Raw genomic sequence first — 72,089 nt, forward strand, 5'->3', positions numbered from 1 at the left:
TCCTGAGATAAGGTGGGTAGAAATTTAGTTGCCATACATCTCAGCAATGGCATGTCCCACATGTGACTTTCTCCTTGTGGCCATATCCAAGAGAAGCAAGGAGGGAGGAGTATGGATAATACAGGACTTACCAATTCAGACTTAATTTTAAAACAAATCAAGATTTATTCTGAATGATGCCCCAAGGGCAATTTCAATAAGCATCACCACCATGCAGGGAGCCAGAGGCTGCGCTGGCGAAGTGGGCTCCAGCAATGACTATAAAAGCCAACCCTCACAGCCTTTTCGAGGTTGCTCACGAGGTGGCCTACCTCCAAGACGAACTGAAATCACCCCTATCTGATGCCCCAGACCTCCCATCCCGGCCTCTCCAAAGGTACGCCACCATTTGAAGCCAGCAGGAATTGGCACCGCCAGAGGCATAAGACCTGACCAACCTGTTATTCAATGAGCTTCTTATATCGGAAGGTTCTGGACCTCCCGAGGATCATTAGGTACTGTTGGGGAGTGAATCTAGTGAAAGTGAACTATCAGTCAACAGCAAAGTGAGGTAAGTATCCCATCTGATAGTGCTTCTGATGTTATATCAAATTTCCTTGCACATATTCACCACAACTAACCCAGAGTGACTCTGGGAGAGATCCTTGTCCCCACAGGATCCATATCACCAGATCCATGAAGTACTGGAAGATGTAGAAGTCCCTGTTCCCCATAGCCTTCCCTTACCCATATCAGAGCAAATCTGCACCCTTTTTACAGGAGCCAACCTTGCATAACCAACAAATACCCCACAAATATTTAAAACAACTCAGGTAACACCTGAGATTTTGCAATAGGTAGATAAGTTGGCTCAAAAACAGGTGCTGGTGATGGCCAGGCCTTCCTGCACTAATCCCAGAAATTTTGAGTGCAGATGATCACCTATCTCGATGATTGGGTGTTTGTATTTCCCCCAGCACACAGTGGATAGCATTTTATGATTCTTGCAAGATCAACTAAGCATTACAATAAATAAAGCCAAATGTGTTTTAACCCTAACAACATAATTGAAAAATTTAGGAGTCAAGATAGATTAACAAGAGGCGGGCAAGTTAAATTAACACAAGGTAACCACCAGTGCCCTTACACAAATTAGATACATTATTGATGCGATTAAAAATATGAGAACCCAGGACATTCCCAAAGCGATAGGGTTCAAATCATGGTGTGTATACACTCTGGCTGCCGTATTTCCTGTCAGACAGGGCAAGACGAAATACAAAATGGGCCCACGACTTCTGGGCAGCCGGAGTATGACACCAAGAAATGAAGTTTGCCCAATGAAGTTTGACGGAAGACGTTCTTGCAGACGACACCCCATTCCAGGTGGCCTGGGTGATCTCTTGTACAGTTCATCTCTCAGGTGATCTGGGTGGTCTTCAGGTGATGGAAATATGGCCCTCTGAACAAATGTTCCGAATACACAAAGCAGAAGCAATGGCAGCCCTCATAGCAGTGCGCTATGCAAGTTTTATTTCCAGCCTGGACCAACATTGTTGTTTACACAGATAATACCTCTGTATTGTACTCACCCATCAAGGGTAAAGGAACTATTGTTTAATTTGGATGTAAAAACTTTGTATACAAATTTATTAAGGAAATGTCACAAAATAAGAGCTGGCAGTACATCACTCATGAGAATCCGGCCGACCATTTTACCTTTACGCTTCCAGCTTTTTTATCTTCTCATAGGCCTGGCTCTGCAAAGGATGCCTTTTGGCACATCCACATTCAACAGTTATACCTCCAGATGTCTCAGGTAAGGGGTCAAAAAATGAAGCTGCCAGCACATCTAAAATGCCTTCCTAAGGTAAAGGTATGAAACTCCCATATCCTTTATCCCAACTAGGGGCTTAATGAATTAGTGTCACCATGCTGCAGGCAAATCCTGATGCACCCAGACTGCCTTTTGACCTCAGAATTATACTAAAATTTATCCTTTCCACATGTTAAGCAAGATATAGCATCCCTTGGTCGAGGACATATTCGAAAACCATGGATGATGGTTCAGAAAGCCCTAACAGAAAAACTATTCCCAAATAGATTCATTTGGGCTAAACAATAGTACTTCAACCTTTAATTGCTTTTATCTGGAAGAAGTGGATTACTCCATAATTTGGTAAAAGCTATTTTTGAAACAACACAGTTAAGACAAAATGCAGATGACAGACATCTTTGCTGCTTCACCTCTTTAATCAAATGGGTACATAGATAAACGCATCATCCTACATGCATATCTTAGAGAGCCTTAAATCTCAATTGCAGAACTTGTCAATTTCAAACATCCCATACCAATGAGTAACTGTACTTTGGCGTGTCAAATCATGCTAATTTTAATCATAATTAAAATTATGTAAAACCCTCAGTACTGGCATTACAATAGTAGATTGGGGGGGAGGAGACCGACAGCAGCAGTCATCTGCTCTGACAGGGATGGATAAGAAAGGATATAGGGTAGAGAGAAACCTGGTAGTAGTTGTTTTAGGGTGCGTTCACAAGGTCACTGTCAAAAGGCGTTCACTATCAATGCAATTTAAATAAATAGATCAATAAATAAATATTTGAAACAAACATGAAAAAAGGATAACATAACTATATTTTTCCTATTTGACCAGATCCTCTTAAAAAAGTCTATTTTAAGAGTTTAGGTCATCACCTAAATATTACTTATATCACTTTATTTTTAGTTTCCCTAGGCCTTTGGTATTTGTTGCACTGCCATTATAGTTCAACATCAGAGGAAAGTCACTCTTTGCAGCAAGGTTTGCACTTTTCCTCTGAAGAGGTACAAGTGCACAAGGACAGTGCCCTATCACCAAGCATGTGACGGTGACTTTTTACCCCCAATTTTTTCGAATGGGAGAGGGCCATGCAGAAATGACCAACTTTAATGCTCTGTTTGTTGCTATCCACAGACTTACAAGCTTCCTTCTACTGGTTAAAAACCAGTTTCCGAAAGGCAGCCTCAAGGTCTTCCTCAAGAACCAACATAGAATGTCTCAAACCTCTCCAGGGGTTCTTTGGCTGCTTTATTGGCAGTAATTCCTACATGGACAGGGGTTCACATATAAGATAGTTCTCCTTTTTCTAAAGAGATAAGAGGGTGGAAAGGATCTCCTGAACTATCAGGTACATTGATTAGAATACTGATATGGATTTCAATGCACTTAAAGATTCCGAGCAAATTAGGGAAGAGCCATCATTTCATTTAGGGCTATCCTGATTGCTTTAATTTTGGTTGTTTAAATACTGAAGGAGTATTGTTTTTATCTAAGGATGCCACAGTAGCAAGAGCCCACCACACAGGCACATGCAGATTTCACCTTAGACCCATTAGTATAGACGGAGATGAAGTCTGAGTGCGACCTGAGGAAGGCACAAGAGTCATAGGTATATCAACTTGGTCGTGAATGTACATGTAACATGGTCTTAATATCAGGCTATGCAATTACCTAAGTTGGAGCTTCAGGGTAGAAAACTAAGCCTTACAACTGGGCTGCTCCTAAATGCCAGAGATCAACCAAAGCCTAGCATTGTGAACATCTGCGGGGTCTCAAATACAAAACATCCTGACGAGTATACAATAACACCATAGTTTAATTTTTAATGGACCAAGGCTTGATACATTAAAAGGTGTAATATGCTGATATGCTCCATCCAGTTTAGTATATGGTGAAGGATCATTCCCAGGAAATGGACAGACTCAACAAATGGGGCAATCCTGCAAAATGCAGGTTAAGTTATCAGGTTTAAATCCAGTCAGCTCCACTGAACCAGAGCAGTTGCCAGGGCCAGCTTGAAGGACGTTGCACTTTAGGAGTAGGGTCAGTTTCAGGGTGGAGCTTGGAAGCAAGAGCTCACGAAAACCCTTACATCTCACTACCCTACGCAGACCCCCACAACCTTGGCACTTGCCACTGGAACAAAAATGTGATGGAAGCCAGGTGACTCCGGCTTACCGTTTAAATGAAATCTGGGGCTGAAGAGGGGTAGCGCTATTTAGTCAATACAGTGCATCTGAAACCCTGCTAGAAACCAGAGAGCTCACCCTCTGATGGGGAGATCCCCTTCCCAGGGGATGGAGGATCCCCTTCCCTCCCTTATGGGTCCCCAGGCACAGCAAACACCTGTGAGGATCAATGCCAGATGGTATGGCCACATGAGTGGATCCAAAGCACTGCCAAGACTCATCCCTTGCTGACTGGGGGTTTGTTATCGGGATTTTATCCCCACCCTTTTAGTCGCCTCTTACGACAAGCAGGGATACTGTGGGAGTATTCTATTCCCCTACCCGCAGGGATGGAGAAACCAAGCATCAGCATTAGCCCACTCTTATCCAAAGAAGCCAAGGAGCCCACAGCTTAATGTCCCATCTGACAGAGAGTACTTACTTTAATTTCTTCCACGAAACACCTGAAGTAGGGATCGGGATACCACTGAAAAAGATCTGCAGTCGCCAGGATTTGAACCTGGGCCCCCTGGTTGGTAAGCTAGTACCATCCAAGTCACCCAGGCATAACCATGTTTCCAATTACCTGTTTTATTATTGTAGTCTACTATTCAAGGTAATTCTTCAATGGTCACAGACCAAACATTTACCTTCCCTAACGAAACAATCTGATACCAAACACTTCTTCAATTCCTTACATATTCTTCCTCCTTTTATCAATCCAACATGTTGTTTCCTCCCCCTCCTTGCTTATCAAACATCCTCAAATTGATCATAATCTAGAACAACCCTATCAATCAGAATCGCCGGTGCATCCACCTTTTCAGCCTCTTCAGGATCTCTGCCAACAATATTCTCCCTTCCACTACCATGACAGGTAGTTTTGAACAACATTTGTAGTAAAACATTCAGTCTGAAAATGAAGTTTACTGAGAATTCTCACAACTTTGCAAATCATTACAGTTAAATAAGTAACTAGTCAATAATTTGGACTTATTTTAAGATGAATATGCCACTTAACAGTCTATTTTTGCTGTGGGTTTATGATATTTACATCTTGGGGGTTCATTTTCTCTATGACTGGTGGTTTCCCAGAATTATGGCTCGCATACTAATCAGATTTTTAGGCGCAACCAAATGTATGAGATTTGATCCCATGGTCTTCTTTATTCTAACACACTGCTCCAAAGGTAGTAGCTATTTAAGGGAGGCAACCAACAACTAAGGTCATTTACACCATTTTGGATAGAAGGGGAAAGGAGGTTTGTCTTCACAATGTGAAGACAAACCAAGCGTCAACCTACTTTCATGAAAGGTGCCAAGGGGCCCACAGTTTAGCATCTGATCTGATGGATGGCTTAACTCACTCGAAGTGCTCTCCACAAAGCACCTTGAGTAGGGATTGGGATGCCACTGAAAAATATCTGTAGTCTCCAGGATTCAAACCCGGGCCCTCTTGGTGGGAAGTCAGTCCTTAGCCACTGCACCATCCCAATCCTCTGCTCCAAATTGATAGATGGCATTTAGTTCCCTGCATGCCACCTCATTCATAGCGATGGAGGGCACACTTCGGTGATTTTGTGAAAAGAGGACGGCAAGCTATTTTAGCAAATTGTGTCACCACAGTTGCCTACCTTAGGGTTGACTTTCTTGCAAAACACCATTTCCTAAGCAGAATATATTAAACAAGACTGACCTAATACCACAGCATTTTCTATGGGTTGAATAATTCCCCCTGATTTTAGGAAAACCAATAGCTCTTGGTAAGAGAAATTACAAATACCAAAAATGAAGGAAATTGGAAGTGGTATAAGAGCAATGTCACTTTGTAAGACAATCTCCATTATTATTTCTAGATGAAATAGCAGTATTATTTCTCCTTAACATTCATAATGTTTCGAGAGAAATTTCAGCTAAATCTCACACTGTATCACTTGGTATTAAGAAAAAATGAGGTTTGGAACACATCTGTTCTCTACCAAGTTAAGCAATTATATCCATTTTAATACTGTGATATTTTCTTATTGAGTAATAAGCAAATTTTACTATGAACACCTTATCAAATGAGTAAAAAAATTTGATATGTTATTTTAAACATGATAAACATACAATTATTAGGAAACCTTATTTGTTATATGTTCACTCATATTTGAAAATGCACCAACAACTGGATCATATATGAATTAAATTCCCAATTTCACAGAAAAAGGAGAGCAATTACATTTGCTCACAATTTGATTCAAGATATAACAGAGCAACTATACATCAAATGAACAATTTTGTTCATTTGGAAAACAATGGCACACAAGTAGTAATTATAATTCACAGTCGTTAATCATCCTTTTACTGTCAGCTTTTAAGAATTACCATTCACAAAAATATCATCAATGTACTTTTCAATTTTTTTTATGAATAATGACTTGTGAACATTTTAAAGCAAACCTATCCCAATGACTGAGTATCCCCCAGAGCATTAGTCATTTGTACACTATACCTAGTTTAAGGCTTGACATAATTAAATAAAATTATTCCCACAGCTCTGCTCATATCACAAAAAACCTGTGGAAGAACATTTAATCTTTAGACACATGAAAACTTATCCACCTTGAAGTGAAATCAATAAACAAGCCCGCATAGCTGGTTACACAATTCTTGTGATTTTTTATTCCCAGGGAACTTGTCTTGATGACAATCTGTGAACATTCACAAAGAGTAACATAGATATATTTACAATTAGTTCGGAAACGAAATCCTTTGTACTTACACAAGCACACTTGGACAACATCACTTAATTCCTAAAGTTCATTTCACACGCAACACCCGTGAAGGCATGTTCATTCTGCAAAAAGATACCTCACACCTTGTTAATAAGTCACTCAGACTCCTCCTTGACCTCACGCTCTCTTCTTGACTTCTTCTTGCGATGTCTGTGACCCGGGCTGCGGCTCCGGCTCTTGTGCCGTCTGCGGCGCTCAGTACTTCGACTGCGGGATCGATGGCGATGTGACCTATTGGGAAATGGGATTCAAGGGAAGCATTAAATGACTGGCCCTTAATCTATGTCCATCTAATGAGAACTGCTACTGCAGTTTGCCTATAGCACTCATTCCGCTAGCAACTTAGCATCACCAGTGATCACACTGTTTTCCAAATTTGTGTTAAAACCTAAAAAAATGATTTTTTGTGCATGGTTTTAAAATTGACCACAAAATAAAAACCCATAAAAAGAAACCCATTAGAGAATAACAATGGAAATTTGAGTAGAATTGATAAGTAAAATCATTGAAAATCGGGAACAAAATGTGCACGTGGCTGACCCAGCATGCTCATCAACAGTTGGCCTTTTCAATGCAACAATTTCAGAGCGTAAAAATCATTCGCCTTGACTGGGACTCGAACCCAGATCCCTCAATATCCGGTCGAGTGCTTTAGCCACTTAAGCTACCGAGGCGTCCTCTTAAACTCTGAAATTTTGGGGCTTTTAAAGGAACTAGATGTTATGACGAAATACCGTACATACAATGTCACATGCATTCGTAGTCGTGCACGAGGCGCCACTGTCCACGAGGTTAAAGCCAACTTTAAACACTTATGGTGTTTTCCCTTTGCAAATTCCAAAGAAACTGCGGGAGATGCCGCAACAGTAACTTTTTAACGGAGTCATCCGCTAATGTGCATTTCAATGCAACAATTTCAGAGCGTAAAAATCATTCGCCTTGACTGGGACTCGAACCCAGATCCCTCAATATCCGGTCGAGTGCTTTAGCCACTTAAGCTACCGAGGCGTCCTCTTAAACTCTGAAATTTTGGGGCTTTTAAAGGAACTAGATGTTATGACGAAATACCGTACATACAATGTCACATGCATTCGTAGTCGTGCGCGAGGCGCCACTGTCCACGAGGTTAAAGCCAACTTTAAACACTTATGGTGTTTTCCCTTTGACAAATTCCAAAGAAACTGCGGGAGATGCCGCAACAGTAACTTTTTAACGGAGTCATCCGCTAATGTGCATTTCAATGCAACGATTTCAGAGCGTAAAAATCATTCGCCTTGACTGGGACTCGAACCCAGATCCCTCAATATCCGGTCGAGTGCTTTAGCCACTTAAGCTACCGAGGCGTCCTCTTAAACTCTGAAATTTTGGGGCTTTTAAAGGAACTAGATGTTATGACGAAATACCGTACATACAATGTCACATGCATTCGTAGTCGTGCGCGAGGCGCCACTGTCCACGAGGTTAAAGCCAACTTTAAACACTTATGGTGTTTTCCCTTTGACAAATTCCAAAGAAACTGCGGGAGATGCCGCAACAGTAACTTTTTAACGGAGTCATCCGCTAATGTGCATTTCAATGCAACAATTTCAGAGCGTAAAAATCATTCGCCTTGACTGGGACTCGAACCCAGATCCCTCAATATCCGGCCGAGTGCTTTAGCCACTTAAGCTACCGAGGCGTCCTCTTAAACTCTGAAATTTTGGGGCTTTTAAAGGAACTAGATGTTATGACGAAATACCGTACATACAATGTCACATGCATTCGTAGTCGTGCACGAGGCACCACTGTCCACGAGGTTAAGAGGACGCCTCGGTAGCTTAAGTGGCTAAAGCACTCGACCGGATATTGAGGGATCTGGGTTCGAGTCCCAGTCAAGGCGAATGATTTTTACGCTCTGAAATTGTTGCATTGAAATGCACATTAGCGGATGACTCCGTTAAAAAGTTACTGTTGCGGCATCTCCCGCAGTTTCTTTGGAATTTGTCAAAGGGAAAACACCATAAGTGTTTAAAGTTGGCTTTAACCTCGTGGACAGTGGCGCCTCGCGCACGACTACGAATGCATGTGACATTGTATGTACGGTATTTCGTCATAACATCTAGTTCCTTTAAAAGCCCCAAAATTTCAGAGTTTAAGAGGACGCCTCGGTAGCTTAAGTGGCTAAAGCACTCGACCGGATATTGAGGGATCTGGGTTCGAGTCCCAGTCAAGGCGAATGATTTTTACGCTCTGAAATTGTTGCATTGAAATGCACATTAGCGGATGACTCCGTTAAAAAGTTACTGTTGCGGCATCTCCCGCAGTTTGTTTGGAATTTGTCAAAGGGAAAACACCATAAGTGTTTAAAGTTGGCTTTAACCTCGTGGACAGTGGCGCCTCGCGCACGACTATGAATGCATGTGACATTGTATGTACGGTATTTCGTCATAACATCTAGTTCCTTTAAAAGCCCCAAAATTTCAGAGTTTAAGAGGACGCCTCGGTAGCTTAAGTGGCTAAAGCACTCGACCGGATATTGAGGGATCTGGGTTCGAGTCCCAGTCAAGGCGAATGATTTTTACGCTCTGAAATTGTTGCATTGAAATGCACATTAGCGGATGACTCCGTTAAAAAGTTACTGTTGCGGCATCTCCCGCAGTTTCTTTGGAATTTGTCAAAGGGAAAACACCATAAGTGTTTAAAGTTGGCTTTAACCTCGTGGACAGTGGCGCCTCGCGCACGACTACGAATGCATGTGACATTGTATGTACGGTATTTCGTCATAACATCTAGTTCCTTTAAAAGCCCCAAAATTTCAGAGTTTAAGAGGACGCCTCGGTAGCTTAAGTGGCTAAAGCACTCGACCGGATATTGAGGGATCTGGGTTCGAGTCCCAGTCAAGGCGAATGATTTTTACGCTCTGAAATTGTTGCATTGAAATGCACATTAGCGGATGACTCCGTTAAAAAGTTACTGTTGCGGCATCTCCCGCAGTTTCTTTGGAATTTGTCAAAGGGAAAACACCATAAGTGTTTAAAGTTGGCTTTAACCTCGTGGACAGTGGCGCCTCGCGCACGACTACGAATGCATGTGACATTGTATGTACGGTATTTCGTCATAACATCTAGTTCCTTTAAAAGCCCCAAAATTTCAGAGTTTAAGAGGACGCCTCGGTAGCTTAAGTGGCTAAAGCACTCGACCGGATATTGAGGGATCTGGGTTCGAGTCCCAGTCAAGGCGAATGATTTTTACGCTCTGAAATTGTTGCATTGAAATGCACATTAGCGGATGACTCCGTTAAAAAGTTACTGTTGCGGCATCTCCCGCAGTTTCTTTGGAATTTGTCAAAGGGAAAACACCATAAGTGTTTAAAGTTGGCTTTAACCTCGTGGACAGTGGCGCCTCGCGCACGACTACGAATGCATGTGACATTGTATGTACGGTATTTCGTCATAACATCTAGTTCCTTTAAAAGCCCCAAAATTTCAGAGTTTAAGAGGACGCCTCGGTAGCTTAAGTGGCTAAAGCACTCGACCGGATATTGAGGGATCTGGGTTCGAGTCCCAGTCAAGGCGAATGATTTTTACGCTCTGAAATTGTTGCATTGAAATGCACATTAGCGGATGACTCCGTTAAAAAGTTACTGTTGCGGCATCTCCCGCAGTTTCTTTGGAAGTTGGCCTTTTCTTTAAGAACAGGGACAAGACTAAGGAAATAGATGCTTCAAATTGAGCGACTAGAGTATCAACTCAACAGATATGTACTCTCAACAATGTTCAAAGGTTGCTCCTCATATGCACCAACGAAAAGCGATAGCCAATCAACACCATTAATGAGAATATGGTTTGTGAGACAGGGAAAGTGACTTTTGCTAACCTTGTTAATAAGATGTCTGAATCATCAATGGTCGCATTAGTATGTAAGGGGAATGTTTGTGGTTTGAGAAGTTAACAATAAGTACCGCCATCCACAGCATTGGGAGGCATGGTGAAGCAGCAAGCTCTGAGTCAAAGGCAGAAGAGAACTTTATCGAGGACTTCAAAATGCTTGTTGATTTTGAGGGTTGCCTGCCACAACATGTTTTTAATTGTGTCAAGATGGTTCTCTTCGGGAAGAAGATGCCAAATCACACCTGTTTGCACAGATGACAGTAGAAAATAATGCATAGCCGGAACACATGGCAATGAAAGGCTGTCAAACGCAGCTGATAGGTATAAATGCAAGCAATGATTATAAAAACAAACCCCGTGCTTGTTTTCCTATCAGAAACTCCAAGAGCCTTCATTTGTTCAACTATCACTCAGAGTTGTATTTTTACCAAATTTTGAAACGTTGGTGAAAACAAATGCCTCTCAAAAGCCTTCTAGTCAAACAGAATTAGTGATGTATCATCAATAATTAACAAATAATTTAGATACTTTTTTCCTTTTACAAATTGAGTCTGCATTCCTGGTAGCAGAAAAGGTAAACCAGATCCACCACCCTAAACAATGTATAAATAATTTTCTTTTGATAAACCTTGCTCTTAGGCTTATTTCTTAGACTCCTAACATTCTTTCCCCTTAAGAGTCAATTTAAATATAATAGCCCATGGCTTTCTTGTTCTACCCCCTTCCTTATAAAATTGTGATGTTTCTACAATGTAAAACAACATTAGAATAAGCTATTAAAATACAGGTAGGTCTTGTCACTCACTTTTTTGATGTACATCATTTACAATTAGATTCTTCTTTTGCAATTTATGGAGGATCAATGACTCCGTGCATTTTTATTTACGACCTATTGACTTCAACCTAGAAATACCACGCTCCAGGGGAAGAATGGAGGGCATGGTAGTCCACTGGGCAGGGTGATGGTCTACTGACTTGAGGGCCCAGGTTCGCCTGAGTAATGTCTCTGGGCATGGTCAGTTTCACCCAAGATGTGCAATCTTTTGGGCACCAAATCTTCCTGGGTAACCATAGGCGGCAGACGAAAAGGAACTGGCCCCTGATTTGCAATTGTTAAATGCTGTTGGGCTTAGTATTAGTAGAGCTACCTTCGCCATCTCAACAACCATCAGGTTGACTACTGCAGTTTGGTTTAAGGGAAGAAGGTGTCATAAAAGATTTACCTACTACTACATTATCATTGAATTATTACATGTTTCAGTTTTATTTCAAGTGTAAGGCAATTGGCATTTATGACTCTGAATAATAATAGGTGGATCATTCTATAACTCTGCAGAAAATCCAAGATATGGCACTCATAGCATTGAAAAGGTTGGTTTTTAGTATGTGTCACTTCTCACGAGACAGCTGTTAAATTTTCCGCTATACCCATCATGTGATTTCATTTTCATATTCATGCATGGAAGGCAAAAACTTTTGTTTATTCAGATAAATAGAAAAAAATGAGTTTTGCAGGATGAATTAACACTTCTATTTACAAGACCTGACACCTTAAGAGATCAAAGCCAAGTTGGGTGAAGTTCATGGCACACCTGCTCCCGTGTTTGTGACTGCTAACAAAAGGGTTTTTATTTTTAATTTAAAACAGGATATTATTATTAAGTAATCTACCAGTTAAGGTAGGTTTTTGGATGGACAAAACTACCAAATAAATGTTTTAGGACTGCTAACAAAACACAATACAGCAACTTATGTCTACATCAGGCCCCTCTTCATGTCTAAGTACTTCCTCCCTTAATCCCATCCAACATCCCTATCCTGTTCCTGCCCTTCCCTTGTTTGCCTCACATTATCCCCTCTATTACAGTCTTCAACATCCCACTACCGATCAATATGCCATTTATCCATTTTTCCTGCCTCCATAGGATTTCTCCCAACAAACCCCTCTCTCACCCACCATACCAAGTACTTCTTCATTTGGTCCATTTCACCTTCACCATTCTTCTCCACACTCACATTTTAAAAGCCTCCAATCTACGTCCATCCTCCTGCTTCAATGACCACGTTTCCTTGCTGTACATAGCTATGCTCCATATTAAAGTTTTTATGAGTCTTTTCTTAATATCCTTACTAAACGTCCCTGTGGTCAACTCCCTCCTCCTTGTGAAAGCCTCCTTGCCTAGCACGATTCTCCTTACGTCCCTACTACTTCGACCGTGTTGGTCCAAAACACTTCTGAGATACGTTAACTGTTCTACCTGCTCTTGTTTTTGCCCTTCTATTTTAATGTTCAGCTTAGCCTCTTTCTTTCTAGAAAATCTCATTACCCTTGTTTAATTAATATTGATTCTAATCACATACCTGTCGCACTGAATTTCCAATTCACTCAGCAATGCTTGCAACCCCTCGGCTGACTGACAAACTAAAGCTTGGTCATCAGCAAACCTAACTGATCTTACGAATTCCCCGCCCACTTTCATTCCTACCTCCAGTTCTTCCCATGCCTCTTTAATCATTTCCTCTGCATACAGGTTGAACAGCAACGGTGATAATGGGCAACCCTGCCTTACACCTCTTCCTAACACTGCCTAACTGGACTCCCCGTTCCCCACTCGTACCGGAGCAGTCTGAGACATGTACAGGTTGCGGATTAGTCTCCTTTCCCTCCAATCTATTCCTATTTTCTGCAATATAATCATTAGTTTTTCCCAATTCACTCTACCAAACGCTTTTTCGAAATCTACGAAACAGGCAAATACCTCCTGGTTGTGTTCTATATTCCTCTTGATTAATAATCTCATTACTGCAATGGCATCATGCGTACCTCTCCCCTTCCTAAACCCAAACTGATCATCCCCTAAGTAATCATTTGCCTTACTCTCTATCCTTTTGTTTATGATCCTGGGAACAACTTTAGCTGCGTGGGATATCAAACTTATTGTCCTGTAGTCCTCACATGGTGTAGCCTTAACCTTTTTCGGAATAGGAACTAACGTTGACCTCACAGTGTCTTCCGGCCAGATTTCTTCCTCATAGATATTACGAATGAGCCCATATAGCCTCTTCCTCCCACATTTTCCCAAACATTTCAGTAGTTCCGCAGGAATATCATCCACCCCCACGGCCTTATTTAGTTTCATCTCCATTAATGCCCTTTCTATCTCATTTTCGAGTACGCCTGGACCTAAACTATTGTCCTCTATGTCATGTTCCTTTTCTATGTATAACTTTGTTGGTCTAAGTGCTTTATTATACAGTTCTTCTATATTTCTTCCATCTCTCTTGGATCTTTTCTGGGTCAACTATTATCTTACCCCCATTTATCCCTAACTGTTAGCACAGATCTTCACTTCTTACTTCCCGATAATGATTTAACCTTACTGTATAGCGCACCAATTTCACCCTTCCTCTGCAAACTTTCCATATCCTTGTGCTCAGTCTTTTGTTTTATTTGTTGCCCGTCTCAATTTATTATTAAACTCTTTGTACTTCATTTTGTCTAACTCTGTGTTTACATTCTCCCATTTTCTCCTCTTGTCCATCTTCGTAATTATCTCATCCGCGATCCATGGTTTGCTAGTCTTCTTCGCGTTAACGGTTTCAATAGTGTCTTTTGTGCCTTTCGATATCCCTCTCTTGATAAATTCCAATTTTTCTTTGATAGTACTTAACTCTTTACCATCCTCCATGATTTTCTCTACAGCCTGCTGATACTCCTTCGTTGCCAATCAATTTAATGCTTCTACATTCCATTTTCTGACCCGCCGCGCCTGCCTTACCTTTTTGAAACGAACGCTACACTTCATAAGAACGAAATTGTGGTGTGAGTCCAAATCCACTCCCGGGAAGCTGTGCGAAATTATCACACTGCTCCTAAACCTGAGTCTAACCAGAATATAATCTAACTGATAGCTTTCTGAGTCCCCTGGCATTTTCCATGCATACCTGTGAATTCAGTGGTGTCTAAAATAAGTGTTGGTGATGACTAACCCACGTCTCCTGCAGACGTAGTCCCCCACTTCATCACCATCTCTTCCTTTGCCTACCGTCGCATTCAAATCCCACATCACTATCAAATGTTTCCCTGCAGGAACACATGCTATTATGTTCTCTAACTGATCTTATATCCTATCGACGTCTTCCTTCATATGTCTGCTCGGTGGCATGCATAGCTGATTAATAACCAAGTTCATCTCTTCTGCTTTTATCTCTACTACTAATATTCTATCCGTTGTATGTTCTATGTTGACTACGCTTCTTCCTACTTCTTTATTTAATACTATGACAACCCCTCGTTGGCTCTCGTCCCCGCCGCTGTATATTATTCTATAATTATCACTCCAGTAATCCCTGCTAATCTTCCATCTCCCCTTGCAAAAACCTATAATATCTGAACTTCCCATTTACATCTCTCGCTTAATATTCTCTAATTTTCCTCTCCTCAACATTGTCCTAACATTCCAAGTTCCTTTTCTAACTAAATTGGTCTTCTTCTTCTGCGTCTTCTGTCCTGCTGCTGTCGGTTTTCCCTTGCAAGGGTTTCATGGGATGACGACTGCAGAAGCCTTGTGTACCCCGCCGCCGGGCACGACACACGACTATTTGGACCAAGCCCTGTAGTTGACAGGACTCATATTCTCTCTAGAGTCCATCATAATCAATCTTGGGAATGATAATTGAGGTGGTTTCCCATTGCCTTCCTCAAGAGTGTTTTTAAAGTGACACCATCACTCAATGGCCACCCCACTGGGGTCAGACGCCTTTGCAGCTGCCTCACTGAGGAACAGATGCTGGGTCGACTACCTTTCCTCTGGCTTAAAACCTTCGACCTTTCTGGCATGGGTGACCTTACCAGGAGCAATTATTATTACTCCCGCCAGCACAGCTCTAGGGGTCATCAGAACACACAAGCCCTTCCACCACCTCAATGTTGTAGTCCATGGGAGGGTTAAAACAGGCTGTACATTCACAAATGATGAACATCTTTCGGGACATCCAGTGGAAGTGACTTCCTCGAACACAACAAACTTTACAATACAGTATTGAGTGATCAACAAATCAAAGTTTGTGAAATAGATGATGTCACAGGCATATTTTCAATTTTGCATGAAAATTGCGTGTGTTAAATACCATCATGACGGGAGCTGGCATTTTCTCTCAGTGGAGGATATATCATGTGGCTGATTCAGAGAACCTTGCAAAATCCTACTTAGTGGAAGGCTTAAAAAAGTTGGAGAGATGGAGGTAAAAATGTATAGTGCTAAAAGGAAATTATGTTGAAAGCTTAATGTACCAAAATCATTGGTTTTTCTATTTTCTGTTAAGGACTTATAGAACAATCCATAAAAAGTTTGATTAACATTCATTGTGCACTGTGTATTTTAAAGCACCCCAGAAAGCAGAAAAATAGGAGAAGACAAAGGCTCTCAACAGCATTCCGGAAACAGACTTCCAGCGGGCTTTTGACGAGTGGCAGACAAGCCGAACTACGTGTATCGATGCAGGAGGAATGTATTTTGAAGATTATTAAGTAATTGTAATGATAATTGCAATAAATTTTGATTTTTGGAACCAGTCCCGATACTTATTGTACAGACCCTGTATACAACAAAAATATTAATTTTCCATAACATATGGTGACCATCAAAATCAGTCTCATAAAATCAAGATTATTTTGTAAGATGATAAATAAGCAGTGGTTTTTACACTAAACAGGATGTTAGAAAAGTGACAGTGAACATTTTTTAGGGTTGATAGATCATACAATTGGACACCTCTTTCTTCATGTTGATAAGTCCAAAATGACTTAAATAAAGTGTAATGGAAGAGCTAAAATTGAATCAAAACATTGTGATAGCAATAAAAAATGCATCAATGTTTACAACATGATCGAAGGTCTGAATTTTTTGTTTGTCATGTTTATGCACATCTACAATAAAAATCTGTATTTTTCTTGGAATGGCATTAATATTTTGTGTCTGAACCATTACTTATTCTGAAATACTTTGACCAAAAATCATTTTTCCAGGATATCTTTATAAATTTCTGAGACGGAAACAAGTGTTCCATCAGGAAATCAGTAGAAACCTCATTTTCTTTTTAATGATAGAAATAAAATATGCCACAGTTATTATTTATAATTATAATATTAGCTTCTTTAAATGAAAACATATATAACATGAATGGATCTGAAGTCCAATTACCTTACATACATTATACCGTGGGGATCATTAATTATAATCCACCATTAGCTACCACGTACGTAGTTTTATGCCAAAAATATTATCTGAAATGTCTCATTAGGTAGCCTATGTATATACAGGGTTCATCCGGAAAATAAGTGTACTGAGCTCAGGAAAAAAAATTTATCACACTTTTACATATCTTAAGCTAATATTCCTCAAAATAGGACCCTTGTGAGTCGATACACTTGTTCCAGTGGCGTTCCCATTCCTGGAACGCTCCCTCGAAGGCATCATCGGGAACCTCTCGAAGACACGTTGTCACGGCCTCTTTGACGGTGTCCAAAGTCCCGTATCGCGTTCCTTTCAAACTCCTCTTTATCTTCAGGAACAGAAAGAAGTCTGGTGGTGCCAAGTCCGGGCTGTAGGGCGGGTGCGGCAGCGTTGCCATGCCGTGCTTGGCCAAGAAGTCCGACACGACAAGCGCGGTGTGAGACGGCGCATTGTCGTGATGCAGCCGCCAGATGTTTTTGATCGCTGGCCGGACGCGGGCGACTCGTGCACAATTGTTTTTGGCACATTACACTGCTCTGCTATCATCCGAACACTAAGACGATGATCAGAGTTCAGTACATCGCGAACTTTTCGCACATTTTCGTCGGTGAGTGTCGTTCATGGGCGTCCAGGCCGTGGTTCGTCGTCGACCTCTTCTCTGCCCTCCACGAACATCTTGTGCCACCGAAAGATCATGTTTCTGGGCATGGCTGCCTCCCGGTAAGCCTCGTTAATCATACCGACAGTTTCGGTAGACGATTTCCCAAGCTTTACCGCAAATTTGATGGAATAACGCTGCTCCAAAAACTTCGGCATCGCGTTCCGTGACGTGGGTCGAGCGTGGAGGTTTGCGTTAACAGAGCTCCTCACTACACCACAGCTCAGAGCCGACTGCCTTTTTCAGCGTCGCTTGCCAACATACCCCCCTCCAATCGCAGCCCGTCAGAGCGGTGCTGGGTGCACCTGGAGCGGCGGGAAAAAATCAGTACACTTATTTTCCGGACGAACCCTGTACGTTTAGTCTTGTATGATAGATTTTGGATGGACACGGTCTACACAACTATGAAATGATAATTCCTTTGCCTCTCCAAACAAAAAACACCCTGATATCCAACACTAAAATAAGCCCTTCTCAATTCTGAATATTTCCTTCCTCAATTTATTCCGTCCAACATGCCTATCCTCTTTCTACCCCTCCCTTGTTTGCCTAACCTCTACCAATCTTCAACATCCCTTTGCCTTTCGAAATACTCTGCATCCACCTTCAATGCCTCTTTTAGATTTCTCCAAACAAACCCCTTTCCTCCCCCACCATGCATTTTTCTTCTTAGTTTATTAACAATTATTTTATTTTTAATATGTAGCAGTTATAAATTGTCGGCAAACATAGTAGGACCAGAATTACCTCAGTCATTGAGGCACCTAAAAACCAAGTTAAAGAACAGATGCAGATGACTGACCTGTCTCTGTGTCTTCCCTCCTTCTCCTTGGGAGGTGGTGGTGGTGGTGCCACTACCATGTCATCCTTGATTCTCTCGTCATCAGGGTCTCCCCTTCCGGACATTGAGCCACTGCCCTTGATACTGCCCCCAAAGGCATCTTGTGAAGAGTCCTGGCTGGCCAAGCCTGGCTCCTCCTTGTGCTCCTTACTGCCCGAGTGGACAGGGGGTGACACGGGCGCAGGAGGTGCATTGGCCAGGGGCAGCGGGACCACCAGTGCAGAGGACGCTGACCCACTCATGCCAATGGGAGGGGGGGGGTGGGCCATCTCAGCCCCACTTGCTGAATCCCACGACTGGAACAATAAAAAGGCAGCATCACGGTGACTCTTTGACCATCTTGGGTATTTAAAAGAAATCATTTCTCTGCTGGGCAAGGTTTGAATTCATCCAAATTCAAAGATATGCAACAAATACCCAAGTTACTCAAGTCACCTCAACTATTGCTCTATACTATGTTTCCTTAGAAATTTTAGAAATGCAGGGAAGGAGAATGCCTTGGTAGGTTAACTGGCTACCCTTGGCCAGATATTGAGGGATTCAGGTTCGCAACTTAGTGTGAATAATTTTTAAAAATGAAATAAAAATGGAATAATTTAATTATTACATTTTTATGAGAAAAAGAAGGAATTCACTGGAACACTGTGCATACATAAGCTCTGAAGTGATTTTGCACACTCACTTTGTGAGTTCCGATGTCAATTAAGTTAATATTACTCTAGATCATCCACATCAATACCCCACCAGCAGGCACCAAAAGGATGTGTGGCATGGGGTCATTACCTGGTTCATCCACTGGGAGTCCTGCGTTGGCTCATATGAATGATAGTACGGATCGGCCTCTGGAGTGTAGAATTCTCCTGCCCCATAAGGTGCACTACCATGATGAGAGGAGAACCTGACATGAGAATCAAAGGCGTTTCAGTATAGGGACTGGATTTTTTATATAGGCCAGTAAAATTAAATATGAATACTATGTTGTAGAGTGCACACGAAACTTCCAACGAACATTTTTCAACATTACAACTATCATGAAAACAAGAAGGACAGCACCCTAAAAAAACTTTCATCTTTCATGTCACTTCTTCACTCAAAAGAACAATTTCTCTTCTTTTTTGTCTTCTCATAACATCTGGCTGCATCTACGTACGTATATTTTGGTAATACTGGATAAGGAATAGTTTCATAAAATGGAGGAGAGGCAAAAAATTTCTACATTTTACATAACTAAACAATAATATGAATTACCTTAGTGATTGACTATCTACAGATTTCAACGACATAAAATTGTTTTCGTAGCTCTCTAGCAGCTAAGTTGTCCAAACTTAATTTCCTCTGCTTGGTATGTTAATAAATAGTAGTAATGATTGACAGGCAGGTTGTTTATGGCCTAAAATAGCCACTGTTTTTATAATACATGGTTAGAATTTTGGCATCTGCTTTTCTAGGAGTACTATGAAATACTAGATGAGAATTCAGTTTTTTTCTAGGCTTAAATTTACCTATGTAACCATTACCAAAGTTTTATACTGTGTCATAAACATATGCTTTCAGAGGCAGATCCACCACATTTTAAGATTATGTATTAAAATATTATGCAAAAGGAAATAGATAACACAAGGAAAAGCTAGGGTCTAAGATGAAGGTAAATAATGTGAGTGAGTTCCAGGGAGAGAGGAAAGAATTGCCTCAGTTAAATATTACAGAATTTCTTGTCATATCTGAATGTTAGCATGCATCTACTTCTCACTTAAGGAAACTCAAAAGTCTTCTTCTGCATCAATATGTTGCTCTAATAAATCTTTGATTGGACATCAAACAAACGTAAGTGCCCAAATTCCAGTGCCGACTGAAAGGCTGACAATGCCATGACAGTTTCCTGTAAGTGCCACTGCATTAAGCAGAAGGCATTTCTTATTTGATTAACGGGATGTATTATCCCACAACATACAAAGACATCACAATATTTACAAAATTAAAATTGAGTTGCCTAGTTCAAACATCACACTAATCTTGTACATTAACTATATTACTAAATCATTAAAATCTTTGCTTCATACACCAGACATTTATCTGGCAGACCAAAGTCACCGGAGCAGCATTTTGGATACATTATTTTTAGATAATTTGTTTTTAAGTAGATATTCAACCTTTCCCTGAAGTTTTTCTAGACTTTTTTTAGCCTTCAGACATACATTCTTCAGTTACTTTTTACTGAATTGAACTTTAATTGAATGTTTTAAATCAATGTTACCCAGCCTCATGCTGCATTTCAGAATTAAATTTTTTAACTGCATATAGAGGTCACAAGAAGTACCCTTCATGATAAAGGAAAGGAGAAGAATGTCAGCAGATTTCCTGAGGAGGCACAATATGAGGATGTGCAGGGAATTTTGATTTATTGGGTTGTTCTAGATTGTGATTGAGCGGAGAAAGTTAGGTAACCAAGGTGGAAAGAAACAAGAAGTTGGATGGAATAAGGGGACAAAGTATACAGAACTGAAGGAGAGTTTGATGTCAGGTTGTGTTTTGTTAGAGAAGGCAAATGTTTGGTATGTGCCCATCCAAAAATTACCTTGCCAGTACTGTGGTTTTCACATAGCATCTTCAAAGAGGATTGGACTTATTGTGATTTTATGTGCAAAAAGGTACAGTTGTTCATTAGTAAGGGATATTTTATACAGACAAGATCTGAAATTGATTTAAGGATGATGTTGACGGTAGAAATGAATCAAATTTAAATAAGTCACTTCTCTAGAAAGTATGATTTCCTTGATTGTTGCCAGTACATGTGGTCCTTCCTTAAATACTAATAGCTATTTGTTAGCACCAGTGCCATAAGAGACTGTTTTAAAGTTCCAGGTTTCATTGTGGAAAATTTACATTTTCAAGGCAAAACTGATTGATACTGAAGTACCAGCTCCCATCAACTTTCTCATTTGGGAGAAAAAAACAATGATGCAAAAATTCTGCTATATCAGGCATATATCTTTTTTTAGGGATATACAGGTATGTATCCTGTATATCCCTAAAAAATGTACTGAGAGAACAATAATTTTAAAAACTACTTGTCAAAGGTTTCATTGTGGTATATTAATTTTAACAAAAAAATGTTTTGATGAAATCAGTTCTATGCATTAAGGAAAATTATTCCATGGGATTCATAACTATCGTAAACACAGAAATAATACATGCTTGAGTTTGATACTTTGAGCCAGGATAATGGCATCAAAATGGGTTTCAAAACAAACGAAGAGTAAATAATTTCAAATTTTTTCTGTTTTTTTTAATGAGTTATTTGCTTTATATTTAAAAGCATTTTGTCTTGTTGTATATTGCTCTAAAAGAGTTGTCTGTTCTTAATGTTTCCATTGTGTTGAGATTGACAAATGTTTCACAATCTATTTATTCTACGCAGATTTTGTTATAAAATTGAACTTATTTTTTGGGTAAATATTTCCAGCCAGTGGAAGACATGGGGAACTTTTGATGATAGTTTCATCAGGATTGCAATTTATTTCAAGAGGAAGGTAAAAAATCTCTAGGTTTGAAACCACTGTAAATATGGGGACATAGAATAGTGCTGTATCCCTGCTTGTCATTAAAAAAAACTAAAAGCGAGGGAAGACAACCACGTGAGTACACTTTAGTGTTCAGCCCCAGTGATGAGACGAGCACAGACCTATGAGTTCTTACCCTTGGTAGCCAGTTTCAGTAACTATTAGGGAGCTGCATTTATAAGTAATAAAGAATTCAAGTAAAATATGGGTTTTCCAGGGTTCTACATGTACAAATTGCAGCAAACATGAAAGGTTTCATACGGGAATGAATATAACAATTACTGTACAAAATTACTAATATTTGTTAAATTTTGGCCAAAAATATGACCTCTATTGTTTAATCAATTAATCTATGAGTGATAAATGAACACGGAGAACTTCTACAGATGCTTGTTGCAAGATTGAAAATATTCAAATTTAAGGAAGAAAATGTCACTTTTCAATTCTGTTTTTAAAATTTTCAAAGGAGTGGGAAACGGTGACTCGGGAAACTTTGAAAAAATATTAGAATAATATCCTAACTGGATATGAATTGAGACACGGTGTTCACAGATTCAAGAACCTAGATAGAAGTACAGACGTTATTAATTTTATTTCACCATACGTGGATGCACATGCCGCACAACTCCAACGTTTGGTGTCTTTGGAATTTGGATTTGGCAACTCGGAAAAAGACCATATTCAAAGTTGGCTGCAGCCTCAAGATCCTGGGTTCGAATTTCCCACCCACACAAGAAGTGGAGGGAAACATCCCTGGGCAATGCAGATGTGACAGGCACCAAAACAAGTTTGAGGGATAAGATGAAGGAGAGTCAGGAAGCTTTGAGAGTCACATTACCAATCTCAACTGTTTAGACTATGTTGGACTATATGGTGCAGGTTCCTCGCAAAATTATGATTTTTAGAACATTGAAGTAGTTGAGATGGATTTAATTGGATGCACTGACTACACAAATATTTTAATACTAATAACAACCCGACACAAATTTGAGAAGGGTATGACACTGGATGCATTCAAGTACATTATCAATATTAAAATAACAAAGGATGTATCTTTCACATATTACAAGTGGCTTATGATGATGATAATCCTCTTAAAAAGAAATTGCTCTGCTGAGGACATATGGGTTATCACCCAGCATAGAAACTAAGTCACCCACCAAGTTAAGCCTACCACAAAACGCCTGATATTTCTTACATTTTATCAGTACATGACTTATGTGAGAAAGATTGGGAGTGATGTAAGGAAAAACATGAATGCATAAAAAAATTAGAAGTCCTAACAAATTATTTTACCTAGTAATCACAATTTTTAACAAGGTATATTGTTGTTGACTTTAGGATTGAAAGTGAGTTTTCTTAACAAGGCCAGGTATTCTACTGTTTTCTTTTGGCAATTTGTGATGCTTTTTGTCTACTGCCAATCATGCTCAAAATAGGCAAAACTTTGCTACTTTTCCCTAAACTTCTGCTGTGGCTTTCATTACGTCCTAAGCAGCCGGCAGTCCAATGTCTCAAAAGCCAGACTTCATGAGAAAGCACACAACTCCAATGAGGTAGCGTACTGATGTTTATTTGGGGCAGCCTTCCTTCTTTTCCATCATAAAGACAAGGAGGATCTTAGGAATTTTAATTATTTTGGCAGTGCAGCACAATTAAGAGAAGCCAGAAAGAGCAGATTATGTTTTCTGAATATCCACACATCCTTGAACAATCATAAGCAAAAAAAATTAGGAGCGACCGGTACTCAAATTTGGAAACATGGGAAATAGCATGAAGAAACCCAAAAAATGTCATGCAGTACCTTAATGATTCTGATGTTAACTTTCCTTATGTTCAAGATTAATCATATGCACTATAATACCAAGAAATCTACCAAAATTTTGCATAGGGTGATGAGCAACTTCAAAGGGAGCGCAACAGAGCAACTAAGCAAAAGTCATACAAAACACTTTTAAGACTGAATTAAGAGCACATTACAAATATGGAACCCATATGAAGGTCTTATTGCAAAACTAGAGAAGGTACAGTGAATGACTACCAGTCAGAGAGTGTGAGAGCAATGTTAAATATACTGGGTAGGGAATCTTCAACAATAAGGAGAAAAAGATGCAGACTGCAGAACGCTCCCTAGGTTAAGTTAGAAATGACAATAAATACACGGCAAAATGCTGGGAACAACGAACAAATATGAAAACAATTTGCATTTCTCAACAAAACGATCATTAACAGGAAGTCTACCTGTTTGAGCCCTTCCCAAAAAATGTATATATATTTTTTTTAATTTGTAAAACGTTTATATGATAATTGCATGCACAAGATGTCTTGTGCATAGATGTAATGCATGTAACCACCTATCAAACTGCCAACTTGTAACTTTTCCTAAATAAATAAATACGCAAATTACAGTGTCAATTTAAAATTGCTCCTGAGGTAAAGGTAGTAAGAGAGTCACTCAGACAGGTCCTGTAAATCAACTAGAAGGCAGTATTCTATACGTTGGACTTGAAAAAATTTATCACAGAATTGGATGATTACACTTATAGCCACCATCAAATTCCCACAAATATACCACTCCTCGCCTCCATACTTTTAGTCTAAACAGGATAATTAATGTAAGGTCTGTTCAAAAAGTATCGTGAATTTTGAAGGGTTACATATATTTGATATTTGATTTTTTTGTGGCGTTATGTTGGTACTTATGTCTCTCACTTATGCCCAAAAGTTACGCCACCTTGAATGTTCAGTTGATTGTTGACAGGTTTTGCTTGGACGTGTTTTGGCATGTCTTTGATTTTTGACTGTTCCTACAAAAGGATCAAAGAATCTGTACCAAATTTTGTGAGCAAAACAAAGTTAAGCGCACGGATGCATTCCGAATGTTGACTGTCGCATTTGGAGAAGCTACCTTGGACCAAAGCACCGTTGATCGGTGGTAAAAATGCTCTCAGTACACACTTTTGTGTTGTACGTGACTTTTTCTTGTTCCTGAAACTGAAGAGGCCCATGAAAGGGTGACGATATATAATGATTGACAAGATAAAGACTGCATCGAAGGAGGAGCTGAACAAGATCACAAAAAATATTTTGAAGTGCTTTGAGGATTGGAATTAAGGTTGGCACAAGTTTATAATATCCAATGGGGATTGCTTTGAAGGGGATAAAATAGATATTCATGAATAAATAAACAATTTTAGAAAAAACACCAAAGTCATGATACTTTTTGAACAGACCTTGTATTTTGGGAGGGAACTGAAAAATATTGGGTAGGAACAAAAATAACATTCACTTACGTAGTGATGGGAGGGATGAGATTATGAGGGGGTGGAATGTCAAATGGTGGCAGGCCAGGTGGAGGCACCGACATGTCTGGGAAAGGTTTCCGACTATACTCCCGCCTGTCCGCAGTCATCACCTGCAATTTAACAAAAAGAAATATAGTAACTACCAAGAAATTCCAAATGAAAGCAAAGTATAAGAATTTATACTATTAATGATGACCCAAATCTAAACAAATCAAGTAAACTATCATTAAAGTGCATAGCAGGGGATTTTATGCCCCCAGGCTTTGATGAATACATATTCACTTATGTATAACTATCTTTTTAATATACAAAAACATGAGTTAATGGAAATATATATATATAAACCAAATGAGAGCCCTTAAGCCACCTTTACAGACTCATATTTCAGCAAATACAAAAGATAATTCTCTCTTTCTCAAAGTAAAGAGATTTACATCTACACCATATTAGTTAACTAGTGGTGCCTTGCAGGGTGAAAGCAAAATTATTAGAAACAGAAAATAGGAAAAGAAGTAATGGGTTTGGTTCATTGGGTGATTCAATAACAGAATTCCCCAACCTTTCCAAGTTCGTCCAAAATTTTTCTTAACTTCAAAAACCGCCACAACAAACATGAAAATACTACTGTTTTTTCCAGGTTCACTTTGCAGTCTTAAAAAAACAATGGTAGCAACAGTTAAGCTTTATTTATCAGATGAAATTCAGGGTTTCATAGTTTTACGTAAGACAGACAAAGGTATTCTGAATATTTTTGAAAGGAAAAACAAACAGTTAGATCTGGAATTTTTCCGAAATTAAGACTGCTTCTAAAAAGAATTTTAAGTTACATTCAGATTAATCTTTAAAAAATATTCACACCAAGTCTTGCAAACAAAAATGTAGATTTTTATGAAGATAAATCATACTAAATACTTCTAACATATTCATCATACCTAGTGCAAATACATCTATGAACTATGCATATTCATTCTCCCTAAAGAATTATTATTTTTGCAAATTTTCATTGCTAACAATAGAAAGGTTATACAAAATTCATTAAAATGTAATTTTGTTATATCACAAGAAAAAATCTTTATTTTTCACAAAATTATCTTTCTTCTCTCACGTATTTGCCAGTAGTAGCAATTTTGCTTACTTTTCCTGAATTTTTTTGCAAAAAATGAATAGCATGAAATTAAAAAATACTCAAATATAAGAACTTTTATCCTTAAGGAGTGATATGAACCTCCTATTTTATGTTCGGGCAAGGGCAAAGATGACGAAGCATACGCATGATATGAATGACACTTGATCAAAATCTGTTACTTTTATGTACACTCATTTTTTCTTGCACTACACCACTAGGTTGGAATCTCCATGCACTGCATAAGTGGAAATTCTGAAACAATATACCACATGATTTCCCTTAGACTTCATAAATTGTAGTATGAAAGTAATCTTAAGGTCTTAATTTGAAATTTTAGAATGCTTTGATGAAGGTTGTCTTGAAATGAAAATTGATGATGTACCTATGTGAAGACCATGCATTTTCTGTAATGAATGAAACCTCAATAATGGGTCTTCTAAAGAAGCCATAAGTTTCCAAAAAATATATGAGGCATACTCTAACAGGAAATGTTCTTTGGTCATAAAAAATATATTCGTTATAAAATTGAGTTTTACTTTTCTATGCATAGAAGTTTGCTGATGCTCATAAACAGGAAAGAAATTCGGCACATATTTAACAGATTTCCTCGGATGAAGGCATTCATAGACACTGGAACCCTTTGCAACCTGCCATTATAAATTAGCACCATTGCCCATAGATTTTTCCTTTTACGTTGCAGAATGTTATTTTGCTACACAAAGGGTTTGCAGTTTGGCCAAATTTGAGAGGCGATGAGGGGTATTCATGTGAATCCTAGGCAGTTAATATACGTAGTGAAAATTTTGAAGTGTACTGCAAGATGCAGTCACCGACACAGCAATTAGAATATTCATAGCTACACACATTATATTCATTGCTAAATAAATATTTACATTGTAAATTATAAGACTCATTTACATGCAAGGGATCCCTCAATCACAATTCCAACCAGGAATTATAATTTTTTTGGCTAAAAGTAAAATACCAAGAACAAAAGTAAATTTATCACCTAGCTTGTTGAATTTCAACTGAGAGCCATGGGCTATTACGAAGGTCCACTTTGGGTTCTCTGTGGGTGAAATGATGTAATCAAATACACACAAACCTCAATGACATTTTCCTTAGCAGTGGCTGCTGGCTTGTCAAGACTACGACGTGATGCAAGAGAAGTCCCTCCGATTACGTCAATGGAACCAGCAAGTTTGCGCCCTGGAGGAGGTCCTGCTTTCTTAGGCCCCATACTTCCAGAATACTTGGAGTTGTCATTTACGATAGCGACAGGAATGTTGCCCTGCAAAGATTAGAAGTCAATGTCGATAGGAAAATGTAACAACTAGATACCCTAAAATGTGACTTCGTTCAAAAAAACACAATGGTTTCTATGTAAATTGATTCAAAAACCTTTTATTTTTTGATCTTCCACACTGTAAACCATTTCCGGTACACCTCCTGGATTAGCTTTATTAAAACAACTAATGGCACTTGTTAAATGGAAGTCTATAATAATTATAAATAATTATTATAATTGGAGAACTTATTTTAGTAGGAGGGTAAGGTAATTAAAAAAAAGGTTTCATTTATTGATAAAAATGAATGATAGCACACCATTGCTTATCAAACCTGAAATATATGGAAGGTCAGGGAATCTAAAACAGTAGAGCACTGAAAATCAGGGTAATTAAAGGGATTGTAATTATTCATTGTTGATAGTATATGATATAATTTCCACACTATTATGGTCTTATTTTAAATGTTAAACTCAGCTGCATTGTCGCATTTGCCTTTATCTTGTCGCCCAACTGCTGGGAAGACTGGGCTTTTGTTTCAGAGTCAAAGCCATACACCTATGACTAAACTCCACTGGTGACCTTTTTTCAGAAAACCTGGGTTATCATTTGCTGCTTGGAGCAAGACCCCTGCAACTACAGCATGAAATTCTTGATGCTGACAAGATAAAAGCGAATGCGATGAGGCAGCCTTAGACCATTCCGAAAAAGGACTTTGCCGATTGTTTAGGAAAGTGGAAGAGATGCTGGGATAATTGTGCGAGGTCCCAAGAGGAGTTATACGCAGGGGAATAACGCCTCATTGTTCTAGGCGGACTATTTTTCCCAAAATATTGCATGAGTGGACCTGGAAAGACCTCTTATATAAATATTATCCCATTCACGATAGGTTTTCAATGCACACAAACTTTACATTAATCAATATCTTATCCTTAACTAAAAAGACAAAATGACAGCCAACACTAAAGTAAGTTCTCCTTCAATTTCTCAAAAATTTATCTCCATTTTATCAAACATGCCAATCCTTTTCCTATCCTTACTTTTCTTAACACTCCGTCTGTCACTGTGTTCAAATTCAATCAACAGTCAAAATGCTGTGCACCCATCTTCCCTGCCTCCTTTGGATTTCTCCCAACAATCCCCTCTCCTACTCTACATTGCTTAGCACTTCCTTGTTTTCCTTTCTGCCCATTTTAATTTTTCATTATTCCCCACAGCTACTTCTCAAAAGCTTCCAAATAAGAGTTATTATGGAATGCGACCGACAGCAGAGTTATTTGTGGCAGAAGGGTGGAGAAAAACCCTGCATCAGTTTTAATCTATTATTAAAGAAAGGCACAAAGGGGTCCACAAGATAATGCTTCATTGAACATAAGGCTTATTCACCACAAGTGCTCTGCACATAGCATCACAAGAATGGATCAGGATATCACTGAAAAATCCAGCCACCACTGGGATTCAAACCCAGGCCCTTGAGGTGGGAAGCCAGTAAATTACCCACCACATCCCTTATCCTTTCAGAAGCCTCCAATCTACGCCTACCATCCTGCTTCAATGATCATGTGTCCACGCAGTACAAAACCACACTGCATATGAAAGTTTACACAAATCTATTCTTAACTTCCTTACTAAATGTCATTGCCCTCAATTATATTCTAAAGAAATTTTCTTTAACAACCCAAATTCTTATTTTGGTGTCCCTACTCCTTTGACCATTTTGTTAGAAAACCAAGATAGGTTAACTCTTCCATCTGCTCAAGTTTTTGCCCTCCAATTTTACATGTCACATCACCTTCCTCTTTTTCAAAAACCTCAACCTTTGTCTTGTTTACATTGATTCTCATCCCATACCACACATTTTCTAATGTGCTCGGCAACGATTGCAACCCCATAACTACCAGGCCAGTTTAAAATTGATCATTAACAAAACATATTTCCTGAATTCCCAATCTACTCCTGCCTCTGGCGCTTTTTATGCCCCCCTTACCATTACCTCTACATTTACATGGAAGAGGACTGGTGGCAATGGGCAGCCCTGTCTTACTCCCTTGCCTAGCACTGCCCATCCTGACTCTTCAGCACATTAAATGCACTCAACTATTATGACTCTCATTACACATTAACACAGCAGCCTGAGGAATGTACAGGCTACAGGGAACAGAGATGTGGGACAGGAGTAAATGGAAGAAGAGGCACCTTTTGCTGGGATTAAGTAATAGGACATCTGACAATCAGCACTCTACCGCAATACAAAGATCAATTTTTCATTTTAACTCAAATTTTCTTTTTCTGTTTTGACATGCCCCTAGAAGTCACAATGCAATTTGGGTAACTCAGCTACATGAAATAGTACAGTAAATTGAATACACTATTGTAATGCTAATAATAAACCTAAAAATGCACATTTAATCACTCACAAAGAATTCAAATAAAGTGTTTGGTGGAATCCCAAGGATTGGAAAACATGAAAAGGTCAGACAGAGACGATTCACACAAATTCTTATTATTATAACATAATGGTTGGAATGGTGCTCACTCTCAAACTTAAAGACTACAATAAGAAAAGAAGAGAACTATGGAGAGCTCATACCGAGGTTGACCCAAGGAATTCGCTTACTTTTCCGGGCCCCCCAATTTGGCCAAGACCCACACCAGACTCGTGGATTCTCATTCTTTTCTGTCGCTCACAATAAGCTCGCCATGTTTCCTCATTAAAACCATAGTTGAAATAATCTGGAAAGGTCATTAAAATATCAAAGATGGGGTAACAATCATAGATTGGCTAATAGCCAAAAATGAAACCTCATGGGTTAAAAAGAAATTTTAACTTATTTAAGAAAGTTTAATTTTAACCTGTTATATCAGCGCCTGGTTTTCTCCATGGTTTATCCTCTAATGAATCCAAGTTAAAATCATGAGCCTGGACTCCATTGATGGTTCCTACTGCTTCAAATTCTTCTATTGAGAATTTCCCAGGTTGTTGCAAGGACAAAGAATTGTACTGAAAGAGGAAAAGAGTGATATTGAAAAATAACGACAAAAATATCAAAATCAAGATTGTGTCGCGAACAGTTGAATCCCAATTTTACTTTTTCCATTAAACACTTAACTAAATCATACTTAACAAGGTTGTTTCTTGTGGGGTCAAATGAAGCTTAATTCATGTAATAGATTTCATTACCTCATTAGCATTTCTCAATTTTGTAAATTACATGTAAGGTACAAAGTGCTGACACCTAAACAGATAGTTTTTTCAAAATAATGTATATATAAAAATACACTCAAACAGGGTAACCACTTATTACCAATTCCAAACTTTTCCAAGGTGTATATGTTTGAAATTAAACTTTTCCAAAGTGTTTAGTGTCATGAATGACCGGGTTTCCCACAGGGTCAGGTTGCAGCAGACCCACTGCAACCTGACCCGGTGGGAAACCGGAGAGAACTTCTTGAATACCATACGCCGGGAAAACCTGAGATCCTTTGACACTGTTTCTAATAAAATAACCTTATGAAATCTACACATTATTATGGCAGTCTGCCTAAGGTGGTTTTAAGACTAACTAAAACTACAATTACCTGGCCTAACCAGAAAAAAACTTGACAACTTGCACTTAACTTAATCCTTCCTATAATTCCACATACTTCCTGCCTCCCTTCATTCTGCCTCTCATGTTCATTCTTTTCCTCCCTCTACCTTGCTCACCATCTATCTTCAAAATTCCATCTTCAAATAAAATACTTTGTATTCACCTTTCCTGTCTCCTTTTAATATTCCTCAATGACCCTCTCTCCACCCCTGCCATCCCAAGTACTTCTATGATTTATTTACTCTCCATTTTGCTTTTACTATCTTATGCATTTTAATTGCACCATCTTTTCCACAGCTTTATCCCAAAAATCTCCAATCTTTACTTATTCTCTTTCCTCAATGACCGAAGTATTCGGAAATATTTCTCTACCATCCTTATCAAATGCTCCTTTCATCAACTCCCTTATCTTTTAAAGACATGTTTGCCTAAAGTAATTTTTCTTCTAATGTCTTCACTACTTTGATCACCATGGTCCATAACACTTCCAAGATAGTATACAAGGCATCTCCCAGAAGTATCCAACTTGTGTTCATAACTTCGCACCAGGACGTTTGAGCGACCTCTGTAGGGTGCAAGCGTAACCAGTGACTCCTCACAAACTCAAGAGTTATTAACCTACACAGTAATGCAACAGTTACTGACCAAGTTGTAAATTAGTGAGGCGTCTAATTGACAGTCCCTTTTTTGCATTCGTTGGATATTGTTATCACTGAAAATGAAAGAAGAAATGGGACCAATGCATTTGTTACAAGTTTTGATGAAAACTAGAAAAGAGTTGTAGGGAAACTATTGAAATGATATAGAAGGCCTTTGAGGTTGAGGGTATGGGCTAAACACAGATAAAAGAGTGTTACAGATGGTTTAAAAATGGCCGCATGTCTGTTGACAGTGACAGGCATTCTGGCTGACTGTTGAGCACAACACAAAAGTCCTTGGTAACACCAAAAAATATTAAGCGATTGCAACTTTTGATTGTCGTTTCACTTTGTACGAACTAGTAAGTAGTCTTGGAATTCTGAAAACTTGTGTTTCAAGAATTCTAACTGTGATTTGGGAATGACTTGTGGGCGAGTGGCAACTGACTTGATCAAAAATATGTGCCAAGGCATTCATCGAACCATGTACCACAGTTTTTGTGTAAAACACAGATAATCTAAAACTTTTTATGCAGCGATTTTTCTTTTCCTAACTTTTCCAGGCTTTCCATGTCAACACTAACTTCCCACACTCTTCAAGGTTTTCCCAAATTAACTAAAAGCAGCCTTAATATATCCAATACATACAATATCAACATTCACAATGTAGGACAGTTGCACTACAGTGGAACCTTGCTTAATGAGCACCTCGGTTAGCAAATAATTTGCATTATGAGCAAAAACATTGTTCTCAAGAATAACTCGCTTAGCAAGCGATGTTTCGCATAACAAGTGACAAGGAGAGGGGGGTTCCCGGAGTGATTGCACCGGCTGTTTACGTTTGTGTTTAACAAGTTCCACTAGCAACGTAGTGATTGAATATATGCCCAAACTTGTGTTCAGGCATGTGAAAAGGTAGCAAGAAGACAGTCAAAAAAGAATAACATGAACCGAAGAAATGAAAGGTGAAATCATCCAAAAGAGAGAACGAGGTGTCAGGGTAGCTGATCTATCACATATCTTGAAACATTTAACCTATTATCCACATCTCAACATGGATTTAGGAAAACAAGGTCCACTACAACTGCAACATATCACATGGTGAATCAAATACTTTCAGGATTAGATAATAGAACTGAAACTTTAGGATTATTTTTTGATTTCAGCAAAGCTTTTAACTTCATCAATCATCAGTTACTCCTATATAAACTGAAATGCTATGGTATAAGAGGCACGCCCTACAAATGGATTGAATCTTATCTAAGTGAACGGCATCAGTATGTTGAGCTCTCAAGAAATGGCTCCAAATTTGTTTCTCCTGGTAGAGAAGTAACACTGGGTGTTCCCCAGGGTTCTGTACTTGGTCCTATTTTATTTTTAATCTTTATCAATGATCTCCCAGACAAGCTTAAGTTCATTAAGGGGATAGACCCGATACTGTATGCTGATGATACAAATATCATTGTGTCGGCCTCCTCAGTAGACAGTTTGACAGAAAGAGCAGCTGGAGTAGCTCCGATTTTCAATGAATGTTGTCTTCATAACTTTCTAAAACCCTATATCAATAAGTCCAGCCTGATTTATTTTACTGATAAAAAAAAGTTTCATCTGCAATCTCAGTAGATGTAGAAGGTGTGAGCATTCCCCAAAATTCCAGTCCCCAATTCCTGGGAGTAATCCTGCATAGAAACATGTCTTGGGAAGAACACATTTTCAAATTACGTAGCAAGTTAAGCTCCCTATGCTTCCTTATTAGAAATATTAGATATTCTGTAAATTTAGAGGTCCTTCTATCCGTTTACTATGGTGAATTTTATTGTCGTGTTACTTTCAGTATCCCCTTCTGGGGTTCCTCTCCCCATGTGGGCATAATCTTCAAAATCCAAAAGAGGATTATGTGTATTATGAGCAATGCTCCTTGCGATGCACCATGTAACCCTCTCTTCAAAAGACTTGGTTTATTACCAGTACCTTGCATATATATATTTAATGTCATCTTACATGCAAAGGGTAATATTTCCCAGTACAAGTCCAACCACAATTACCATAGTCACTATACAAGGACCTGCACCAACCATTTGTCAGGACACACAATACTGCTCATGGGCCCAAAGCAATGGGCTTAAGGTTATTCAATAAACTTCCCCATGAAATCAAATATGAAACAAAAGTACCCGTTTTCAAGAAAAAGCTGTTAAACCTTTTAAAAAATAATATGTTCTATTCTGTAAATGAAAACCTGGAATTGCCGCTATGCATCAATTCCGGCTTAACCAATTAATATGTAATTATACTAGTGTATTGGTATGTATACGTATATATATACATATATATATATATATATATATATATATATATATATATATATATATATATAATATTATATTATATATATATATATATATATATATATATCAAATCTCCGGACAAATAAACATATTAATTTCACTCAAAACATACCATGGGTGGACATGAACAATTTGTACTATCCTCAAGAACCAGATAAAAAATCAAGGGGATGGATGCTTCAAAGGGAGTGACAAGATTATCTGAGTAACGAATACCTATTCTGAAAAACGCTGACAGGTTGCTTCTCATATGGATAATTGTGAAACAATTCCAAGGCGACGCTATTAACAAGAAAATGATGTGAGAGGGCAGAAGTGATTTTTGCTGACCTCATTAAAGAACTGCAGGATCATCAAGGGATGAAAAAAAGTATTTACGGAAGTCTTGGGCGATCCGAGAATTTTAAGAGAAGAAACGGCATTCACAATGTTGTGAGTTGTAGTGAAGCAGTGATAGCCAACTCAAAGGCAGCGAAGGACTTCAAGAAGCTCAATGCTTTTTTGTTCACTACAAATCAAATTTGCATTCACGGTGGTTTCATTCAATAAGAGAAGATAAGAAGAATGCACACCACAATCCTAAATAATGTATACATAATTTTCTCAGAATAACACTTACATAGAATTGATTTTTTTTGGCATGGAACACACAATCATTTTTTCCATGACTTTATATGGGAAAAAAGATTCAAAAAAGGATTGTTTCACAGAATGGATTATGCTCGTATTATGAGGTTCAACTCCATGTGGCATTGATTTACAAGAAAAGTTAACATATATTTCATCAAAATTCAGAAATATAGAAATAATTAAATGGTATATTACAAAAAATAAAAATCTCAAATGCTATATCTGCCTAAGTGCAAGACAATTTGCACCAATGAATCATTCGGACACTTGGACATTACCACAGCCTTTAATAATATTTTTGAGCCTAACTTACTCTTGAAATAATTTCTTTTGCATCTTAGAAACACCATGAACTACATTTCATCTATTTACTTACCTTTTCATAATAACATTGCAATAATTGTTTGAACCTAATCATTATCTACCAATTATTAAAAAAAACCAACACAAAAATTTCTGGTGCGTTACTTGTCCACTTACCTAGGACCAATTTGGTACAATTAACTTTCATTTTGAAACATTAAGTACTGTTTACATAAGCAAAAACAAGAGCAGATGGTGCGGTTTATGTATCTCGGAAGTGTTTCAGACCAAAATGGTCATAGTAGAAGGGAAGAAAGGAGTAGAACTGAACTAGGCAAAGAGGCTTTCACAAGAAGGAGGGAGTTGATTATAGAAAAGTTGTATCAGGATGTTTAGATAAGGATTCTCAAATCTTTGACATGAAACTTAGTTAAGTACAGCGTGGAAAAAGGTCTCTTAAGCAGCATGATAAACGTAGATTGGAGATTTTTGACATGAAGGCGTGGAGAAGGTGAAATGGATCAAAACGAAAACAAGTGAGGAAGACCTAGGTATGATGGGCAAGGAGAGGGGATAGTTGGGAGAAATCCCATGGAGGCAGGAAAAATGGATGAGGGATGTCAATTGATCGCCTGTGGGATGCTGAAGACTGACAGAGGGGAGAATGTTAGGCAAACAAGGAAGGGATAGGAATAGGATAGGGATGTTGGACGGGATGAAGGAAAAACACAGAGAAAAAGAGGGGCTTGCCGTAGAGTAGACTGTTGGGTTATGTTTTGCTAGGAGAAACAAAATATTCATGTTGAAGTTGCGTCCATCCAAAACCTACCTTAACTGGTTGAATACCAAAAATAAAAAATAACAAACTTGAAAAAATTTAGATAGTTAATATTTAAAAAAACTACATGTGGTTATTCGCCTGAATCATAATCAATTTAAATACACGAGTCATTCCTGATTCACCTTGCTTGCATAACTATGCATTTTTGCCGGTGCAGTTCAAATAAAAGAGTTGAATAAGGTTCCACCAACCTTGGCCTTATCGCCTCCAGCAGCTGATGGCAGAGGTCCACGTTTTAGGTTTAAAGTAGTGTACGTAGGACTAGTCTTTATGTCACCAATGACCACATGAACATCATCTTCACTGTCATCATCCTCATCTTCATTGTCGTTATCTGAAATTAGAGAACATAGGCAACTGCGAATAATTCAATTGTTCCCAGCTCAACTTTGTGGAAATTCATGTTTATTGAATGAAGAATGCAACGTATCATTCCACTGTCCTTTATTCACATACAACTAATTTCAACGCTCAAGCGTCATCATCAGGATGATGCCGCTTGAGCGTTTAAACTAGCTGTATGTGAATGAAGGACAGTGGAATGATACGTTGCATTATCCATTCAATAAACTGCTAATATGGATCAAACTTTTGACATCCTTTACTTGAATAATAAAAACAGCACACTTGGCTCAAAAATTTTTAATACTTTCAGGTAAGGAATTGAGTCCCAAACGACTTGGTTGAGTAACTCATTAGAATAATTAATAATATTGCTAATAGATAAAGCAAGAGGAATTTTGATATCTGGACATGCAATTTCCAGTTATACAAATGTTAAATGAATATTGATATCAATGCAGACAATAGCCATAACATCAGAGGTCATTAGCACCAAAAGGGGTACGTAAGTAATTTGGTAAAGGTAGGATGTTCAGGGAATGGATGAAGAGTGGATAGAAAACTGACATCACCCTATACTTAGGGGCCTAAATGTTTACGCTTCATCAAAAATATGACGTACTACAATCGAAGACGTCTCCACATAGTGCTCAAGTAACAATCGGGGTATCATAAAAATATCCTGCCACTACTGGAGTCGAGCCCGGGCCCACAGAATAGGAATTCAGTATACAAATGCCCGATATTCTCAAGAAAATAAGACTTTTCCACGCACAACTAATGTAGCCTATGCACTGAATTCTTTTCAATGAACAGCAGCTGAATAAATGAACAATCTTTTTGAGGTATCAGTCAGGATGAATGAAGTACAGGAATGTCACAAAGAAAAAGTATTCGCTGATATTGCTATACTTTCTACCTCATCAACTGAGGATGAATTTGATTTTGAAAAATATTTTAATCGGATAAACAGCGCACATCATAACTGAAAAGAAACAGATTTCTCTAAAACCAAAGAAAATAAAATGAATACAACTAAACAAATTTCTCAACTTTTATCACGTAGAAAAATTCATCAAAATTAACAGAGCATGAAACCGTTCCCTTCAATCCATTCAATGTTGCCGTATGATCCTACAATATTGAAACATGATTTGAGGGCACCCATATAGGAGAACATGACTGTGTCCATTCTTTGCCAAAGGAAAATTCTTCATATATTGATAGAACAGTAGAATGTGTACATTTTACATCCGAAAGGATTATTTTTTCAAAGTTATTTCGTAAACTGAGTATATTATGGGACCAAATTTCCCAATTTTGTAGGCATATTCCTAAAATTCCTCATTTCTAGAGATTTGTTAAGAAGAATTATGCTGTTTCGCCAATTTAACATTAGCTAAAAATCCTATATTTCGGCAATTCATCACTCTGACTAATACTTTCAAGAGTGAGATAATAAATAATAGAGGAGCCCGGTTTGAGTAATGTATCTACAGCCCCTGATAAAACTATCTCCACCGCGACCAATTACCTTGCTGAGTGGTCTGCTCTGCCTGCTCTTCTTCTGCGCTCAACTGCCCTTCCTCCCGGTCAACAGGGGCAGGATTCTTAAATACATAAAATAGTTAATTTTGAAAGATAATTTCCAGTCTAAATTGGCATTGAGAAGACTATAACATATACAAACCTCTTCTTCCCTCGAATCATTGACAATATCCTCACCCGGAGGAGGTTCCTGAACATTATCACTTTTTTCTTCCTCTTTACTACCATTTTCTATGGTTTCTTGGTTAGAATCTCCGTAAAGCCACTGATCTTCATTACCGGAATCATCCGCCATTGCTTATCAACCCCGCCAAGAGTTATTTACATTGATGAATAATCACCACATGGAAAAAGATAGTTAAGGGTGACATCCGCTCGATCAGCTGCGTCACAATGTACCACTGTTGTGAATATCGTACGCAATCAGAAATTGCAAGGCATTAAGGAATAATTTCACAGTTAAACCATCGCCATCTTTAATTTCATTCCCATGCATTACATACACTCGCACTACACCTTCCTCAATATGTATGAAAATTTTAACAAACAAATGTGTACAACCTACGAAGAAATTTGCAGACGCAAACAAATCGAAATAACAAAATTAATTAATTCATTATAAAGGCACAAAATAACCGAAACTGAGTAATAATATGTCGAATGAAACAAATGTATTTTAGTTGATTTCTTGTGGATGATAAATACGCGAACACTAGATGGGTAACAAAATCAGCAAACTAATTTATTTATTATTCACGGCGGAAATTTAGTACTCTGTGCCATTATCGCCTCGAGTGAATTTTAGTTCTTTTTTCACGAGTAATATTAATAGTTGTTGCCTCTGAAAATATTGAAAATTAAATCCGTTCATACTGTATATAAAATTCTCATATCAAAGCTTCCTACTGCTGTCCATAAACTGCCACATTAGAAAATTATTAATGATTATTATATTAATTTGAAATGAAATCGGAAAATATTTCAGCGAAATGCGACACTTTTTCAACTTAAAATATAAACTGTATAAAAATGTCTTACCGTTGATGTAATTCCTCAACTTCCGGTTGACCAACGAGCCTTAACACTTTTCCGTGACCCAGCATGCCACCGGCTTCCTCCTTCATGTGACATCAAGATGGGTAAGTGGATTGCTTGGATGTGATGTATCCAGTTTCATCCGATGATGTTTGCTTCCTTAACCTAGTGAACCTTTACGAATCGTTAAAAGAATAATTGTAGATGTTGAGTTTACTTCATAATTAAATGGTTCTAGTTACTGTTAGCATGTTAAGAAAACTTTAATGTGTGACTGACGAGTTCATGTACACGTGCAATATGTTATTAATAATTTTATGCGGTGTTTTAGTGTAATACTTGGCCTATGCTGTGGATGCTTAACGTGCAGTGTGGATTAAATGGTAACCAGTTGATGTAAAAGAAGCATTTCAGCTATTTTATCTTTCTCATAGGTATTTCAAGAGACCATTGGCATAAAAGGAGGGCCACAGGAGGGAAGAGGAAAGCCCTCCGAAAGAAGAGGAAGTTTGAGTTGGGAAGACCAGCGGCAAACACCAAGGTACTATTTTAATTTCTTCGCTAATCTTCTCTTTTGTGTTATGATGAAATTGCTTTAAAGCGAAACCTGAGAAAGATGAAGGTTCAATACCTCTAACGTTCTGACATGCTTCTATTGCGTGTACTAGCTTATTGTTTACGTGGATGCATTAAAATGGCCTGTTTCTTCGTTTCAGCTTGGCCCAAAACGTATTCACACAGTCAGGACTCGTGGTGGTAATAAGAAATACCGCGCATTGCGTATTGATCAAGGGAACTTCTCTTGGGGATCAGAATGTAAGTATGTTGTTTTATTACATTAATTATTTCGCTCAGTGAATTTTTTAGGAAAACTTCCATTTTGATTATTGTTAGGGTGCATAATTTTTTTTAATGTCATAATTGCCCCGTCGTCTACGGAAAATAGAAATAATGCACTTAATGATGAGTTAAACCTTACCTACTCTGATTAATTGTGAAGCCAATTTCTCTCTGATATTCGCTGATACTAATTGTTATTGATCGATGTTGTAAAGACATAGATACAGATGTTCTCTTATTGCAGGCTGCACGAGGAAAACTCGTATTATTGACGTAGTGTACAATGCATCAAACAATGAATTGGTACGTACGAAGACGCTCGTTAAGAACGCAATTGTTATAGTAGATGCAACTCCATTCCGGCAGTGGTACGAATCGCATTACATCTTGCCTCTCGGAAGGAAGAAGGGCGCTAAATTGGTGAGTATTGTCGTTGCTATAACTATAGGCACCGGCATTTAACTTAACTATTTGTGCTAATACAGAACTTTTGTTAAGATATCGAAGTTGTCAAGGGTGCAACTTCAAACTCGAATTTAGCCGTTGATATAAGTTGCTGTCAGGATTGTAAGCACATCGGTTATTCCTTAATAGGATGGCTAAGGTGTGGGCGCAAAGTTTTTGTTCCATAGTTAAGTTGCCCTTACGCACGCCCGGCCAGTTGTTCGAGATGGTTGAGTTCTTACCAAACATATAAATATATTCTTGTGCTTCCATTTTGACCAGACGTACACAGCATGATGCTAACTTTGTGTGTCATATGAGAATAATATGATTACGAATGGCCACTGATAGACATTTGGTGTTTTCACCCACAATTTTAGATGACGGATGCTGCTGAAGGTTACTTGTTCTTATTTTTCAGACCGAGGCTGAAGAAGCTGTTCTGAATAAGAAGCGTTCGAAAAAGATAGAAAAGAAGTACAAGACCAGACAGCGCCTTGCTAAGCTAGAACCAGCCCTTGAGGAACAGTTTCAAACTGCTAGGATTCTTGGTATGTTTTCCTCCTAAAATTGTGAATGATTATTTTACAGTGATGATTTTCTTACACGCGAGGTTATTAAATAGGTCTATTCGTTTTGAATCGACCTTTTAGCCAATGAAGTGCTTGTCATAGTTACTCTGAGTTTGTTAGTTGCATAGAGGAGTGAATGGAGGTGCTATCATTGTTGTTCACAAATATTGTTTTGTCTTTCAGCTTGTGTTTCGAGTCGCCCTGGTCAATGTGGTCGCGCTGATGGTTACATCTTGGAAGGGAAGGAGCTTGAGTTTTATATGAGAAAAATTAAGGCCAAGAAAGGAAAATGAGCTACTTTTGGTTGTACGTTGTATAAGTGATGGCGTGTTTATTAAACATTTAATCACTGATGTCAGTTTCTCTTTGCTTTTTTGCCTATTGTATCAAACATCAGGTACCAGTTAAATATATATGGTTTTGAGAGAGATTGTAGAGGTTAAGTGGATATTATTTATTTAGGGTTTTCAACAACCCTTCTGTTCATTTCATTACAGCCATAGTTTGATCATGGTATCGTGATACCATATCTTACTGTCAATAAATGCAGTGTTCATGAAATAAAATATTAAACATAAGAAAGCGCTCACAATTATTAAGTAAGCAACTAAGAAAGTTGTCATAGATTTGCAAATCCGGATTTTGCAGTTTTGATGGACTGAAGTTTACATAAGAGTTAGCCTTTCCTCCATCATCATTAGACTGGGGTCTTGAGATGTGAAGGGATAAGGTGGAACTAGAACTTGTGTAGAGGTCAGAACAAATCGAATTAACAGTGATGCACAAGGAAGTGAAGTGGCCCCACACTTAAACATTTACGTAAATATCCTGAAATCCACCATAATTGTGTGGCAGGGGGTGCAAGCACCAGGTGGGAAGGGATACAGGGGAAAGGATTTTTTTAAACTTCAAATCCGCAAATTTATGTATGTGCTGGAGGAAGACTTATTTACTATTTATTAGACCTCAAAGATTGGATAAGAGAGAGACTACAGTACTGATGGTTACAAATATTCTTCGTGGCAATCGAAGTCCTCGTAGAAACCTTAAAGATATTTGGGTTGCAAGTAAGGATTAGATAAAATACTATTTTGGCAGGGTATATTTGTAGGTGCATATGTATGCTGCTAGTAAATGTGTTTAAGTTAAAATTGTTTTTGCACAAGTCTGTGGGTGTGAATTGGCTTGAATTTTTGCGTGTGGATTTATTGAATGGGTGGTGACCTAACAGATGCCACACATCCTTCCTGGGTATTGTGTTGAAGTCAGAGGGCGGCGACTTATTTAATTTTATGAAAGTTAGGGAATCATTTCTTTGGAGATGCATTGGAAACTTTCTTGCTTGCAATGATCTGATTGCTGGAATGTCAGATTTTTCTAGTAAGGAAGAAATCTTCCTTTTCCTCAAGCATGATTGTTCCCTGTGAACCTTATGGTTGGGCATTGGCTTTTCTTGATTTGGTGCATGTTTCGGTTATCATTGAGTTAGTATTTAGTTGTCATTTGAAAGACAACAATTATGGTTAACAAAGGCATATGGTGCTCTCATATTCTCATAAGAAATGAGGTTGGAAGATAGGTGAAATGTAAGGCTCTTTTGCCCTGTGCTGCAAAGTAAATTAATAGGAAGATGGAAATTTGTTTTTCTTATTTATGTAACTTCTGTTTTATCAGTCTATTTTTTGATGAATTGAGAATGTTCAGGTCGCTTACTTCAGATTATTTATTAGGACAAGTCGGAGATATTTTTGAGCCCATAAATGTTATAATACTGCAAATGGCTATTAGGGACACTCTGCCTAAGAAGAGTTGGCTTTCTAATGATTTTTTATTTGCAGGTTCCCTGTTAGTAGATTGAAACAATTTGAAATCTTAGGCTAAAGCTATGAATCGAAACACTCGGACTCCAAAATTTGAAGTTTCTTAATCTGTCCAAATTTCAGCTTTTACTTCGTTATTATTCAAATTGGCATCTTATTGTTTGATGTAGGTTTTGGATGGATATAGTAATCCTGACTGCTTAGCTTTTTCTTACTGGACACTTATAACTACTTCAAAGTGCTCTTCAATTCCTCGTACTCTCTCTCTATTCTGTCTTGAAAACTAACCTTCCCACTATCAAAATATTTGACGTTCCATCAATGAAAATAATTTGAATCAATCTTTCTCAATGCCCTTGGATTTCTCCTAACACCCCCTCTCCACCAGTATGCTTGCTCCATCTGTTTCAATTCTCCCTCGTGCCCACATTTCAAAAGCCTATCCGTCATGCATACATGACAAATTTTTCCCATTATAAATTGAAAGGGCAGTTTCTATGCATGGTCATCCATGGCCATTGTGACAAGAATGCATTTCAAATGAGGCATAAGGGTATATTTTTCTTTCGGGTATGCATTTAATGTCTTGTTTAAAACTTCAGAGTACTAAAAACCAGTATTGGAATTGCAGCATACTTAAGTTGGGCATTCATCTAATTAATTCAATAATGGCCCAAATAAAATTACACTGAGGATTACTTGGCTGACTAAAACTAACACAAAATTAATCAACTGCTCTGCAAGTGTCCTAGTGTACTTATCCGTGGATCGATGGATGTACACTCGGCTCCCTTGGTGTTGATTTTTTTTCAGTGGCGCCATAGAATTTAAAAAAATATACATTGTTGCCTTAGGCCTCTTAGGTTCTGTTTCGGCTGCATGAAAAGGTACACTGAAAGGAAGATAGGTCTATCAAGTCGGTCGTTATGAGATGAGTGAGTTCTTTTCATGTGTCGCATGCTTTGTCTGCAGGTTCTGTTAGTCTTTATTGCTTGATAGGATCACCATATCTAATTTCTCTGGAACCATTCGTGTATCATTTTGTCTCTTTGTTTTGTGGTAACAGTTACGAGAGCAAAAGGCCTCATCACAGTCCATAGTCTCAGTAGTTAGGTTTCTTTCTTGAGAAAGAGAAGTGAAAAAACCATGTAAATAACCCCCGTAAGGGATTCAAAGAGGGATAAGCTTTTTTGAGTGAAGATGATATAGAGAATTTGAACACCTGGATGGAGAAAGAGAAGTGAGTATTGGAGATGATAGTGCTAGTTCAAGTGAGTAAGTTTGGTCGAGAGGCACTTTGATTGAAAAGATTTGGCAGACTGGGAAGAAGTCCAGGCCTCAAAGATGTCAGGTGTGGTCCGCATGAGGTAAAAGGGAGGTATACAGTATACTGGTGCCCTGACTGTATTTCAGGCCCATATTTAGGGGAATATTCAAATTTTATTATTTCAAATTACATCACACAAAACTGAACTTCAAGAATGGAGGTTAAAGGTAAATGCAAATCAAGAAGTGAAAATATAAAATATTACGTTGGTTTTTACTAAGTAGAATAAGCAATTAAACATAATGCAAATTTTGGATTAAATATTTATTAAGATACAATATTTTTAAAATGCTGCTATGGAGAGATTTTAGAAAAATTAAATACCATGAGTGGGACCCAAGCAAATAAATACCTGCACTGGCTTGAGGGGTTAAAGTGTGTTGCTGGGTTGTCTGATCCATTTTTGCCAGCTTTTAATAACTTAACTTGACTGTATCATGACTATGCATTTGTTTTGTATATTTGTTCTTGCTTGTGTGCTCCCCATATCATCTAGTATTACGAAATGATCTTCAACCATCTCAGTGACGACCCTCTAAATATGGTGATGTTAGCTTTGAAGTTGGACCATAATTTTAGGTTCCGTGGAAATCTGAACCCTTAATGGCGGTTACCTAATCTTGGCGGTATCTATTATGTACTTTCTTCCTGGTGAATTAAAACTTTTTTATATGTTAGCTTGGGACCAAATGTTGAACTCGTTATACCATATGAAGAAGGCCATAGTGAACAATAATCAAGGTGTCAATGTAGGTGATTTGAGCTAACTTGCGTACCATGTAAGTATATACTTTTAAGAGTGGCCTAGAAAAAAGATATATGTTAAAGAGGTTCCATCAAGATGCATAAGTGAAGGTCCAGAAATGTGGCTGTTGAAGAATGTTGGATTGTATGTTATTAAATTTTAATAATTGGCTGCTTAAGGTGGGAGATATTTTGCAATTGAATTGCATGACACAGGCTCTCTTATTGTATAATTTCAAATTGTGTCCTTTGCACCAAAGGTATATGATCTCATTAGGTTCTTATAATTTAGTGTTAATATTGTATTAATAAAGTCTATGCTTAATTTAGTGGTAATTGGGAGTGCGCTGTTGTAGAATGGTTTGACTTTTGGTACAGTAAAGATTTATTTATTTGCACAAGATATAGTTTGAATTTTTATATAAACTGAAAGGGTAAAAGAAGCTGTTTGGAGTTAACAGAGGGAGTGGAATGAGTCAGTTGTACTGTTAAGTAAGAAGAGAAATTTTGTGCACACTATCACAGCTCTGACAATAATTTTGATCAGCTCAGGAGAGATGGAAATGATACATAGAGAAGATATTAGGCATTGAGGGTATAATATGAAATAACAAAGAGGAAAACTCGTGCAATTACAGGTATCCACTTAATAAATTTTCTTTAGTGGAAAATTGCATGAGTTTGTTCTCTGCTATTATGAAATACAGGTTCCTCCTCTAGTTCCACCACTCCACACCTGAATTTGTAATTCATAGTAGAAAATTAAGTTTAGGAGGTTAACTAACCCCCAGGCAAACTCATTTTATGTTCAAATTATAAGTGGACATGAAATGAAAAACAGGTCTGTTAGGATAACTGTGGGACTACTTGGGGTTTAGCTACTATGGATTAGGAAAATGTGGAAGGAAGAGTTTATATGGGCTAATGTGTAACATTTATGAGGGAGGGATTTGCATTCTTTAATAGAAGCTTTCTTCATATGTTAATTCCCATCTTTTAGATACAGTCATATGTAAGGACTACATGTAGAACTAAGTTTGATTTTGCACCTTGTTAGAAAAATACTCTGGGTCCTCAATAAAAGGATGGAAAAGGTCAAACTACTACTCAGCAGTTGATGGCTGGGAGCGTTAATGGAAGAAGTGTGTGTGGTAACATAGCAGTCATTAGGTCGCCTATGGAAGGAAATATAGAATACAACCAGGGTATATTTGTAGATTTCAAGATGGTATTTAATGGAGTGAATTGGGTAGAATTAATGAATGTATTTCAGGAGATGAGGTAGAGAGGAGACATCCACAACCTGTACATTTTTCAGACTTCACAGGTGGAGATGGAAAGAGTGGGGGGGCTGTTTTAGGTAAGAGATAAGGCAGGGGTGTTCAATGTCACCTATGATTTCCAATCTTGTACATTTAGAAGAATTGGCAAAGGAGACATTGGAAGAACTTGAGGTAGGAATGAAATTAGGTGATGAATTCATAAAACCAATTAGATATGTTGGTGATCAGGCTTTAGTGAGGCAGTCAGCCAAGGTGTGCAATCATTGTGTAGTACATATGAAAATAGATGAATGGTGGCCAGCTATCCTTGGAGACAAGGAATGGGAACACCTTGTTACAAACCAGCAATTTTGCAATAAATGATCAAAAATTATTTTACTGGGAAATGGTTAGTGAACAGCAATAATAAAAATTACTTAATTTGAATTAGATATCAATTGCTATTATAGTGACTTATAGCTATATTCCTCTATTATGAAATCTTCAAGATGGTAAACATTTGTGCTTCTCATCTATGTTTTATTGAGTATTTGTGCAACTAGTCAGGGGAAATCGTGCTTGGTGCTATGAAACAGCTGCCTTCCTGCTTCCTATTGCTCTATAACTGACTAGCCATTGTTAGGTAGTTCATTCTTTGAATGAGATTACAATGTTAAATACATTCTACACAATATGAATGATTTTTCCACAGCAATAGGTGTTAATTAGCTGTGTTATCAATTGTTTTGGCATTTGTATTTCCTCAATTATGAAAAAGAAATGTGCAAAAGTTGTAATGGCACAGCGAACATCATGTAGTTCCTTAAAGAAGTCAAAAGACTAAAATGTAGCACTTTCAGTGGGGCAATCTGTCCACTGTAAATAGGGTTTTTATCTAATTGAGCCATCATAGTCTTAAAATTATTTTCATGAATTCATTATGTGCACATAAATTCCAATGCTGTGGGGAAATACAGAAAATTACACTTATAAATTATCAGTGTCCTTTGGGTTACATTAGGGATTCAAAGTAGTAAAAAAACATAAAAAATGAATTTTTATCCTGAATTCTGATATCATCTAGTTGCTGACCATTCAGGTCAGACAGATGGTCATAGTAGAAGATATGTAAGAAAAGTAATTTCGTCTGACAAAGATGCTTTCACAAGGATAAGAGAGATGTTGATGGGGACCTAGAGTAAGCATGAGTGTGGTTTTTTATGGTACAGAAATATGGTCATTGAAGCAGTAATGATGTGAATAATTAGAGGCTTTTGAGGTGTGGGTGTCAAGAAGTATGAAAAAAGCAAAATGGACAGCAAGAGAAGCAAATAGAAAGGTACTAGACATGGTGGGGGAGGAGAGGGAATGTTAAGAGAAATCCTAAGGAGTAGGATAAGTGGATGCAGAGCATTTTGATTTGCGATGGGGTGTTGAAGATATGCAGAGGATGCAAACATGCAGATTTGAAGAATGATTTCTTGTAGCATAAGATGTTGTCTTAACGTCCAAGCATAGAGTCTTAGGTGAGGGTAAGGAATGTACTAGTAATTAGTCTTGTGTGTCCATGAAAAACCTACCTTAATGATCTGCTGATAGTATAAATAAAGTAAATTTCAAGTCCTGTGGTCTGTTTTGACTAATTTCACCTTCATAAGTTATGTAGGCAATTTTTTTAAATAAACCTAGAAGTTCACTGGGTGGTAAAAAAATTAGGATATGTATGTTATCAGTTCATATTATAAATTTCATGGTAGTTAAAATTCTCAAGCCACCAAAAGAACTGAACATAACATTTTCCTTAGCAGAAATCATTTTTCCTAAGTGTTGTCATTACTAATGAAGGAGAAGAATTTCCACTATATACGATGCCCATTTACAATTTTATTATTCTCAATTGCATTTCAACATGCAGAAATGTAAGTAGAGTTTCATTTGAGCTTCTTGTGATTGGATTACGGTTATAAACTAGAAATATTAATTTCATGTACCCATAGTACTGTAGTGCTTGCATGATGTAGGATGTTTGGAAAATCAATTCTCATCGAAATTGATGCGCCATTTTTGAGTTTTTAGAAATTAACAGATAATAAATCTATTTGAACTTTAGGTTAATATGTCCTGCAGAATTTTCTTGGTAACTTGTAACTCACAAGCAATAAACGAAATTTAATTTAAGGACATTTTGAAATGGTGAGTTTCAATTCCAGTTGATTGTAAGCGATTGGTTTCAAAAATCTGATTTTAATTATTTCCAAGATTAATATTGATGAATGTCAGACATAGTCTTTGAGGCAAGAGGATGAGCATCAATTCAGGGGCTTTTGCGATGTGTGAGTGGTACAGAATGGAGAAAATAATTTGGTCAGAGTGGAAGGCAAATGCTGAAGTTTTAAGTAGGGTAGGCAAAGAGAGGAAGTTGCTGGTGAAATGTGGAAAATTCAGAGCAAGGGGCTGCAGGAAATATTCAAAGGTAGGGAAACAATTAAAGTCATGATAGATGGGAGAATGTTAGGTGAGTGGGTCAGAGGGAGAAAGAGGGGATAACTTCTAGGCAGGATGAAGGTAGGTAGAAATTACAAAAAAATGAAGGAAGAAATAATGTTGGGAAAAGAAAGAGGAAATTCTGGTGATACTTGAAATAAGCAAACATTAGGGAGTCTCCCAACTTACCTTCAAATAGGCAGAATATCTTGAATGAATTAACTCTACATAATGACAATGCCTTAAAACTTCACTAGCGTTCTCGAGCAGTTTCAGGAGCCTAATAGAAGAAGAATTAAAATAAACACTATTTAAATTAAAAGTTCTTTGGTTTATATGGAAAATAATTCAATGCAACGAAACAATTTACAAGCCTTTATTGGTCTATGTTTTACATACATTTTTATTCTCATATTTAATAATCTACTGTATTGTTGAAAGTGTCATTTTCTTAAGCTTAGTTCCTCAAACTACCCACATTTAAAAAAAATGAAAATAGTGCACACTAATCATGGTAAATACATAATAATAAAAGAGAGGAATTACATTCAGATCAAGTTAAGCTAATTTTTTACTGATTTAGCCCTTAGTCAGTATTGGTTAACTTAGACTCAACCACTTGTTTTGGAGTGAAAATTGTGACTTATTTGGTCCAAAGCATAGAATATCTGTGAATAAAGATTTCATTTTCATTTCTACAGTTTGCCATTTCACATTTTGTTAATGCTTATTGTATAAGTAAACAATTCTCACTTCATAAGCATTCAATGTGAACTTCCAAATTAAATGTATGGACAGTAGCAGATTAGACATGCTGTTCCTCAGAGATACCATCTTAAGGGTTTGTGTTTATCTAGAATAATATGAAAAATAGTGTTATTGCCATGGATACAAGGAGCAGAAGCTGCGAAACAAATGAATCAAATCAATAAAGGTTTTATTTATGACAAACAGCACTAATCCAATCACAGTCATTTTAGCGAAATATTGTTAGAAGAAACCATAATACAACCATACAGAGGTGGCCATATTATTAGTGTTGGCATTCTACTGGTTAAAAAATGGATAGCCACAACATAAACAATGGTACAACTACACATTTTCTTACCTTTACTATCACAAGACAACCTGACTTATAGCAAAACAATAAGCCCCTCTTCAATTTTACATATTTCCTTCCTCCCTCCATTCCATCTAACATGCTTCTCCTATTCCTTACCCTTCCTCACTTGCCCAACATTCTCCCCTGCCATCACAGTCGTCAACATCCCATTACAAATCAAAATGCAGTAGAATCCATCTTTCCTGTCTCCTTTGGATTTCTCCCAACAATCCCCTCTCCTCCCCCACTTTGCTTAGCAATTCCTCATTTGTTTTCCTTTGAGTGCAATTCACTTTTTACATCCTTCTCTTCACTCACATTTCAAAAGGCTCTAACCTGTATATAACATTATGCTTCAATGGCCATGTTTCAATGTCATGCAAAATAATGCTTCATGTAAAAATGTTGGCAAGTCTTGTCTGAATATCCTTGTCATTAATTCCCTCCCCCTTGTGAAAGCTTCTTTGCCTAATGCAAGTTTTATTCTTATGGCTTCACTGCTTTCACCATTTGAGTGTAAGTCACTTATGAGATAGGTAAATTGTTACACCTACTCTAGTTTTTGCTATCTTATTTGAACATACCTTCCTCTTCCTGAAAAACCTACTAGCCTTTATTTTATTTAGATTGATTCTCATCCCACACCTGTCACACTAATTTTCTAAAGATGTGCAATTAGTAATGTGCTAGATGGAAGTGAAGATGGCATTGTGTATGAGGAAATTGAAAAACCAGAGAAAATAACTGTGGAAATGATTTAGCAGCAGTGATGATGGACACTTTGGGATTCTACAATGAGTAAATGTTAGTATTGGTGCTAATTTTTTAGTGTAAAAGTTCCACTTTCTTCATATTAAGTGTTGACATTATAATTCTTTGATGCTTGATTTTCTGGTACAAGTATTTTTCATCAATTATAACCTGAAAAATCACAGTCTGCCTTCTGGGCTGGGAAATAAGATGATACAACCTAACCCAGGAAGTCAATCTAAGAGCTCGAGGCCAGCCATCATTCTCTTTGTTTATGTAGTTACTAAAATGCAATGACTCTTATAGAACTGGGAGTGAAACTGTGTTGTGACCTGGTTGACCAAATTCTGCATCTTAGAAGTTTATCTAGACACCTAGGTGGCTTACCAGGAGGAAAGGGTAAGGGATGAGGGGTTTAGGGTTTTTGAAATTTTTATTATATTTTGTTTTAAAATATTAAGGAATCACAGTTGGAATCCAGGTCAGGTGAATGATTTTTACACTTTAAAATTGTTGCATTTTGGTGCATATTAGCGGATGATGCCATCAAGGTTACTGTCATGGCATCTCCTGCAGTTCTTTGAATTTATCAGGGAAAATTCTTTGTGACTTCTTTTAGCAGAATTTTTTCCTGTCCATATTAAATGAGTTTGTAATTTTCCACAGACTTGTGGAAAGTCAAGTCAAGTGAAGTCAGACTTGTAAGCCTGTGGAAAATAACAAACTCATTTAATGTTGGTATCAAACAATTCCACAAGTGAATCCTGAAAGTGTAAAGTATTTTTTCCATTGTTTACTTGCAAGAATCACAAATCATTAATCTATAGATTGGTTTGGCAGTTCCCCTTTCAAATCTACGATATTGCTAACCTCCTTCTGTCTTCCTATTTCTTCTCTTTCATATATGCCATCGCCTGCTGTAGTCCTTGACTTTCAAAGAACTTTGGTAGATGCCGCGACAGTACCTTTTAATGGAGTCATTGCCTAACATGCATTAGAATGCATAAATTTGAAAGAGTAAAAATCATTCCCATCAAAGTTGTTCTCTTATTTTTCCCCTTTTTTCTTTTTCAGAATTTTCATGATGCATGCATCTTTCTTTTTTACACTTTGTGGAATGTCTTATCAGGTGAACAATCTGTCCATTTGATCCTCTTTATTCATATAAAGCCATATTTTCTTTTCTTCCAATCATCTCCTTTGTGCTTCTGTTATCATTTATGGTATGTGTCGCAACCATAGACAAGCATGCCCCAGATACATTTTTTTAATGAAGTGCTTCCAGGATTGTGAGACCTGCTTTCAGTGGGCAATTCTTCTGGTAGAATACCCTCTTTTACTCTGGGAAATTCTAAAAATGCTACCCCTTAAGGTTCTTCCACTGTTGCTGATACTGCTTCCCATGTAAAACACTTCAATACTTCTGGCTTTAGATTCCTCTGTTTAAAATTTTGTTGGCATCTGTTCCATATACAAACGCTAATGTGGTTTCTTCTTTATTTAATGGCACATTGATGAAAATGTGGGTCGTGGTAGTCCAGTGGGTAGAGCGTTGGACTGCTGACCGGAGGGGCCCGGGTTCAATGCCCAGGTATGGGAACCTGCAGCTCCACCCAAGCTAAAGGGATTTTTCTGGTACCAGGTCTTCCTGGGAAACCATAACTGGCACAGGGAAAGGAACTGGCCCTCCTACCCTGAAGTGTGAATTTTTGCACGCCGTATAGGGCTTAGTACTGGGTGATCTCTACCATCACCTACTAAACTGACCTTTGGGTTGATTACTGTGTTTTTTATTGATGAAAATGTTCAGACTAATGATACCAATCTGGCAAATTTTTTGTCTATCGATACCACCACCGTCCCTTATTGCTCCCTTTAAATAGCATTATCCCATGTCATAGTGTGTTAAAACCAATTTTCAGGATCAAAGGATAGATTATAGAGACTATGATTCAACATCTATAAAATTAGGTCCTATTCATTTGGGTAGAATAAAATAACTGAATGCACTTGCCCATGAAGAAGGTATATATTTTGATATCTGATAACACAATGCTCTCTTATCACCAATTGAAAGAAAAAATAAAGAAATGGAAAGAAAAACAAACTAAGTCCAAGGCATGGGACTAGAAAAGAGAAAGTTGACTGAAAGAAACTGTTAAGAGAAGCAAGCAGAATGAAGGATTCATGATTGAGAGACAATGGAATACTGAAAATGCTCATAAAGGGTAGAGTGCCGGGAGAGTGTGGTACAAGAGGTAAGGAAGTGTTTTTGATTGATTTACAGTGGTAGAAAGTACACGGCTAAATTATAGCTATTGTTATGCATGTATATTATTGGGTTAAAGGATATTTTGTGTCACTTTAGTTTGGGCTTAGGAATACCATAGTGTGTAGCGCCAGGGTCCATCAAAAACCTACTCAATTCGGATATGCTTCTGTTATTAATAAATAAAAATATGAACTCAATCTCCAATTATGAACTCCAAATTGTTTTGCCATTTTTTAATAGATATGCCCATGTATGTAACTTTTTTAACCTTTTAATGCAGAATAATTGAGTAAAAAGTCATGTTAATATAAACACTTGCACTAAGATATTTTGTTCTTGTTATATCTCTAGGGATTGCCCAATAACAATAGGCAATATTTTATGGGTAGTATACTAATTAAGGTAGGCTTTAGATGGACTTACAGGTAAAGCTCTGCAACAATTCTTAGCCTCACCTAAGTTGACTCACACAAAACTACAATCAACTATTCTTTAATCCTGCATACTTTCTACTTCTCATCATTCCATTCTACATGTATATTCTTTTCTTCCACCTACCTTGCTTACCCTATATTCTCTCCATTATCACAGTCATTCCATCACCAATGAAAACTTCCTGCCATTAGGTACTTTTCTGCCACCTCTGAATTTCTTACAACAATTTTCTCTACTCTAACAACATGCCTAATACTTCTCTGTTTATTCTCTGTGCTGTCCAGTTTAAATTTTTAATGATTTTCCACAGCCATGTCTTAAAAGCCTTCACTCTATGTCTTTCATCATGCCTCATCAACCAAGTTTCCATGGCATACAGAACTACATTCCATGTACGTTTTCCTTCTTTGATATCCTTAATCAAGGTCCTTGTCATTAACTCCTTCTTCAATGTAAAATTTTCTTTGCCTGGCTCAATTATTCTCATTATGTCCCTACTACTTAGACCATCTTTGTCCAAAATTCCTCCTAGATAGTCAACTATTCAGTCTTCTCTATGATATACTGATTGATTTTTATGTTTAACTTGACATTCTTACATTTTGAGAACCTTCTTAACTTAGTTTTATATAAATGATACTCCTCCCATGCCTATCACATTGATTTTCTAATGAACTTAGCAAATCGCTATGCCTCTTTGGGTAACTGGCTAATTATAAAGGGACCTTGTTCTCTGTGCATCCAAATATTCAACAGGCTTCCCATTAGTTTAAAAAATGAGAAATCACTCTATATTTTTAAAAATAAGTTATTTATGTATTTAAACGAAAAATGTTTTTACAGTGTGAACGACTACTTCAATTCTGGGTAATTCTGAATTTTATATTGTGTAAATCCTTAACTTTGTGTGTAGGTGTGTAGGTGTTATTTTATTTTTCTTTTCTCTGGCTTGTAATCCAGTTACTGTACTTCTTGACGTACCCTATACGATTACATAATTGTATGATATTCTGTACCATACTATGTACTTGTCAATTGGGGAAATAAAACTATTATTATTATTATAGCTTGATAACTCCAAATATATTTTATCTATGAATTCCCCTCTACAGAAGGCTTTGAAAGAGCGTTATAGAGTCCATCCTATTATAGGGAAAAACAAAAGTAACTGAGAACTTAGGGACCATAAGTTTTATTACAAAATAGCAAAGGTAGCCCTTAGAATCCTCAGCAAAAGGATGAAGAAGAGAGCAAATGATTACTTAGAAGATGCTCACTTTACTTTTAAAAAGGGGATGGATACAAGTGATGTAATGGTAGCAATGAGTTCACTGTTGGACAGGGATATCGTCATCATAGTGCATTTGCATGCTTCCTGGATTTCAAGGAGGCATTCAATAGTGATAATTGGGCACAAATAATGAACGTTTTGAACTAGACTAGAAGATTAGGCAACTTATTTTTAACATGTTTGCCTCATTTTTGTCTCAGCAAATGGAGAGTCAGGATGGGGAATGATAGGCAGGGTGGTTAGACAGGGCTGTCGATTATTACCCATGCATTTTAATACATATGTGGAGGAAACAGTCAGATGCTTCAGAAGGGTTGGAAGTAGTAGTGACAGAATTTGGTAAATTCAAATAGTAGTAGATATAGTGGAAGCTGAGACTGACAGCTGAGGTCATTCGTGCCATTAGGGGTGGATGAGAATGGAGGAAGGGTGGAGGGGCATTGGGTACAGGTAGGGGCCAGCAAGTTAGCCACCACCCCATCTCGATCCCCAGGAAATTTAAATTTATTAGATCTGCAGATGATCTTACAAAAGTATTAACAAGAATTAAGGAAAATATAGTATAATACCTTGATATGATCTACATTGCAAAACCATTTAATGAGATTATTGCTACTCTGTGGAAAATATTATGACACTATAAAAGGTTTTAGTGTTTGACAACAAACTACCTTAGTACAGATATGGGTTCTGGAACCAATGCTTTTGTTTCACTTATGGTTTCGATTCTGCTCTCAAGAACTGAGTTGACCTATCACTAGCATACCATCAGTATTGTGCTAGGTAGGACTTAGAAGTGCAGCAGTGTGTAGTGAGTGCCTAGGGCCATCGAAAACCAACTCTAGTCTGATAGTCTAAAGCTTAATTTTTTGTGTTTAGTGTTGCATTTTGCTATCTCTTGACTTTAGTATAAAGCATAGTACTTAAAATATGTTAAACACGTCTATGAGACAAGTGGATGAGGGTAGATTGGAGACTTTTGAGATGCGAGTATGAATAAAAATGGAGAAATAGAATTTGACTGAGAGAATGAGAAGGGATGGCCTTTTTTTTAAAATAGAATGGGGGTAGGAGAGCATTTGCTGGAGGGGGAATTCAGGAAAGGCAGAGAAAATGGGTAGGGGAAATATTGAATAGTAGTGGGATGTTGAAGGAGGTGACTGAAGGGGGAATATATGAGTATGAGAGTATGAATGAATTGCATGAAGGCCGAAAGATGTTATGAAGAAATGTTGACCAAATAAGAGAGAAGAGAGAAGTACTCGCGATGCGTAGAAGTAAATAGTCATCATGCGCTGTCTAAATTCTACCTTTAATAGGTAGAATACCTAGAATGAATGAATGATGTGTCCCTGTTTAAGACTTCCCATTCAACTGCATTTGAGCTCATACCTCTCCCAGGCGACGGGTATCACAGTGAGAGGGTTCGGGGACTCGCACGCTGCAGGCACTGGAAGGGGAGGAAGTACCAGAGGGCGGAGGGGTTTAAAAAGAAGGTGAGTAAGGGGGAGGGAGACATCCACTTGCGAATGAAGGAGGGTCAATAATACTTAGATAATCGGGCAGAGAGTTTTGTTTTGTGCCAATTGCAGTTACTTTAAGTATCCGCGATAGGAACTTGGGGAGAGTTAGCATAAAATTGTTGCCTGGTGTTGTGTGTGTGTGTGTGTGTGGATAATATAATTAAAATATTTGTGGAATGACCCGGCGTGGAAGAAGAAGTGTCGTCCAGAGGAGAATCAGTGGGGCACTCCACCGACGGAGGCCAGTGACGACGACCAAATGAGGCGAAGAACCCCTGCTCGGAATCCAATCCATTGGTAGGTGTGATATCCAGTCTATGAGAAGAGCCTCCGCTACCCCTAACCGGTGAGCAATAATAGAGGGTTATAAAATGTCGCGTAACCAAGGGAGCGATAATCAGGGAAACTTAGTATGTTTCGATGCGGGAAATGTTTAAGACCCAGTATTACGATGTTCGTCTCCATAACTGTGTGTTACATCAGAGGAAAGTAATTTGGGGAGTGCTCCCCAAATGTGGTTGGGCCTCTCTTTGAGGGTCTGGATAATATTGTTTCTCATTTATAATGGTTGAAATTTTGTTTAACCACGATATACAGAATGCATATTGGTGCTAAAAATTGCATTTGCCTGGCATTTGTCAAGAAACGGATGGTGTGGCTTTCTGTTGAACGTCGGAAAGTTCTAAAATAAGCCGTCTTAGTATGAAAAAAAACAGCTCGTGGTATCATGTGGACGGGGATCCCTAAAGGAAGAACGAACTACGGAGGCGTGGTAAGTCAAATCTGCCGAGCAACATGACAGCGACCCTCATTGAAATTGCGAAACTCGGACTCTCCGAAGAATGGAGACGGCAACCCAGTGGATCGAACGTAACATTACCACTGGAATGACAATTGTCATCTCAGGAGTCAAAATCCCTACAGTGCGCTCATTTGAATTGAATGAGAGGCGCACAGCATGGCAAAAGGCTATGCTGCTCACACATTTAACCGATGCAGTTCGCATTCATTGCAGTGGCAAACAAGTGAAAACCTTGGCAGATACTATAGATCAAATGAGCGCTTTTCCGAATGCACTTTTTGATTAAATGCTTCAACTGAATTCCAGTATGCTAGCGTTTCCAAAGAAATGATGGTGTAAGTATCTTATGCACAAATAGAAAGAATCGTAGACTTCACGAACATGCATTATTAACGATAAGGATAAATAAATATCAAACAGATGTAGTTTGCATTTTCGGAAGTAAGGCCATAATTAAATCCGTAATCGTTAGAGTTGACTTGGTTGAATATAGAAAAATGCGTATTTGAAGGAAAACCCCCTAATATTAAATTGCTCACTCGGAAAATTTTTTATAGACGACTCAAATAGTAGGCGAGAGTCATGAATCACGATTTGTAATTTATGATGTTCGGTTAGGGATTAACGCCAATAACTTTGAAGAGTTACTGGGCAACATGCAAAATACAAGGTTTGCATAAAAAGTATCTGTAACAATTTTTCTTGACGTATACGTGAAGTGCTGAATTCAGTAAAATGTGCGTATGATTGCAGATCGTATTGGCATTGGTAAGATGGCAGTGAACACCATTATCACTGAAAATTTGGCGTTGCGAAAGATCTGCGCTGAACTCGTCCCGAAGGTCTTCACGGACGACCAAAGGCGTAGTCGAGTGTGGGGTCGCGGAGACCTGCAAAGCGATGCGAAGATTCCTCAACCTCCTTACAGTTCCGACTTGGCAACAGCAGACTATTTTCTGTTCCCAAGATTGAAATCCTCCTGAAGCTTGCACGTGTACCCTTAAGGACCTTCCGGAATCCACCAACCAGTGAGCTTTCGAGTTGTGGAAAAGCCGCTGGAAAAAGTGTGTCCACGCTCAAGTGGTGTACTTCGAAGAATTTTGAGTATTGTAGCTATGCCTAAAATAAATCTATTTTTTACAAAAATATTCCCGATACTTTTTACAAAAACCGTGTATTATGATTGGAGAGAGTGAGCTAGTAGTTATTAGTTCTAGTCTACCGGCTTAAAATAAGTTTTTGATGGACCCTGGCAAGGCACACTGCACACTCCTAAGTCCTAACTGACATGACATATAAGTTCTTAAACTCCATTCCATTAAAAAATCATTCTTTGGCTCTGAATACATTCTGCATCCCTAAATTCCATTCAAAATGTAAATTATTTTCTTCCCTCGACCTCGGTTTCCCAGCATGCTCCCCTCTATTGTCGTCTTCGGCATCTCATTTCATCTCAGCCGCATCTAATTGTCCTGCCTTCTTTGAATTTCTCCCGACTACTCTCTTTCATTATTAGTGGGAAAAATCGCATTTTAAATCTATCTAGTCTACACTTAATATTTGTAATTATACTGACATGACCTCTAACATAGGAATTTAGCGATAATAATACATTTTCAACATCATCGCTGAAAAGACTTCCTTCCAAGTTATGTGAGAGGTTTCATATACAATTTAACCTTCGCTCCGTGAGTGATTCCCAACCTAGTTCCTCTAATAATTTTGATACACTACTCAAGTTAATCATAACAGCGTTTTACAAATCTAGCTACTCTACGCTGCACGCGATCCAATTCGGCATTCAATCCAGCTTCATAAGGATCCCATGTTCGAGTACTTGCAGCATACCCTTGTGGGTAGGTGGAAGGACGGACGAGGGGTTGAGTGGAAGAAGGGACTATCCATCTAATCAATCTCGCCCCAATAAAGACATTTTATTATTATTATTCTAAATGAGGCCTTACTAGCAACAGGTCACACATCTCTTTAACCTTGTCGTCACATTTCCCCAACATTCTTCTCATCAATCCTAATTTGTTGCTAGCTTGCTCACATATTACCCGTATATGTGGACAAGCGTAATTAGCCTAATTTTATCGATAGGCACTAAGGGGTCAACAGTCTCATCCGAAGAACGGTGCCCTCTACTTGAAGTTATCTCCGCATAAAACCCAAAGCCAGGACCAGAATATCTCGGGAAAAAATTTGGCACCGTCTGAATTCGTAACCCGGGACAATCGGATGGGATTTTGTGAAATTTAATTACGAAATGAAACGAGTAGTGGTATTTAGGGGAGGCGATCGACTGCTGAGGTCATTTGCGCCATAGGGGATGGACGTGAAAGGATGAAGGCTGGAGAAAACCCGACGTCTTACTCCACGAAAGGCATCAAGGGGCCGCAGCTTAACGTCCCATCCGACGGACGGCGTGCTCACACAAAGTACCCGCCACAAAGCACCTCGAGTAGGGATCGATGTACCTCTGAAAATATTTAACACCGCCGGAATTTGAACCCGGGACCTCTGGGTGGGAAGCCAGTACGATAGCCACCGCACCAATCGAAACGAAGTGAAAAGGAAATGGGCGTGAGTATTGAAGGGTGATGGTATGCTTGAGGCTATGTTGAAGGGAGGACGATAGATAAGGTGGAAAAATCTGGTAAATAGTTGACATTTGGGATGATGAATGAAAAGTCAAAGGTGTTCTGAAAAGTTTGTGCAAAAATAGAAACTACTTAATTTTTCTGGACAAAACAATTTTTATTTTTCAGCGTGGTCTCCTATTATGCTTATGCGTATCTTCGAACGCTGCTCCAGTTTGTTGACCCCTTCCATGTTCCAATGAGATTTTGCCTGCTCTGCAAAATAGGCATTTGTTTCCGCAATCGCCACCTCGTTTGAATATAAACTCTTCCTCGCCAGCCATTTCTTAATATTGAAAAACAAATAGACAAATAAAGCAAATAGTCCGAGGGGCTAAAACCTGGAGAATGGAAGAATGAGTTGTGGCTACAACTGCAGGGGAGTTAGCCGGTGTGTTGTCATAATGGAAAAGGACTTCGGTGGGCCATTCGTAGACGTTTTTCTTCCTGTTCACTTTTCAAAAGAGTCTAATAACGATGAATAGAATGTTCCCGTTACAGTTTGATCCTTTACCTAGTAGTCAATGAAAGTTATTCCTTGCGAATCCTAAGAAATAGTTGTATTACTTTCCCAGCGAAAAGAACGGCTTTCAAATTCTAGTGTAGGGTCCCTGTTGGCAACCCATTGCTTGGACTGTTCCTTGGTTTCAGGCATGTAATAGTATATACATTTTATGTTCACAATGACGAAATGATGCCCCAAGTCCTGTGGATTTCGTTGAAACAGCCGCAAATCGGTCAAATTGAAAACTGAAAGTCAATGTTGTCCTCAATGTGGAAGACTTATTTATTAATTTTACTAATATTATAGAAATTAAAACGTATTGATTTCGAAAATAAAAGTAACTTAATTGCTCTAAATGTATAAGAAACGAACTCTTTGTGCTGATCAGAGAACAAGAATTCAAAATTACCTTGGATTTACTTTACCGCCATAGCTCACGCAATGGGGCACATTGTAGTTTTAACCGTTGCATTTAGATGGCGCGTAAGGCGCCGATGAACGTCCAGTATTCGGTAGCCGTTTAGGGAAGGAGCCTCCACGTTGGTGGGTCGCAGAGAAGGAATGTACACGTATATTAGTGCTTTAGACCCCGCCTGTCTATGGGGAAAGTTCACAGCCTAAATATTAATTAATAGTTCAGTTCACCCTATCTCATTGACATATAAATTAAATGCTGTGGTAGGTTTATGCTTAAAGGTTAGATTCCCTCACTATTATAACTAAATATACGCTTCTGGGATGAAATAATTGGACTTTTTTCTACTATAAAGTTATATTTGACCAATCATGTATATTTCTGTTTAGTCGGTCACATACAAGATCTTGTAAAATGCAAGGCCGCTGGTGTGCAGGACTCTTTCTAATGGTCGCGAACATTGTCACTAGAGGCTCCGACTAGCGATCGTAATGCGATACCCATTTTTATAAACGCAACATCCAGATTGGTTGCTTGCGAGGCAGTCATTTCCTGACCCTAGACCCCAAGACGCACATTTTGGCCATTCTATGTCACTAGCTCCCACCAAATCTGAATTGATGTCTCTTTACCCTTCCGCTTTGTCACCTGATGATCGAATTTCGTTCTTTGGCACACAATAGGTTTTAGATTACAAAATCTACTTCAGGGTCTATGTTTTAATTTGGCGAAAACGCCCGTAGTATAACATTTACGACGCCCCAACCCCAAGAAAATTCTCTTTCAAGACATTCTCTCTCAGCGCACACCCTCCTCCACACGCCCTTCAAGGTGGCTTGGGGTATCATGCAGATGAAAAATACAATCGAGTAGAAACTGTGCGACCCCCGAAAAGGTGGGAGGAATCTGGCGACGTCCAGCTAGCACAGCTTACCGATCAACGGCTGGTCGTCATATCCGCAGTTTCGTTAGATCGACGAGATCCATCGACTTTCGAAATGCCGACTTGGCCCTTCAAATAATCCCGTACCGAATATCGGTCGGTATCAATTGAATATCGCTATACGTAAATGCATTGTGCATATACATAAATGTCTCCGTTCCGTTGAGAAAGTCTCCTTATTTTGTATTTCTAAGTTAAAAATAGTAAAATATATATAATTTTATATATTTAAATATAAATAAACACAGTAATCAACCCGAAGGTCGGTTTGGTAGGTGATGGTAGAGTTCACCCAGTACTAAGCCCTATACGGCGTGTGAAATTCACACATCAGGGTAGGAGGGGCAGTTCCTTTCCCCGTGCCGGTTATGGTTTCCCAGGTACTCAGAGTGCCTTGTCCGGGAATCGAACCTGGGACCCTCCGGTCAGTAGTCCAACGCTCTACCCCCTGGACCACCACGACCCATATATATATATAGGTCTTTACTAGGGCGAAACAGAGACCTAATGGTCCCTCCTTCCATTTAACCCATAAATATATAGGGACGTCGTAGTCAAGCGGATGGAACGCTGGGTTATAGATCTGAGGACCCAGGTTCGATTCATGGTGGCGCAACTGGAAAATCGAGACTAAATCGTGCTATGTAGCTTGTCAAGTACCAGGGGCTTCCATTCATCTAACCTGCAAGCCGATTTACAAAATCTCTGAAAACTCTTCAATTTGACATAAAACTTCGAAATTCAAGTTTTTTGTTGGCAAGTAATACATGCTGCATTATATTACCATAGAAGACCTCGAGTATTAATATTACGCACAGGGATTAACGAAATGACTTGTCAGTTTGGGGAGAGTAAATGACCTGACAGTTCCTCCTGGGAAACCGCGAGGAGCACAGGGACTGGCACTGGCATCCCTACCATATAAGTATGTGGATTTCCTAAGTCTCATCTACGGTCTAGTTTTAGGTGAACTCTACCAACACGTAGTAAGCCAACCTTTGGGCATTGGTGGTTATAGAAAATCTCTGAGAGGGAGAAGGCTATTTTAAACACAAACCGAAATAATTTCATAACTTTCTGCCCTTAAAGAAAGCTGCGAATCGTGTTGAATTTGAAAATGATCGCATTATTTTTTAGACCAAAACTTATCCTGCAGCCTATGACCAGAGGTTCAAAAGTAGTGTCCCGTATTTAAGTGGTGTTTAATTTGAAATTTAAGAACATAGATTTATGATGTCATTTTTTCCACGAACGATAGGGGATCATAATAACATTGTTCAACCGCGGTAAGGTCATGTTCGGGTAAAATTATTCTGGTGTGTATCCACCCCCTGCCACACACCTTGTCGATGGCTGGCAGGGTGCATATAAATAAACAAATAAAAATATTCCTCAGCGAGGGAGAGGGGGGGGGTTCTCATGGCTTCTCTTCCCTGACCCATCCCTGTCTCGATAGTCGATTACTGCTGCTTCATCGTCACATCCTACGGCCACCGAGACTGTCTTCCTCCCGTCGCAGAGGTGAAGCGGTGAAAGCTTACCTTTGACTTGGTTGCGGGGATTTCCTCGTGAGAGCATCGCCCCCGAGCTGTGGAAGAAATCCATCGCGGAACAAAACATGTTATTTTTTTTTGGCGTCACGCAGAATCCAATGAAATCCGTCCTCCTGCCAATAGTTCTCAACTCTAGCTGTGATTGTTTTCCATTTGGTTCTCATCCGGTCTGGATTCCAGTGCGTCCCAGCAAACATGTTTTAGAACTTTTCGTTATTCGTCCACATCATACTGCAGCTCGTGGCCCGCCTCTTCAGCTGTTTACTCGAGACCGCTGGTGTGGGTACACGTGAGGAATTAGGAAATCGAGCGTTAATTTTGAGTCAAATATGAATCCATTTTGTGAAGACTTTGCATTGGAAATAGGCCGAGCGGAAGTGAAGACTTATTAATTGCATGTATGTAGTCATTGATCGGTGCTTCGCCTTGTTTCCCATCTTGTGAAAAGAAAGATGACTTCATCGACCAAATGAAAGTCGGTGTTCGCTACGTCATTATGATCCATATTATACTTATCCTGAGAACTGCAAAAAAACTATAAAATTAATAAGATCCACTCGGATGATTATGGCAAATAGGCACTTTTCCTTAAAAGATAAAATATGACCTATGCCCATTCACATCCATTTGAAATCAAAAGCGGACTATGCCAGGGAGATGCACTTCCTAGTCCCTTGGAAATAGCTGCCTGAGAGTCAGCAACAACTTGAAATTTTGTAATATTCTATGCATCATTTCATATATTTTCATTAATATATGATGATGATATGCTCGGGGGTTAACTGCAGGTAGTTAAAGAGGCTTTTCAATCGTTAAGTTAAGCAAGTTGAAAAATGGGAATGATAATAAATCAAGTAAGGGCAAAGGAGATGGTCGTCACAGGATATTTTCCGTAACTGCCATTCCTTTATACATACGTAAATAGGTGGATGTAGCTCGTGTGTCAACACGATCGATAGGGTCTTCAATCTTTGTCAGATCGTAAACGAAGCTGACAACACAAGCGAAGAAATTCAATGTAGAATTATATTAGCAAATAGATATTACTATGGAGCACAAAAGCAGTTGAAATCGCAAACCCTTACCAGGAAAACAAAAATAAGTTTATCTCCACACAGCCTCACTCCTCAGACGTGTGGCTCGGAGACATTTGTGGCGAACAATAATGGTGAAAGTAGACGGTGTACAATCTTGAGAAAAAATTACAGAAAAGTCAACGATCAAGGTGTTTGACAAGAATTAAAAATTTAGCCATGCAGCCGATTCCCTGAACAAGATATAGTTTAAAGTAACGAAATTTCTAGAATGGGAATGTCCGTACATAAACGAAGGATGGCCGATCATGAAGTACCAAAGAGGTTTACCATGGGGAAACCATACGGGCTGTCGTCAAAGGAAAACTTAAGGTCGTTGATGGTGATGACAAAGCTGAAAAGTGAAGCCTTGCTGCATACATAGCGTAAATTCAATCGTGTTCGCTCTGGTTTTCTCTTGCTCACCCATTTCGCTAAAAGACAATTCAATTTCATAATAAACTATTTTAAATTAGACGATCACGACGTTATTATGAGTCATTATGTCCATGTATGTAGGCAATAGGTACCTTGCGCGACGCCACAGGGAATTTTGTATGAGGGTATTAGGAAAGCCTCCTTCATCATGTAATTTCAGGAAAATGCGAATGGTTTTAGATAGGGTTTGAAGATTACAAATAGGTACCTGGTTGGAGAATTACTATCGGGGCGCATAATTATTTTAAGGTAATCTACCAGTTAAGGTAGGTTTTTGAATGGGCGCAACTACCAAATAAATATTTTGTGACTCCTAAAAAAACACAAAATCCAGCATCCTACTCTACATCTGATCCCTCTTCATCTCAGAGTACTTATATATATATATAATATATATATATATATATATATATATATATATATATATATATATATATATAATGTATATCACTTAGCACTAGTGGACACAGACAAAAACACACAGAAACACACAAAAAACAGAGTAGTGAGTCTCTTTTTTGTGTGTTTCTGTGTGTTTTTGTCTGTGTCCACTAGTGCTAAGTGTTATACATTATTACATTATTATTCACGTCCGTGAGACTTTCAAAAAGTGTTATAAATTTTGTGCATATATATATATATATATATATATATATATATATATATATATATATATATATATATATATATAAACCAGGGGTAAACCATGGGGTACCTGCTATACCCAAGCTATGAGATTTTTCGGGTACCAGATCTTCCTGGGAAACCATAACCGGCACAGGGAAAGGAAATGGCCCCCCCTACCTTGATGAGTGAATTTCACACGCCGTATGGGCTTAGTACTGGGTGAACTCTACCATTACCTACCAAACCGACCTTCGGGTTGATTACTGTGACAAAAACACAGAGAAGTACATACAAATGAAACACACGTATTCCGGATTTTCGGTGGTCAAACCACCTTCCTCTGGGGAAAGAAAAGGATCCTCCTCCGATACTTCTTTTCTCAGAGGAAGGTGGTTTGGCCACCGAAAATTTGGAATACGTGTGAATTTCATTCGTATGTTTTCTCTGTGTTTTTGTTGACTAGCGCTATCTCGCTTCTCCGTTTAAATTATTATTGAGCTCCGTGAGACTTTCCTTCAAGATGTGTGTGTCAGTGTATATATGCATATATAAACCATAAACACAGTAATCAACCCGAAGGTCGGTTTGGTAGGTGATGGTAGAGTATGTGAGTCGAAATAGGAAAGTCGAAAAGGAAAGAGTGCGCCCCGAAGGACGTGGGCCGCAGCCCCTTAACATTGCTCCCACCCTGGCAGTACGGGAGGGTTGTCGGACCCCTAGAAGTGGCAACCCTGCCCGGACCTTGGATTGGCCGGCTGCGGGGCGTAGTTCTCCGCGGAGGGGAATAGAATTTGCGGGAAGGGGTGCGTGGGCGGGCGGGTGGGAGAGGGATAGAGTGAGGGAGCGCGTATTGGCATTCCCCCCTTTCCTATTTTGTGGGCGGGCTCTTTTTCCACCGACAAGAGCCCTTGAGGGGGTGCAGTGGGAAATGTATTGGGGTGGGTGGTGATCGCCGAAGGGAGGCAGAGGAGGTGGGGTGGGGGATAGAGAGAGTGTTTTATGTCCGTTCCGGGGGAGGGGAAGAGACGGGGAGGGAGCGGATCCCCTCATTCCCATTTCAACTCCTAACTGCCATCGTTCATTCTCGCCCCATCCCCTTCTCCCTAGGGACGGGGGCGAGGTGGTGCACGGCGGGCCGCGACGGCCGTCCCCTGCCCCCACAAACATGGGCTTCGGATCCCAGGGGGGAGTTGGGTTGAGGTGGGCTGGACAGGGAGGGGGGTCTTTGTTGCACTCGCCACTCCCCCACCATTAAAGGATGGAAGGGGGAGGATAAGTTCCCCCCTCCTCCCCTCCCCAATTCCCCGTCTCCTTAGTCCCAATCTCGCCTCCTCTCGCAGGCTTCCGTACATCTCGGGAGGATGGTTTGCTCTGGGTCCTTCCCCGGCGGGAAGGGGGAGCCAGACCGCTCGCTCGCTTCCTAGCCCAATTTTCGTTACCGAATTCGACGTGGTGAAGCGATTGGCGAATCACGTCCCGTATCACTCTCTAGAGTAAATTTGAATAAAATCAGCAAGTATTTGTCTGTTTCGTAGATTTCGTAAAGGTGTTTTAATAGAGGAAATTGGATATCATCGATTGTATTGCAGAAAATAGGTGCTGATTATAGGGATAGGAGACTTATCCGCAACCCAGACATGTCTCACACTGCTCAGATGTGAATGGAGGACGGAAAGTCTGGATGGGCAGTGTTAAGAAGAGGAGTGAGATAGATGTGCCCATAATCACCTGCGAAAAAATAGTTGACGAGGCATGGGAAGAACTGGAAATAGGATTTAAAGTTGGTGAAGAATTTATTAAATCAGTAAGGATTGAGGATGACCAAACTTCAGTTTGTCAGTCAGTTAAGGGGATGCAAACTGTGCTGGGTGCATTGGAAAGTCAGTGCATTAGGTATGGAATGAGAATAAATTTTAATTAAACAAATGTTATGTGGTTTTCGAGAGAGAGAGAGAGGGAGACATATTTAACCGCTAAAATAGGAGAGCAAAAACTAAAGCAGATGACACACTTTACGTATCTCGGAAGTGTTTTGGGCCAAAATGGTGAAAGTAGTAGGGACGTAAGGAGAAAAATTGCGTTAGGAAAAGAAGTATGAGCGAGAAGGAGAAAATTGATGACAGGGATGCTGAGTAAGAATGTTAAGAAAAGGCTCGCTAAAACTTTGATATGGATCGTAGTTATTGCACGGTGTGGAAACAGTCATTGAAGCAGGATGATAGGCGTAGATTGGTTGCTTTTGAAATGTGGATGTACAGAAGGATAGCAAAAGTGAAATGGCCCGAAAGAAATCAATCGAAGAAGTACTAGGCATGGTGAATTGGATGGAGACTGTATTGTTGGGCGACATCAAAGGAGGCAGGAAAAAGATGGTTGCAGAGCATTTTATTTACAAAGGAATGTTGAAGACTGTGATAAACATGTATAGAGGGGGAGAATGTTAGGCAAAAGGGGAAGAGTTAGGAATAGGATAGGAATATTGGTCGAAATGAAAGGAGGAAGGAGGCATGTGGAATTGAATAGAGGCTTATTATAGTATTTGATGTCAGGTTGTGTTTTGTCAGGAGAGGAAATTGTCGCTGTTCCTTTTGGTAGCTTGTATTCATTAAAACCTAGCTTAACCAGTAGATGACCGATAAAAAACCCCTTTTACTACCCAATGTTTTCCTTTAGTTTCGGAATAGCAACAGTAAAAATAAATAGTGATGAACGTTCAAAAATATTTCCCATCTTCTGTGTTCTATGGCCATATTACTACCTTTAAATGGATCGACCATGCATCACTCCTGTCACACGCTACTTCTGAAAGCTTGCGAGACTAAGAAAGCCTTGATCGACGGCGAATAAGCCAATCAGTTTAGCTGTATATTTTAGGAAGTAAACTGCTCGTCTACTGGTCCTTGAGATATCGAAGATAGGTTATGCAAACAAATTGAGCATCTCAAAAAGTTAAGTTACATCGCATTAGTGAAACGCATCTTTTTTGCTATTGTAACGATAATTAATTCATAGTGAATATTGCGTAGTGGTTTTCGAAGTCAGTGAACTTTTTGGAATAGTCTAGAAAATCCAGGAAGTTTTTGATAATATTTAGCTGACCACCAAAACTAAAACTCAATAACTCCCTCGCCAATTTCAAATCAGGTTTTGTTCTCGTTTATCCTCCGCTGGGTACAATTGGTTGACTCTTAAAAGGGTAGCTGTAGATCTAATTAATTTGAAATATTTTCACTTTCATAGGGATGTGGTCGTCCAGTCAGGACAGCGCTGGATTACTGTCCGTATTGCCCTGGTCCGATTCCCGGTCACGCCTCTGTACACCCTCAACTTCATCCAAGCCTTGTGATTTTTGGTGTAAGAATCTTCATGGGAAACAATAGGCAGCACAGGGAAAGGATCTGCTTTTTTCTATTTAATTTATTGAAAGGTTCAGCCATAAACTGATTATTCATGATGACAAGAGGAAAATTTGATGGTGGCTATGGGGGAACATCAGATTTGTCAAAATTTCCGGTAACTCATCCAAAATCTTCGTAAGTTGTATAAATTCGCTTGCCTTCCACGTGGATTTTCCACACCTGCATAATACCCAGCAGGTCACCGAACGAGCGTGTTGCGGTGGCATCACTAAGCATTTTTGTATAAATATCAATATATACTTTCACAAATACTCGTACATGAACAAACGTTCAGTCACACACATAAATTACCATCTACAAAATGTAATAACAGGTCTGTTTGGGTAAAGCATTACATTTTGCTTTCCGAATTAAAATTTTATTCTTTCTCAGTGTTATTTTGCAATGATTGTGTACCGTGTTAGGAAAATGGTGCGAGCGTGAATGGTGAGATTTATTTTGGGGGCGTTATAGTATTTCCTTAATTGGGTCGGGAAATATTAGACTGATGTACTCGATTTAAACTTCTGGGTAGTAGGACTTGTTGTGTCGAAGATACGAAAAAATTTCACATCGTTCATGCAGGGCAAAGAGATAAGGCGTGGTGCGCCCTCCACGTGAGTTATCAATGGCTTTAATCTACCTTCCAATACGCCTGATTTGCCGTTGCGTTTTTACGTCACCGTCTTACCCCGTCTCCCTACCTGAGACGGCGCAGGGAAGAAACAGAAGACGGCGATGACCCGCGCGAAATGTTTTGATGGGAGACATACAAGTGAAAATAGAGCGAGCGCTGCTTTTCTCAACCCGCGGTGAAAGTTGAGGGATGTCCAACTCTTGCTGCAGATTTCATGCACTCCGGTTGACTGCTGCATCATCAAACCGGATGCATAAAAACATAATAGGCACTACGAACACGAATGCACATAACTGCGCTCTGCCGTCATTTCGCCCTCACTACTTCTTGCGCCGTCTCCACGGGAACGAATCGCTTACTTCCCCCTCGATCACAACCCGAAGGGGCTCACGCCCCGCGTGATTCACAGGGAGTGGATTGGGGGAAGGGGGATGGTAGGGGAAGAGGGCTCCCTCCTCTCCCTTCGCCCCCTCTCCTTCTTCTGCCCACTCCCATGATACAACAATTCTTTTCTTCAGTATCACCCTCCTCATTGTCGCCTCCTAGAACATTGATGTCATCAGGGGCTCATTCTGCCTCCGCTTCCACCTTTCTCTTCCCTTTCGCTCCCCCCCTGAAGACGAGTCCCCTCACCCCTAAGGGTTCTCCTTCCCCGACCGTCTACTGGCCTCTTCTCCCTTAGACCGAACCCTCAGGGAATGAAGCCTGGTATTCCTTCGTTCTTAGTTCACCTCTCGCAGTAGACATGGCTCGGAATATGCACCTGTGAATTTGTCTCCCCCGCCGTTATACGCTGCACCTGAGGATATTTACTTTTTAATCGATCGAATAAATAGCTATATGAAGAATTTTACATCTAAGTACTTTCCTGACAGCAATAACAAGGGCGTGTGGCAAGTAGTGTTAAATCGTGCAGTGCGTATTCCTCAACATTTTATTTTCGTGTTGGTCGACATCTCGTATGTTTTCTATTGCCGTGGTGACGAATTGTGCGAGGGAAATGCGATTCCTCGCGAACCCGGTTTTCCGAGCTTAACACAAAATTTAATCGCATAACGTTCCTCCACGGGACAATCCATCGTCAAGTCTTGACGCAATCCTTAAAAAGGGGTCCAGTCTAGCAGCAATCCTCACACTGTAACGGACCGTAGACAACTGACATTGCTTTACCAACGTCGCAAACCACCTTTTGCGTCGCAAATCGTCCCAACCCAGCCGTCCGTTTTGGTGAGAAAAAAATAATTCTACTTTTTTTTAAGGCGGACCATGTAAACATTTTTTCGGTACTTTGGCAAGATATTACCACTTATGTTTCTACCATCAAGTTTAAAAAATGATAGTACTCGAGAAGGCCTTGTGTTTTTGCCAATTTGCCTTTTGCTAATGCACGACACTCGGAAAACATCGTGGATGGTGTCTTACGGATGCTTAAGCTCACATCAGATGGAGGAGGCGCGTACCTAAGGGTTCTTGCCTCTTCTTCAGGAATGCGTACTTACTCCGAATTAAACAGAAATAATTTACTATCTTCTATTTTAGGGAATAGTGAAAAAATACTTTGGGTCAATGAAAATTTAGCAAAGATATTTTAGTTTTAAAATGTTTGAATTACTTCTCCAAATCCATAACTGCTCTGACATAACAATGACCTTCCTTCTCATATTTTCTTTTCGTAAAGAATAGGGATCAAAAATGTTGTTTGAATATTAATATTATAAAAGATATCGAGGCAAGGTATGCACTCGTATTTTGAAAGGTAGGTCACCTAAATTATGACGCGGACATTACAGTTGAAATAACACATTTCCGGTCTTCATCGAGTCATAGTCACAATTTCAAATAAATATCAATCCGATTTTAAATGAAACATGAACTGCCAACAAGTACTTTGAGCTATTTTACGGGTTTTATAATCAAAATTTAATTCTTATTTTTATATTATAAATATCGCCCGCATTTTTTTCTACTATAATCAATTATCTTGCTTTAAATAGACACTGGAAGCGCATGCTTAACTCATTTTTATGTATAATATTGTTAAATAGAGCAACAAGATAGCGTTGATATTATATGAAAGGGACGTTACTGAGCCGAAATTTATTCATTGACACTAATTTATTGTAACTATTTTCGAGTGCACGTATAACCTTATTAGGTCGGTGTGTTATGCAACCCGGGTAACACAAAAGGCCCGTTTATTGCATAACTTTCGGGCGTCAATGAAAGTGCCGTCTTGCATACTCGTAGAATGACTCATAGGGAAATATCGATATCACATTATAAGGCCATAATATTCAATATCAATCAATTACAAGGATCGGATTCGAATAAATTCAGATCGCATGTATTGGATTCCATTGAGATCGTTTTAATTGACAAAAGATGATTATTCAAGAGTGATCCAGCATTTTTATTCGCATAATTTGTTGTGCCCTTCCAAGGGATTGTGCGCCTTAACGGAGTCATATTCAGTACTGAGCGGAGCGGTTTGCGTGCTCTAATGAAGTCGAGAGCTACACTGGCGGTAGAGTAGCAACCGGTAGGGCCTCTCAAGCCGGACAGGCCTTGGAAGGGAAGCCAGACGAAGTGTGTCCCACAGCATAGGCTGGGGAGGAATGTAAAAGCCATGGCAATGCCAATGAAGCCCCTTATGGTAGATAACCCTGGAATAAAATCCTGAATCTCAGGATGAGGGTTCAGACGAGGGCCTACTATTCACTTCTGTACAAATAAGTTCGCGTTTCCCAAAGAAAAGAAAACCGGACGTATCAAACAACAACGAATTTGGTTGCGTAAAAGGATTTCGTTTCTTGGAGCATGGAATATGCGGGGATATAATAGACAAGGTGAGGAAATAATAAAGTAATGAGAACAAAAAAAACCATAAACACAGTAATCAACCCGAAGGTCGGTTTGGTAGGTGATGGTAGGGAGTTCACCCAGTACTAAGCCCGACGGCGTGTGAAATTCACACATCAGGGTAGGGGGGCCAGTTCCTTTCCCTGTGCCGGTTATGGTTTCCCAGGAAGATCTAGTACCCGAAAAATCACATGGCTTGGGTGGAGCTGCAGGTAACCAGAGTGACTTGCCCGAGAATCGAATTCGGGACCCTCCGGTCGGTAGTCCAACGCTCTACCCACTGGACTACCGCAAACCACAATGAGAACAAATGATGTGGATAACCTGGTTAGTGACAAAAATGAAAAAGAAGACCCGAGGACTGAAAACGATTGGTAATGGTACGTTTTCTTTTTTTGTATGGAGTAGAA

General features: G+C 38.8%; 2 protein-coding genes across 5 annotated transcripts; one reads left to right on the plus strand and one right to left on the minus strand.

Annotated features, from left to right (window-relative positions):
- Positions 1–6,059: 6,059 nt before the first annotated feature.
- On the minus strand, positions 6,060–38,361 carry Fip1 (Factor interacting with poly(A) polymerase 1). 4 transcript variants are annotated; one of them, XM_071596029.1, is made up of 10 exons: positions 38,029–38,361; positions 37,873–37,948; positions 36,188–36,330; positions 30,500–30,647; positions 30,237–30,379; positions 27,466–27,651; positions 25,223–25,344; positions 19,153–19,246; positions 18,331–18,665; positions 6,060–6,996 (listed from the first exon to the last, which is right to left on the minus strand). In XM_071596029.1, exons 1-10 carry the CDS (start codon positions 38,179–38,181, stop codon positions 6,861–6,863), a joined length of 1,536 nt encoding a protein of 511 aa, XP_071452130.1. In that variant the 5' UTR covers positions 38,182–38,361; the 3' UTR covers positions 6,060–6,860. The 4 variants fall into 4 exon arrangements, with proteins under 4 accessions (XP_071452130.1, XP_071452129.1, XP_071452132.1 ...); XM_071596028.1 differs by having other exon boundaries at positions 6,062–6,996; positions 19,153–19,267; XM_071596031.1 differs by having other exon boundaries at positions 6,063–6,996; positions 19,153–19,267; positions 27,466–27,612; positions 30,264–30,379.
- A 600-nt stretch (positions 38,362–38,961) lies between these two features.
- Positions 38,962–41,130, plus strand: RpS8 (ribosomal protein S8). Its single transcript, XM_071596015.1, has 6 exons — positions 38,962–39,025; positions 39,356–39,462; positions 39,638–39,737; positions 40,006–40,181; positions 40,627–40,756; positions 40,961–41,130. Exons 1-6 carry the CDS (start codon positions 39,022–39,024, stop codon positions 41,068–41,070), a joined length of 627 nt encoding a protein of 208 aa, XP_071452116.1. The 5' UTR covers positions 38,962–39,021; the 3' UTR covers positions 41,071–41,130.
- The last annotated feature ends 30,959 nt before the right edge of the window (positions 41,131–72,089 follow it).

Source organism: Hetaerina americana, unplaced genomic scaffold (assembly GCF_022747635.1).
Source record: "Hetaerina americana unplaced genomic scaffold, ioHetAmer1.1.p SCAF_73, whole genome shotgun sequence".
NCBI lineage: Eukaryota > Metazoa > Arthropoda > Insecta > Odonata > Calopterygidae > Hetaerina > Hetaerina americana.

Coding starts and splice junctions, on each gene's coding strand:
- Fip1 (XM_071596028.1), bottom strand. CDS start 38,181: ATGGCGGATGATTCCGGTAATGAAGATCAGTGGCTTTACGGAGATTCT. Junction 37,949..38,028: donor ATGATTCGAGGGAAGAAGAG/GTTTGTATATGT, acceptor TATGTATTTAAG/AATCCTGCCCCTGTTGACCG. Junction 25,345..27,465: donor CTAAGGAAAATGTCATTGAG/GTTTGTGTGTAT, acceptor GTTAAATTGCAG/GTGATGACTGCGGACAGGCG.
- RpS8 (XM_071596015.1), top strand. Junction 39,738..40,005: donor CTTCTCTTGGGGATCAGAAT/GTAAGTATGTTG, acceptor CTCTTATTGCAG/GCTGCACGAGGAAAACTCGT. Junction 40,757..40,960: donor TCAAACTGCTAGGATTCTTG/GTATGTTTTCCT, acceptor TTTGTCTTTCAG/CTTGTGTTTCGAGTCGCCCT.